The 72,089-nt window shown below is 40.9% G+C and overlaps 1 protein-coding gene across 1 annotated transcript; it reads right to left on the bottom strand.

The window, feature by feature from the left end:
- Positions 1 to 41,453: 41,453 nt before the first annotated feature.
- BDNF (brain derived neurotrophic factor) lies at positions 41,454 to 59,532 on the bottom strand. Its single transcript, XM_027072960.2, is given in 2 exon segments — positions 41,454 to 47,721; positions 59,186 to 59,532. Coding segments are annotated over 2 exon segments (990 nt in total). The 5' UTR covers positions 59,411 to 59,532; the 3' UTR covers positions 41,454 to 46,956.
- Positions 59,533 to 72,089: the final 12,557 nt, after the last annotated feature.

Here is a 72,089-nt window from a genome sequence, read left to right as displayed (position 1 = left end):
TTTGGGTTCACAGTATCTGAGAGGAGTGCAAATGTTACGCAGTGTTTACAATATACTGCAATGCCTCTTTGCATATGTTGTTTGGCCCTTTTGCAGGGCCCTTCATGAACTCTGCCCACTTACGTCTCCCACCTCTTCCTGTCCCACTCTGCCCCAGCTCACTCTGCTCCAGCCCTCCAGGCCTCTCTGTATTTTGGACAAACAAAACTCATCTGACCTCAGGATATTTGCTCTTACCATTACTTCTGTTTAGGATTCTTTGCATGGCTCGTTCCTTCCAGTAGGTCTCAGCCAAAATGCCACCTTATTAGAGAAGCATTTCCTTACTGTCCCTCCCAATGGCAGCTTTTCTCCATAGCACTCCCATTTTAATGCCTTCGTAGCACCTACCACAGTGCCTCAATGACTTTAACTTATGGAGATGACTGAGGAACAACAGGGAGAGGTCAACATTGAAAGAAGAATGTACTACTTTCATTTCCTGAGAGAAGGGGGCAGGTGGCACCACATAGGGCCAGAGGGGAAATCTCCAGTGTGGGTCAGGAGGCAGAAGCAGGAGAGAGGGGAGAGCTCTGGCCAGGGTCTTCATTGGGGTTTCTCTGGGAGACTCAAGGCAGGGCAGAGAAAACTGTTTAGGATTGGCCAGTTGGAATAGTTCCAGCGGGCTTTGGGCTATAGGGGTGGTCTCTATCTGGCCCTGGGTGACCAAGGAAATATGGACTTGGTGTGCGAGAATTAGATGAGGGGGTAGTTGGAGGGAAGACACTCAGGGTCCACTGGTTTGCACGGGAAAGGCATGCTCCAAGTTGAGCTCTCTGCCATCTCTAAGAATTGGTTAGCCCTGGGTAGGTAAGATCTCCCCTGCCAGCAAGATTTTTGACATGTGAGAACATTACATGATAAGGTACAAACTTCAAGATAAAATAAATAATTCATGGGGATATACAGCATGGTGGCTATAGTTAACAATACTGTATTGCATATTTGAAAGTTGCTAAGAGTGGAGCTTAAAAGTTCTCATCACAAGAAAAAAAATTTTGTAACTATATATGGTGACAGATGTTAACTAGATTTATTGTGGTGATTATTTCACCATATATAAAATATCAAATCATTACATTGTACACCTGAAACTAATACGGTAATGTACGTCAATTATACCTCAATAAAAATTAATCTAAGAAATGATAAGATACAGAAAATAAAAAACACTATTAATACACACTACCTGAAATGATCTCATTTATTTATGTATTTCTTTTGTCTACTCCAATAGAAGGTAAGTGTCATAAAGGGAGGGACCTTGTCCTTATTGTTCTTTACTATATCGCTAATACTTGGAATGAAGCCTGCCATATAATAGGTGTCCAATAAATATTTGTTGCCTAGATGAACACACATGAGCTCCTAGAGTTAGCAACTGTGTGGTCCTCATATTTGTATCTCCCTACCCCACTTCATCCCTGTACTTCACTCAGCACAGTGCAGAATACATAGCACCTGTTATAAATAAAAAGGGTGGTTAAATTAAATAAAACTGAGAATGGTAATATACCATTTTGATTTGTGTCGATTCAAGGAGTTTTGGCAGATGTATTTATTTGTTACAGATAAGGGGGGTGGAATGGACTTCCACTTAAGCTTTGGTGGGAGGAAAAAAGATAAAAAGATGAAACAGATTCAAGGCATATGCCCCTCTTAGTAAGGGACTGACAACAGCTTCTTCAAATATCAAAGACAACATATCACAGGTTATAATACCACCCCCTCATCTCATTCAAGGGGTATTTAAACTTTTAAAAATACAAATGTAATACACCAAGATGTACAAGGAATTTATGTCTGGACAGCAGGATTACTAGCATCTTTGGAGTTTTCTGCCTTTTCTGTATTTTCTCCAATGAGCACACATGACTTTTTCAATAAGAAACAAATCATTCACAAAGACATTAATATTTTGGTCACATTTTATTCTGGCTTCCATGCTAGAATATGCCAAAGGCTTAATGGAACTAACAAAGGAACCTAAAATCTGCAGTATATTTTTTTTCTAGATCCTTCTTTATTTATTTATGTCTCAGAATAAATATGAATTCCTAAATTATCCTTCATGAAATCTATTCAGAGTTTCTATTAACTCCAGCTAATGAGAGCACAGCACATTACCATGTCATGCAAGAACAGAAAATAGCCTGGTAAATTCTCCATGTCCCTCTACCGATGTCAGCCCTGCCAACGTTCCTTACTGACGTCCCTGAAACTGACATTACCCTTTCATTGATGTCACTGAATCAGGAAGCTGAAAAGCTGTTGCAAAGTGACTGTTTCTATTGCAAAGGTTTAAAACTTTAGAGATTGAAAGGTTAAAGTTAAAAATATGTATTTTAATTTGAACAACAGATGGCCTTGGAGTGACTACAAGGCTGAATTAACTCTCGAGGCTCTATGGCTGTTTGTGGAAGAGAAAAAAAAAAAAAAAGACAACCAAAACCCTTAAAAAGCCCACACTGGAACACACAGCTCAAGTGCTGGTGACATCAGCAGAATCTCTCTGTTGAATTAGAGTCCCGAATTTGGCTTCAGAGCCATCTGTTAGCTTCCAGATAGAATAATCTTCTATGAAATTATACTGCATAGTTTCACTAATGAACCTTTCCAGTGGTCAGAGCCTCAGCCTCAGAGTTGTCTCGCCTTCTGAAGCCACTGTGTCTCCCCAAGCCCCTGAAACACAGAGGGATCCTGCTTGCTGAAGTCCACTGTGGAACTGTCCTTTGGAAAGATGTTTCTTGTTCAAGATGGAGGTCTATGGAGCCAGACTTTGAGATGGGGACTTGCACAGAGAAGGTTTATTAGGTAGGAATAATGCTCTTTGAGGAAATGAGGAAGGTCATGTGGGGAAGAGGTGGGGAGCTGACCTATAAGAGGGTCCAAGTCAGGCCTCAGCCATCCTATTGGACATTTTGTAGTTGGGAAGTCCCATCAGACTTGTCCCAAATTGAGTCAAGAAAGCCAGTCATTGTGTCCGCACATCAGCTGTCACTGGACACAGGCTGCTCCCTGAGAGCAAGCATTCCCTTGGATGACATAGTTCCCTGTGGCTGAGACAATTTCCAGTGACAAGCTCAGTCCTCAATAGCTGAGGAATGAATGTGTCAACCCTGATAAGGGATTCTGAATGAAGCACTCCAGCCTCTACTCCACCCCCATCCACCCTGATCCTTTAGTGACTATGGCATCCACTTCCCTAGAACTCCTTGTGACTCAACTTCTGCTTCCTCAACTTTCTCAGCCTTGGCCCAACTTCTGTCCAGCACCATGGATCCTAGAGACAAACATCAGTTACTTGGAATACTTAGCACATTTTTTTGTTTTTTATTTTTGTTTTTGTTTTTGTTTAAGTAAGCTCTACCCCCAATGCGAGGCTTGAACTCATGACCCTGAGATCAAGCATGGCATGCTCTACTGACAGCCAGTCAGGTGCCCCAGTTACCTGGAATATTTAGATATTCATTCAATCAATTACATTTTTAGCACTACCAACCCCATGCTGAGGATATGTCCCCTCTTTCATAGAATTAAGGGAATAAGAAATGTTATAGGAGGAAGAAATGCCTTGTGTGGAGGCCTATAGGCAAGAAAGAGCATTGGTGAGTTCAGAACACTAGAAACAGGTCAAAGCACAGACAGAAAATGGTGGGAGAAAAGCAGAAGGAGATTGTGAAGGCTGCTGTTTCCCATTCTACAGAGTTTGGCATTTGTCTTGATATCATTGTATTACTCTTTCATTGCTTTGGCAAAACACTTTGGTGTCATCCTTGACTCATCTCTTTCACTCAGACCACACATCCAGTCTGTCATCAAACTCTGTCAGTTCCAAAATAAGACAATTTGTTTGTTTATTTTTCAAACCCTTTTCATCACTCCCATTGCCCCCACTCTGGTCCAAGCCTCATCATCTCTTGCCTGGCTTACTGAAATACCTTCCTAATTGGTCTCTGTGGTTTGGGCCCTGTCCCTCTTGCTAGTCCATTCTCAAGAAGCAGGCAGAGTAATCCTGCAAATGTGGCAATTCCAATGATCTAATGCAGAATGAAAACCAAATTCTTAATATGGCCTACAAGGCCCAATCTATCTGCACTATCTCCTCCCCCTCCCCCACGTTACCACTTTAAGCTGTCTCTCCCCTCTGCCCCAGTACCACTCTGACAGTGTCCCCCTTTCTCACTCTGCTCCCCTGGTCTTGCTGGTCTTCAACAAGACAGATATGCTCCCATTTGGGGACATTTCCTCTTCCTTCATCCTAAGGTGATGCTATCCAAACATCAACAGATCCAGCTCCTTCACTTCCTTTATGCCTTTACTCAAAAGTCACTCTCTAGTAAGGCTTGCCCTGGTCACCCTCTCTAAAGTTTTAGCCTTCAACCCCAAGATTTCCTGGTTTCTTTCCCAGTTTCATTTTTCTCCTCAGCACTCTCTACTACACTGTACTGTAGTGTAGTAGAGAGTGCTGAGGAGAAAACACACACAGACATACATACATACTTACTTGACCTATTCCTTGCCTGAGTCCCCACAAGAGTATGAGCTTTGTAAAAGCAAAATTTGTTGTGTATTTTGTTCACTATTGTAGTCTTAGCACCAAGACCAGTGTCTGGCAGCTGGTAGATGTCTCAATAATTATTGAATAAATGGATAGAGAGACTTTGGAAGGCTTTTCTGGATGATTGAGTTGTCAGATAACAGGTCTATTTTACCAGACAGTACATCTTTTTATTTTATAATTTGAGCATGGTTAGTGGATAGCTTTCTAAAACACTATTATCTGCACTTTTGAACAAACATAATTAGTTCTGTGTGCTAAAGTAGGGACGCTTAGAAGCTCTTGAGGTATTTGTCCCAGTGCTAAATAGCCTCTGTGTACGTATCTTGTATCTGTATTTTATAGTTTTCCTCCTGTTTCTTCACTTCCTAGGGGGCTTTCAGCTGTCAATGTGATTAAGACTTCTCCAACATTATCAAATGAGACAAGAGCCAAAGACATTGGCTCAGCATATTATAATAAGTGGAAAGTCAAAAGATACCCAGGTCAACTAAAAGGCAAAGAGGAATAGTAGTTACAAGATATAGATTTTAATACAGTCAATAATAAGCTGAGTGATATGGGGAAGGGAGGGAACTGATACTTAAGGAGCTGTTATTTTATCTCATTCACACAATAACTGATAATGTTTGTATCATTTCCATGTTACAGATAAGAGGAGCAGAATATGGGAAATTAATCTGTTCAAGATCAGATGGCTTGCCAATAATAGACCCAGGATTGATTCCAGGTCCCCTTATTCCAAATACTATGCTCTCTTTACCATATTGAGGTAAATCACTACTTATTTCTTCACAAGAGGCATCAAACCCATGAAATCAGAGTGACTATAATAAAAAAGAGTCTCATATGCTATGAGTTGATTGACTGCAAGAATGGTGGTTAAGAGAAGGAGTAAATGTCAAGCAGATTTAGATTAATTTCTGGGTCCAAGCTATTTAAACTTTCTGAGCCTCAGTTTCCTTATGCATAAGGTGGAAACAATAAAAATAATACCCGGATCAAAGGGCTGCTGTGAGCTCTTCTACAGTAATATATGTAAAGCACTTACTTTAGTACCTGGCATGTAATAAACACTAAAAATGATTGCATTCTTATCCTTAGTCTTAGTCTTAGTCTTATATTACCAAAGTAAGTGAGTCCTTCCCCTCAATCAGGCACCAGCCAGGGAGCTTTTGGGCTATTTGTACAGGTGACTTCAAAGACTTAAGGGTGGAGAATAGAACATAAGTCAGCTGTGCAGCAGTAGAGTTAACGGAATGGCAATGTCATCCTGGCATGGCTATAAACATGTACAGAATATCAACACATGGGTATCAGCTAGCCACGCTACCCAGCAGGGATGAAACCCTAGAGACCCCTGGCCTAGGCATCTCACTGCTCTTACCGGCAACTTCTCAGCCTGGGCTGCCATCAGTGTGGGTCTGAGCAGTCTCTCTTTTAGGCAGAACATTATGTGGATTGGATTACATGGCTGTAAACTGATCAGTGCATATTCATATGCTGTCAAGCATCCGAGTTCAAACAATTGGACTATTTTAATAAGATTAGCAACCTGTCCCCTTCATACAGTTTTTCTTTCTGCAGCATTCCATGCAGAATCCTTTGGACAGAAGTGTCTTAGAGAACTATTGGGATTTTAGGTTGCCCTGCATCTTCCTTCCTGGATCAGACACAGCTAAAAAAGACTTCCATGTCCATCCGTGAACCCAAAAGTGAACCTTTCCGTGAACCTTTCCGTGCCAGGAAAAGCCCAAAGTCAAGGGGGTGGTAATGTGGACAGCAAGTTCAATAGGATGAGTATATATTTTTGAATGATCAACCTCCCAATGGTTGTGCGTGCAACTCGCCCATGGTTTGCAAGCCAAGCTTCATCTCAAAGGCTAGAGTGTAGCAGATGGCCGTATGTCCGATAATGAAAGCAGAGTTTCCTGATAATATAATCGGTAAGGGATTGGTATAAAGCTTGTGGAATCACACAGATCTTCCTTTCAAATCCCACTTCCTTCACTTACTAATTTCAAGAACTTGATGAAATAATTTAACATGTCAAACCTTACTAGTTTCCTCCTCTTTAAAACGGAATCATAATACCTGCTTTGTGGCAAATGGACTTAGCCTATTGCTTATTCAGAAATATCAAATCCTCCAGGGATTATTATTGTTAGGCTCTTTTTGATACTGAATATGTAGCTTGTAATTGTTACATGGTAGGTAGATAGGGAGGTAGGTAGGTAGGTAAGTAGATGAGGGCTGTAGGTTTCCTCCTCCAAAATCTGTCAGGTGCTACTTTGCATGAAAGAAAGTGTCCGGCCAAATTCTTAGATTCTGCCACAGATAAGGAAGCATCAGTCATACAAACCGTTTTTGCAAATGTGACAAAATCTCAGCTCTCTGTGATTCTGTTTAGGTGACTATGACAATTTTTAAGGGTAGAATTCTGCTTAAATTTTTAGTAGGAGCCAGGTAACATCATCTTCTCTTTAGAACTCGAAACCTAGGGATCTTTTTTGAAGCAATTGGGCTATTGAGTGATTAGATTTTTACATTCTGTTTTAGCAATGGAGAGAGAGAGAGTACTACTAGCCAACCCAGCATCTGGAACTCTCTTCATTTCAACAACAAAAATAATTTCTAACATCCATTATACTAATTCTGATTAATAAAATTTGGGTGTTAACCAGAGATCATGATAGCTAAGAACTAAAGTAGTTCTGTAGTAACTGCCTCTGAAATGTGGGATTCTAATGGGGTCTTTCAAAGGCTAACTAGACATCCTCCGTGTGTTTTTCTGATAAGAGTCCTTTGAATATTAATTAATCTCCCTAAAGTGGTTTTAATTAGGGTAATTATCTAGGATAATTAACTACCCTAAGGTGTAGATTGAAACATACATACACATTACTATCTGTCCTGATATATTTCAAAGTTAAAGACTACACAGAACATCTCATAGAATTAAGTGATGCATATTAGGGACTTAGTGCCCACCACATGCTAAATGGTAGCTATTAATGCTATATAAATTTGTGTTTCTAATAATAACATTAATAGAGCTTGGGCTAATTAAGGCCTTCCATCTTGGTGGTTGGCTCAGAATGGTGGAACAAAGGCCAGTGGTAAGTGACAGCCTATCCTGAATTGTGGGGTGAATAATATGCTGTTGGTAGCCATCAGAAATATATTTCTTGGGGGGAGGTTATGCAAGGGATTGGAATTCTTGGGTGAACAAATAAGAGTAGGTGTAGAGAGCTTTAGATTTTAATGTTAATGTGACATTAATAGACAACACTAGACAGTAAACTCCACAAGGACAGGAAATTCTTTCATTTTTTTTCCCCCCGCTACATCTCAACACTCAATATACCAGTGCCTGGTATGTTATAGTTGCTCAATAGATAGTTGTTGAGTGAATGAATAAGTTAATTTTTAAAATCCAGTCTAGTTCTCTTGAGGATATTCAGGACTTGGGGCTGTGCTAAGCATAAAGTAGATGTTCAGTGAATGTTTACTAATTAAAATCAATGAATAAATGAATAAATAAGCAGTTGAATGAACACATGGAAGGATTCCCTAAAAAACACTGGAAAACTAGAACAGAACAAAACTTCATTGAAATCCAGATATGCTTTGGGGTGCCTGGGTGGCTCAGTCGGTTAAGTGTCCAATTCCTGATTTCGGCTCAGGTCATGATTTCACGGTTTCATGAGTTCAAGCCCTGCATCAAGCTCTGTGCTGACACTGCGGAGCCTGCTTGGGATTCTCTGTCTCCCTCTCTTTCTGCCCCTCCCCTGCTTGCACTGTCTCTCCCTCTCAAAATAAATAAACTTAAAAAAAAAAAGAAATCGAGATATGATCCACTTATAGCAACTCCAATGACAATATTTTAAATAAGGTGATAAGAATATAGTGGCATTATAACCAAATGAATGACCCTACCTGAAGAAGACAGGTGGATAGATCCATGTCGAAGAAAGGGCTCTTGTGCAGTTATTGGAAGTCTCCTTTCCAAGCTCATCATAATTTTTATTTAGGAGCTATCAGTTTCCTTTCTTTATGGTATTTTTTGACAAACTGTTCTTAATTTTAATGATCAAATGTATCAACATTTCCTTTCATGGTTTGCACATTTTATACCTTGTTTAAGAACTCATTCCTCATTTCAAGTTGAAAAATATATTCTATGTGTTTACTAAATGTTTTAAAATTTTGCCTTTCTCAAATGTCATCAATCCATCAGGAACTGATATTTTGTGTATGGTGTGAGGTAGGTGTACATTTTCATTAGTATTCTCCCAATAACTATTTAAACAAAATGTTATTAAGTAGTCCAATAACTACACTTTATCATTTTGAACTACATTTTTGACTAAAATTTGAGGAGGGGGGCTGTTCCACAAGTAATGTTAATTCATCTCTCCCAATAATATGAGTGGCAGCCTGTGGTTAGGAATTTGAGATAAGGTGTCCTTCCTTCCCCACACTCTCTCTTTCTCAACTCCATTTAGAGTCAAGTCTGAATAGGCGAACACTTTCTGCTTGTTGCAAGTTTATTCAACCTTTGAACGTGGGGTTCCCTCTTTAGAAGTTTTGCTTTACTTTCTCATTCTGCTTTGGCCACTTCCAACTTTGCATCTCATGTCTGGCCCAATAAAAACCAAGGCTTTGGGCTTCCAGAAATAAGCAATTTTTATATTAGATTATTTTGTTTTGCTGTTGATTCTGGCCTCAAGGATTTTGATATTTTCCTTTAACTTCCTGACAGCTTATCCATGCATTAAAATATATTTTAACAATTTAATTCAAACCTTTAGGTGTTCTGTAATGTGAAAAAGTCTCCAAGGACCAGTGTCTCATGTTGCTGAAATAGAAGTCTATGTTTTTTTGTGTTTAAATCTTTGATCCATGTGGAATTCATTTTTAAACATTAAAGAGTGTGGTAGGGATCCCACTTTATTTTTTCTAAAGTCATCCAGTTAATCCAATTATTTACTGAATAAGTCACAAGATGGCAGTTTTAGAATGCAAATACTCAACATGTCATAGGGAAAAGAACACTAATACAAATATGAATAAGACACAGCTCTGTCTTGGAATATCTGTCAGCCTAATGAAAGGTGACTCCTACTATTACCATTTGCCAATCTCCACTGGGTTAGATCAATTTCTTTGTATCACTATGGTCGTTTGTGCTAGAGATACTTCCAAGTCATTTTAGCTCAAAATATTTCCAGACATACATATACTGCTGAGAATATAGTGGCGGTTATATTAAATTTTTCATGTGCATTGTTGTATTACTATACCTAATAGATGAGTTACAGAAAAGTTGTATGAAATTTAAATCATACTGTGAATTTCTTTGGTAAGTTTTCTAACTTAAAAAAATAGGTGGGGAGCATCTGGGTAGCTCAGTCAGTTAAGCGTCCAACTCTTGATTTCCTCTCAGGTCATGATCTCACGGTTCATGAGTTCTGGCCCAGCACTGGGCTCCATTCTGGCAGTGTTGAGCCTGCTTGGGATGTTTTCTGTCTCCCTCTCCCCCCACCTCTCTGCCCCTCCTCTACTTGCACTCTCTCTCTCTCTCAAAATAAATAAATAAAATTAAAAAAATAAATTTCCTTGGTAAGTTTTTTATTTAAAGGGATTTTACTTTGAATAATTTTTGAAAATCATTCTGAAGAGTAAATAATGACTCTATAATTTTTCTATGATGCAAATAAGAGTATTCACTTACTAGGATTTCTAATGCAAGCTCTATTTGAATAATTCAGGTTCTTTTCTAAAAGAGGAAGGGAAATATAAGGAGCCTAGAATTTTAAAAGCAAATCACTGTTTATTTTTAAAAATGCAGTTGTTGGAATACAGACTTAAAGATATTTCTTAAGGATCATTTACATGAATTCGATTTGCTTGCTTCTACACGCGAGGCAACATTTTGGGTGATTTATTTTTTTCAAAAGCTAATTTTTAAGCTTCGTAGGGTGGGTGCCAAATGGTATTTTAAAGACACACATTTAAAAAAAGAAGAACGTGCAGTTTTGCCTGGAGTGCAGATGGAGCCTGTGTCAATTGAAGGCATTTTGCCTAAGGACACAGAGAAAAGCACTTTTTCATAAAGACCATAAACTCCACTCTTTTGTTTCTGTTTATCCTAATTTGTAGAGGCGGGGGGGGGGGGGGGGGGGGAGGAGTCAAATAAAAGGCTTAAGGGTTCAGTTGTTTCAAGAATCTCATTGCTCAAATTTTATAACGATTATGCTGCAAGCATTAGTTGACCTTCAAATTAGTAATGAGGGAACAGGATAATGTTTGGTTTCTCCTGTTATTTCTCCCATTGATTCATTGCTATCGTGTACAGACAGGGCCCAAGTTGTATTTCATATTTGAGTCTAATATATATTTTCTGTATCTCCTTACCTTGGCCCCTGCAGCACACAGTATATTAAAAATGATGGTAGTAACTCTCATTACCAAGTGTCACCCTCCGCAAGGCATTGTACTAAGGACTGTGGAGGCAGATTTCATTTAAAGTGCAAAACTGAAATGAGGAACCAGAGAGCGTTCGAGAGGTAAGAGGCAGAGGCAGGATCTGAGCACGCACTTTGGTGTTAAATCCTCTCTCTTTACCACCAGAGGATATGCTTTCTAAAAACATGTATGGGGAACTGCTAGTAAAAAGATGATGTAACTCATCATTTATTGACGTAGAAATGTGTCTCTTACATATCGGCGAGTGCAAAACTCGGGTTATAGTACAATGCATGAATAGGATCCCATTTTTATAAAAATAAATTTGTGTACGTTCATAAATGACTGGAAATGTTAATAGTGATTTTTTAATATTCTTAAAATTTTTGAATTTCATTTATTAGTCATGGTTCTTTATTGCAACCAACAATTCTGGGAAAAATAAGCAGAAGCACATGGCTATGAGCGGGATCTTTGGCTTTAATGCTATGTGCTACTGTATCACTTATAGATTATAATCTATCATTTTGATTATTAAGCCAATTGTCATCATACAGCTGAGATAAAATTAATCCTTCCTGGTGATAATTCTCATCCATTTTCAATTATTTATTTTTATTTTATTTTTTTATTTTTTTTTTAATTTTTTTTTAACATTTTATTTATTTTTGAGACAGGGAGAGACAGAGCATGAACAGGGGAGGATCAGAGAGAGGGAGACACAGAATCTGAAACAGGCTCCAGGCTCCGAGCTGTCAGCACAGAGCCCGGCGCGGGGCTCGAACCACGGACCGCAAGATCATGACCTGAGCCGAAGTCGGATGCTCAACCGACTGAGCCACCCAGGCGCCCCTATTTTTATTTTTTTTAGAGAGAGCGCATGAGCACCCTGTGGGGGAGGGGCAGAAGGAGGGAGTGACAGAGAATCTCAAGCAGGCTCCACACCCAGTCTGGAGCCCGATGCAGAGCTTGATCCCATGACCGTGAGATCATGACCTCAGCTGAAATCAGGAGTTGGACGCTTAACCGATGGAGCCAGGCAGGCACTCCATCAATTTTCTATTTTTGTAGAAATGAACTCATTTTTGTTCCCCTTATCATTCAGCCTTATTATGGTGGTGTCATGCTACAGAGTCCCAGCACAAACTGGCAAAGGGAATTTATTGGCTCCTGTAACTGGAGTGTAGAGGTTCTCAGTGTCATCAGGAATTGACCCACTTCTCTGTGATTCATTTGCCTCTGCTCTCCTGCCTGTGACAGGTTCATTCTCATCCTGGTTCCCTATCCTTCTATAAAAAGGCTGCAGCCATTCCAGGCTCCCCATCCTTTTCTTACTGTCTTCAGAAGGAGGAAGACCATCACCTCTGATAGCCGTTAGAGAACCATCAAGAAGCTTCTTTCCTAGAGAAGTCCCAGCAAATGTCTCCTTGTTTCTTATTGGCCCAAATAGGGTTACGTGTGTATTCTTGAGCCAGTTACTAAAACCAGGAGCTGGAGATTTCTTGAAGCTGAGGTGGTGGCAGTCTCCAAAGGAAAGTTTAGATGCTGTTGAACAGAAAAGAAGGAAATGGAGGCTGGAAAAGCCGCCAAGACCTAGTTCTCTCATTCTCATTGGCTTTCAGATTCTTCATAACCACATCCCCTCCCCTCCCCACTTCCCCAACACACACACACTCTTAGCTCTCCTTACGTCACTGCTGCAACGGATTTATTCCACTTACCAACTAAATAATTTTTCTCATTTAAGTTTTTATCCTCACGTCAAGACTCTAACATAATTTGCCTGTGGCCGCAACATCAAATTCAAGTTCTAATATCCATTTAAATTTTCCTCTCCCCAACCATTCACTACCACTTGCTAGATCATCCCAAATAAAGTTCTCGTTTTGCTCCTTCCCTAATGAAAATCTTCAATGGTTCTCTGCTACATAACAGATAAAATTCATTCACCTTATCCTGCCATTAAAAAATTTCAACAATCTGGCCTCATCTACAATTTAGCTTTTTCTCTTGCCCTTCTTCTTAATTATTCCCAGAAAACACTGGATTCTTTCTTACCTCCACAAATTTGAAAACACTGTTTATTTCCATCTATGAAAAGAAATCCTTCTTTTCATAGATCTGGGTAACTAAGTAACATCCCAAACTATGTGCTTCTGCATAATTATGCCTTTTACTCTGTATTAGTAACTATTCATTAAAATACAAACAATAACAGTATTTATATAAATGCATATTTCATTGATTAATTTATTATTCATCACGGTGTGTAAGGTCCCCCATGAGCAGGTGTCCACCTACCTCCCAGCCATGTTACACCCTCCTATTTCTTGCTTACTACACCCTGCCACACAGCAAATGCTCAATGCTGTATCTGGTTTTGGGGAGTCCATCCACATATTCGCCTCCCAAAACATTCCTTCCACACCGCTTGACCTTGATAAATCCTACTCATCCTTCAGGTGTCACCTTGAACATCATGTTTTTAGGAAAACCTTTTCTGACTCCCAAAAGTATATTTGGTCCTCCTGTTATGTGCTTTTACAGGAAGCTTTACAGATACTTATTTCAGTTATAATTAATTATTCATTTGGTTATCTCTTTAGAGCTATTTCTCCTAATATACTTAAGCACCTAAACAGTGACTGGTTCTAGTGGATGCTGCATTCGTTGCTGAATGAATCATGGTGGGTACTTTTCCCCCACAGTGATGCATGTTTTCACTAAACTTCATTCACTAACAGACATTACTTAATCTAACATTGGTTTCAACTTTGGATAGAGCAGTGCATCCAAATCATATCATTAGATTTAGAAGCCTTCAAGGAAAAATACATAATCTACCAATGTTAGAGCTCTGGAAGTAACTTTACTGTCAGCTCTTCCGGGGTCCCTTTCCTTGTCCTTGGTCATCTTACTAACAAGTGAGTCATTCTGTCATGTCACATATGAGAAGAAACTCTCATTTGCTACCGGTATCTTATTCCATGTCTTGCTCTCAAGGACAACACACAAGACAAAAGATTATAAGTATTACATAAACACATCTTCCTATGTCAGGGTTTTTCCAATCAGTGGTATATAGAGATACATACTGATAAAGATATAGGTATATAGATAAACTGGGCCATTCCCTAGTTTCAAATGAGATTTAACAAAATGCTATATTTTATCAAATATAAAAAAAAATCACTTAACCATTCCAGTAAACGCTAAAAATCTTCAATTTGGTCATTCTTTTTTAATATTTCAGGACCTATAGAGTCAAAATCTTATACTATTTCAACTGAGTCTACAGAGCTTTAGGATGAATTTTGGAGAAACTAATTTCAGGTGTTTTCTTATTAATCCCACGATATCCTTCTGTCAGGGCTACAGAGACAAATGCTGCTCTTCTAACTTGAAAAAAATGAGGAAATGGGAACCATATCAGTGCCTCCTCACTCACTTTGCAACGGTGGAAATGTTCTAAATCTTGGCTATTCGATATGGTCCCACCAGCCATGGGTGGCTACTGACTATTTGAAATGTAGCTAGTGCAACCAAGAAACTGAATTTATAATTTTAATTAATTTACATTTAAAATCGCTGCATGTGGCCAGCGGCTACTGTATTTCACAGCACAGATGTACTTTCTCAAAGTGATGGATGAGTGAAATTCTGGATTTGTAAGAGTCAAGAAGTGACTGTTAATTCTGGTCCTCTTTCCCTTTATTTCTCATTTAGGAGAGGGAACTATTCAAAAACAGAAACTTGTTTCTAATAGGATGCCCAAGCTACGCAGGACATTCCATACTATAAAAATTATGCATCACCTCATCTGAAACACTGAAAGACAGACTTCCACAAAAATAATTTGTTGAGCATGTTCAAACAGATACACTTAGGTTTTTTTTTTCTCTCTCTCTCATAAGGCTCAGATGGAAAAATGTTTAAAGGGTTCCGATTCATACCAATAATATGAGCACCTATCGTGGCTGAGTGTTTGTGCAAATATTGCACATCCACCCAACTCATCACCTGTTAAGTCACATCTTTGTTTAATTTTCAAGAATGAAATGATTCATAGTCATTTCATTCATGGGAATTGGTGCCAGTTCATTTCTGGGAGTTCAGTCGCCAGCTTCTGGAATTGAGAAACAAATATCTTATTATAACCAGGCTCTATGCAGAGCTTACTGTCTTGTTTCCCCCTTGGAAAAGTATCAGTAATTTCATATTTGGTATAATAAATCAGTTTCCGGAAAAATATTTGTTGACGTCATTTTTGCAATTCTCTGCAGATTTGATATGGAAAAAGTGTCTGGCCATGTTCAAAATGGGAGATTAGCACGGGCAGTGTCTTTCTGCCTGTTGCAGCCCCCATCCCCCTGCAGTCACAATTCAGGGGTGTTTTTACCCTACTACAGAAGAAATAACATCGTGAAAGACAGATTTGGAGGTACACTGGGAGGAGGAGCTGGAAACTGATCTTAAGGCATTGATTTAATCACATCCATGTAAAGGTGGAGGCTGCTGTTTGTGATTTCAGAGATGAGGTCAGAATCCCAGGCTGCATTCAAAGCTCTCTGTAATCAAGCAAGCTGGACTCACAAGGTGAACCGCACTGCAAAGGCCCACTTTTAAAATTTTATCTGTGTGAATTTTGATCAAAATTAACATCAAGGGCAGCCCTGAAGGCAAAGAGAAAAGGAGGATATTTCATTTAAAAAGCAACATGCAGCATTCTGGAAGAAAAGAGAGGTTGCTGGTTTGGAGCACATATTCCTATGACGTGTATTTAAGCATGTGCTTATTGAACACCTACTATCGGCAAGAAACTGGGCCCAGTGGTACAGGAGAATCCATTTTCAGCCTGATTGATTTTTTTAAGCCATATATATATTTTTTTAAGATTTTATTTTATTTTTTAATTTTATGTAATCTCTACACCCAATGTGGGGCTTGAACTCACAACCCTGAGATCAAGAGTCACATGCTCTACCGACTGAGACTGCCAGGCGCCCCTAAGCCATGTATTTTTTTTAATGAATTTTTATATCAAAAAATTTTAAACACACAAGAATTGAGAGACTAATACAATGATTCCCCATATATCAGTCGGCAAGCTTCAATAACTGGCAAACGTTTGCCATTCTTGCCTCATTTATCCTTTCCTATTGTAATTATTTTGCTAAATATTTTTAAGCAAATCCTAGATCTCATCATTTCCTAATTCACTTGTACACATCTCAAAAAAATTAGTGTTTTCTTCCATAATCTCAGTGCCATGATCACACCCAAGAAAATTAAGAATATTTGCTTGGTAACCACCAATAACCAGTCCACATTCAAACTGCCCCACTTTTCAAAAATGTCTTTATTTTTATTTTTGCTTATTTATTTTGAGAGAGAGAGAGGGAATCCTAAGTAGGTTCTGCACTGGCAGCAACAGGGCCTGTGAGATCATGAACTGAGCTGAAATCAAGAGTTGGATCCTTAATGAACTGAGCCACCAGGCATTTCTCAAAAATGTCTTTTTAAAATTGTTTTGCTCAAGGGATGCTTGGGTGGCTCAGTGGGTTGAGTGACTGACTTCAGCTCAGGTTATGATCTCATGATTCGTGAGTTCGAGCCCCACATCAGGCTCGCTGCTCTCAGCACAGAGCCCACTTCAGATCCTCTGTCCTCCTCTTTCTTTGCCCCTCCCCCATTTGCATGCACTGTCTCTCTCAAAAATAAATAAACACTAAAAAAAAGAAATGGTTTGATGGGGCACCTGGGTGGCTCAGTCGGTTAAACGTCCAACTTTGGCTCAGGTCATCATTTCACAGCTCGTGAGTTTGAGCCCTGCCTTGGGCTCTGTGCTGACAGCTCAGAGCCTGGAGCCTGTTTTGGATTCTGTGTGTCCCTCTGTCTCTGCTCCTCTCCCACTTGCGCTCTGTCTCTCTCTTTCAAAAATAAACAAACATAAAAATATTTTTAAAAATTGGTTTGCTAAAATAAGGAACTAAACAAGGCTTAAACATTAAATTAACTCAACCCAAACCAAGTTCTTCTATCATCTATCTATCTATCATTTATCATCATATTACACTTATACTATACTATACTATTCTATTCTATATATAATATACATGTTGAATAAATCAGGTCAACTGTCCTGCAGTCCCCACACTCTCAAATTTAAATTTTTTCTGTTTACTTCTTTATGGTATCATTCATCTTGATTCTTTATCCCTCTACTTTGAATAAACTGGAAGTTAGATCTAAAGAGCTAACTAGATTTACATTCAACTTTTTTTTTTGGCAAACATTACTTCATAGATGGTGCCATGTGTTATATATTCTATCACATCTGGAGGCATACAGTGGCGGTCATTTCATTCTCTAATCATCGTCTCTTTCTCAAAAAGTTAAGGGTGACCTTGGGTAAATCATTTAACCCTTCAGAGCCTCACTTTTCTTGTACAGATGATGGGGATAATCATAGTACATACTTCTAAAGTTTGTTGTAAGGATTAAATTATGTAATCTTTGCAAAAAATATAACATGGTGCCTGTTACATTGAAACACTTAGATGATAACTATTATTTTGAATAAGTATGTGAAGTGTTTATTTAGTACAGTACAATGGTCTAGGAGGTACTTAATAATGTTAGCTGGTTTTGTTGTCATCACAAATTATTTTGGCTGAACGGATTGGGGAGATTTCATTGAGTGGAAAGCATTTGAAGGATGAAATGAAAGGGGCATAGACACCAACACAGTGAGGCTCCAAGAAATCTAAGTTTCTTTTTAGGACTAAATTATAATATTCAAGATGGCAGGAATTTATTAATTCCTGTATGTATAGTATATAGCCCAGTGCATGGCCCTCAATAATGAGTGAGTTGAAGACCCTGCACAAAACTGGACTTCAGACTCTTATTCTGGTCCCTAATTGCATAATCCCTTACATCCACCCTTGTAATACCCATACAACAACAAAACATTCCCCCTCATTGCCAACTCTGGACATTTGTCCCTGCTACCCGCACTGTATAGATAGCGTGAGCCCTTCACTTTTACCAGTGTCAATTGGACCAGCCCTTCCTTGTCTATGTCATGCCAATCTCCCGGGGAGGAACTTTTTTGAGACTATCCCACTCTATATCATTCCTTTCCTTTTCTCGTGTCACTTACTGTTTGCCACACAACTTGGTGTTTATACTCTATAAATTTGTAGATTGCCTTAATTTTTAGTAATTCCTAATATTTCCATCTTATTTCCTACAACTAAATTGGGAACTCCTTGATGGCTGAGATGATGTTTTCTTCCTTCCCAACTTCTATTCTCTTCTCCAATACTCTTACTCAAACCAAACACTTGGCATAGGAGTAAAAACATGGTAGAACTTTGCATGAATACTGTCTACTAATTTAGCATCTCCTCATTATACTTTTTCAATGTGCTGTATTTGAAGCCCAGGTTATCATCATCAATACACTACCAGGATGTGCTCAAAAGCATCCTATGTCTACCTCCTCTACTATTTATCACACCACATAATAATGGTCTGGTGATGTGCTTGTGTCCCCAGCAGAGTGACACGGTGCCAGAAAGAGGGATTATGAAGCGTTACCTCTGTTGCCCCAGGAGTTAGCATAGAGCTTGGCACATAACACATGCTCTCAATCAACGATGAATTTAAGAAATAATGGGTCACCCAATTTGATGAATTCACTTTTGTCTAGAAAAGAATTTCAACTAATTTAGCCAACAAATTAAGGTGTTTGAACCAATTACATATGAAGGTCCAATCCTCATGAAAATATGAAACGTATTTTTAGGAAGCACATAGAATTAGACCTGAAATTGAAATGGGGAAAAAAAAAGTTAGAGAGAGACATTGACTGCTAATGGCTTTGTTGTTCTACTCAGGAACATTATAGAGCTTTCAAGGTTTTAAACCTAAAGAAAAACTCTAGCCGTAGAATTTCAGGCAGGGGAGAAAGCTATTTTGAACTGTGAGGCCTCTCGACACTGCTTAATTCACACTGAACTGATAGCTCTCTCTTCTCTTCTAGAAGCTCCAGTAATGCTCCTACTTCCCACCTAGCAACCAAAGTAAGGCAGATTTGAGTCATGGGAACTACAGAAGTATCCTCTCTGCTTATGTTGTAGATGTGTTTCTTCCACAATTGGAGGTGGAGCCGTCCAGGCTGAGGCTTGTCCAAGCTCCATGTACCACATACCTTCTTCTGAATCCTGAGCCCAGGTATAAACCAGACACCCCCACATTAACATTCAAGAGAAGAGTTGGCATTTCTATGTTTTAAATACTGACATCCTCTGGTTCAGTGGTCCAGCTAAAAGTAGGGAAAAGTTTGTTACCGAATTATCTTCTCCTTCAAGCCAAAAAAGATCTTTCCTTGCACTTTATTCCACCTGATCACTGCTTGGTTTGGAAAAAAAAAAAGTAACTATCTTCAAGAGCTGGGCAAATTGGCATGGCTAATTTAACATAATTTAGTTAAAAGCGAATTCTCCCCTGCTGTGAGTCACAGCTGATTTGTTTAGAGAATTATTACCACTCATTGTTCATCGAGTGTTATCTTTCTGAATTTCCATTGATGTAGCATGATATGTTCCTAAGAAAAATATTATGATTTTAATTGCATTTTGGCATCTTAAAAGACTATTTCACACTGCTTAACATCTGCAGTCAACAGATGTTTAAACACAACTCTCTCAATGACTAAAATTTGGCAAAATGTGTAATAGTTGGAACAGCTTAAAATTCGAAATATACTTCTAGGAACATAATACATGCAGATGAAGTACTACTTGTATGTGTTTTACATTAAATATTCAAATATAATATTACATGTACCATCTTTCTGGAATATGACAGGCTACAGGGAAAGAATAAGATATTCTGCTAGGAGACACTTCAATCTTACCACACCAGAGATAGTCTATAAATGGGGTTTGTGTATGGTCACTGTCAACTGCAGGGGGGACCCTTTTTGAAATGTCACTGTGAGTTGTGGTTAACTGGGGAGGGTAGCAGAAACATGTCTGTGAGGCAGAAAAGTTTGTCCGTCTGCCTCCCTTTTGGTATCCTTTTCTCTGACTCAGTTCCCAATAGCTTCCATAAAGATCGATTCTCAGGATTAACTCATAATTAATTGGTCAACCTTCAGTTAATTTTCAGGCAAAAATTCAGTCAGATCAGTGTGTGTGTGTGTGTGTGTGTGTGTGTGTTGGGAGGTGAGGTATGGGAAGGGAGAATGGCCCAATTAATGTTTGACCTACTGTTGACCTGTTCACCAACTGGACCTGTGAGCTCTCCATCATGGCTATTATGGCTTAAATAAATCCAAAGATAATTATGAATGTCATTTAAATCACAACTTTCAACTATCTACCCCCACTGACTGTTTATGACAGTTGTTAACTCTGGGCTTAGTGGAGAGTTGCTTCCTTTCTTCATGTTGGACTAAACTCCAATGGAAACCCCATTTCCACAGCAAGCATCCAAAAGTCTGCAGCAGAAAGAAGGAGAACTCACATTTTCTGTCCCCCAGTGATTAAGTTCACAGTCACAGGAAATGTATTTGAGATTCTGACATTCAGAATTAAGATTCTGAGATTCAGTATTTCTGACTCTGGTTACTATATGGAGCTTTCAATAGACACATCTCTGCCTGAACTCATGATGTCATTCTGTTCCATGCTCTCCAATAGCTTAAAATCCTACTGAGGAGATACAATTCAAACACATAAAATAATAGTTGAGGTATGGTAATAGTTAATTTTAGGTGTCAGTTTGGCTAGGCTTTGTGCCCTTGTTCAATCAAACACCAGTCTAGATTTTGCTGTGAAAGTATGTTTTTAGATGGGGGTTTTGGACTCACGACTGCAACATCAAGTCTTATATGAATTTTCAATGTGCAGACTTGCCCTACAATATACACATGCATATAAACTTATATATATATATATATATATATATATGTGTGTGTGTGTGTGTGTGTGTGTGTGTGTTTCTCTGGAAACCCTAACTGGAGAACCCTAATACAGGTATATATATGTAACATCTGGGTTCAAAAAAGGTGACCATTGCCAGGAGGAGGTAGAGTAAGCTTCATTGTGAGATAAACAGAATTAAGCTAGAAGAAGCGTGATGGAGGTGGTTCGTCATGACAGGCAACCAATTTGTATGAAGATCTGGAGATTGGACCTGTGCCCTTGCAGGGATCGGTGCAGAGTTCTGGCCTGATAGTCGGGAGGTTGTATATTGGAGAGCAGTGGGTCCTACAACTAGAGGGATTGATAGGACCCAAGGACTGATGTGCAGAAAAGAGCCTCTTCCTTTTTCTTCCATGCAGGGGGCTTAGATGGCATTACTGCGTTTTTCAATGGGGAGTTATCTTTTCTGTAGCACTCTGACAGCAGAGCCCACTACAGACTGTGTACAGCTGTCCCCAGCCATCATCCTCTCTCCTTCCTACTCACTTCAGAGTCATTTTCTCTTCTTAAGAGGGAAGCCCTCCAAAGAAATTTTAAAAGAATCTCATCCAGGAAACCTGGAGAATAAATGAGTTTGAAGGTAAGTTCATAATCTGACAAACATTTGGGGGAAAACTTGAGTCAGGAGATGGATGAAGAAGTGGTAGAATGAGGGCTCATTTCTGAGAAGATAGAGGAATTCAGAGTCAAGGAGAAGCAGAAATTCAGGACCCAGAAGAGTGTCACAGACCATTTCAGCAAGTGGATCTTTCAAGTGATGTCTAAATGAATAAATAGTACCCATGTCTTAGGACCAGAAATGATGATTAGGCAATTCACTCTAACTCTCTGGAGAGGTTGCCATCAGACTGAGAGGGTGTGGTGACCTAACAAACATTAGAAACAGAAAAATATTGGGGGTGGTGGGGCGGGAGGGCAAAAAAAGAAAATAAAAGCTTATCCATAAATCCTACCACTTGAAAATTACATGATATAAGAAGTGAAGTTCTGCCCTCTGACTCTCCATTCCCATTATGTGTAGTGAGCATGAACCTTACTTTACAAACTCAGATGTGCAAGAAATAGCACTTTATTTATTTTACATAAATTAAATCCAGTTCTGAGTTTACACTCTCTTCATCCTATCAGGTCATTAGAAATTCAATCTCAGCCATTATTGCCACCCTCAGGATTAGGTGAATGTCTCAGGGTTTTATGTATCATCAAGTCCTGGGGACTCTTCAGCCATTGGCTTTAGTCTATAGTTACTGCTGAGACATTCATGGTCTCAGACCACATGGTCTCTTCCAGGTCTGGCTCCTCTGCTGCCTCTTTTTAAGCCAGGAAAATCTTTGGTGAGACTTCAGAATTCCCAACTCCCTAAACCAGTTCATCTGAAGTCTTCCTCTTCCTGGGAGTACTCCAGGATCACAGACTTCTATGGTATTTCCATTTCAAAGACCTTCCCTTCTCTCTCCTTTTTCCTCCAAGATACCAAGTAGAGTCTTCTCAATGGGTTTAGGTTTTATAAAATTCCAGACCAGGATCAGAAGTGTTTTGCAGACAACTTTGGCTTCTGGCCCTGTGACAAAAATCTCCTTTGTGGCAAGAGGCCACAAAAAGCCCTGACCATCTGCTTACAGTGGAGGAGAGGAAGAAACACAGGGAGGATAAATGTAAGTTAATATTCTAAAAATTAAGCCACAGTCACACTGTTGCTACTTGGGGAATATCTTTTCAGAATTTTCTTTGCTTATAAAGCCAAATAACTATGTACATATAAGCTGTCTTTTTTTTTTTTTTAACCGAAGGAGGATTAGACTTTACGTATAAGTTGCAACTTACTTTTTTCACTTAGTATAGCATGAATATCTTTCCAGATTAACCTCATTGTATTTGATGACATTGGGTTTTGCTCCACTGATGGATACTCAAACCCTGCTGTTTGGTCATTACAAGCAATGCTGTATTATGCACACACACGCATGTTTTTGTTACTTTTTTAATCATTGCTTCCTAAAAGTGAATTGACTGGGTTGACCAGGTGATTAACGAATATTAAACACTCAGGTTTATTTATAAACTGCAGCATGGTTCTCTGCTTCTTGTGCTGTGGGCCCTGGCCAGCTCTGGTGAGTTGGTTTCCACAAGCTGGTTTCAAGAAAGGGACAGAAGAGCTATATTAAAACCACATTGAGGGTCAAGATGGAGAAGCCAAATCAGATGTCAGAACATGAGCAGATGTCAGGATGCCAGATGTCAGAAATACCATGGACAAATGGGAAAAGTTCAGGAACGAAGCAAGAAAGTGGGAGAAACCAGTGCAGAGGTGCAGACCCAGTTGGGAAGGCAACCTGTGTTGGATGACAGCTGGATAGTGTCTGAATGACCTTGCCTGGGACAGACACCCCAAAACCAAGATCCAGGGCAGAAGGCACAAGAGAGGGCTTGACCCCACATGTCAGATTGTGAAACTGTTTGGGGTGTTGGAGGAAAGCACTGGCAATGAACTAAGGGACTTCGGAGGGCTTAGTCAGGTGTTAAATGTTGCCTCATTCCATTTTGGTTCAAGAGAAAAAAATAACTGGGTAGAAAAATTTAGAATATTGACTTGCTAATGTTACTAAACCAGAAAAACAAGTTTGTAGGGAAGAAAAAAAAAAGCAAGCAACCCTGAATTGGAATCTTGGTCTTTGACTTATTAGCTGGAAGAATTTGGGCAAGCAGTTTGGACTAGTAACCTCTGTGCACTTGAAGTTCTCATCATGAAATTCAGATAATATCCATGGGCTATTGGGAGGAATCAGGGAGATACGGATAGTGATGACTTATTGAATACTTAATATGTACCAGGCCCAGTATCAGCAGCTTCCATATACTTTGCTTTATTTTCTAGTATAATCCTACAAGACAGCACATTATCATTCTTATAGCACAGGTGCAGACTGAGCTTCAGCACGGTTGAGTGCCTTGTGCACGTCCCATAGCTAGACAATACATAGAACCACAATGTATGGAATACAGTAGGTGTTTAGCCCATGTGAATTCTCTCCTTTCATTCTGCCTGCAGTGCTAGCCATAGATGATTTTTAAATTATCGGATCATTGAAGATAAAGCCCTTGGAAGTGTTCCCTCTGTGCTAGGATTTGTTTAACTATCATGTTCTTTGTGAATTTGATAGCTTCTTAATCCACCGAGGCCATGACCTTATTGTAATGTGTTGACTTCCTCTGACGCCAGTGTCTCTCGAGGGACCTCCATCTGCATTTGTTTGTGGCTGTCTCTCTCAGTGACATTTCCTCCTCTACCTGATTCCCCAGATGATTTGTTCCTCATTTGAGCTTGAGCAGCCTAAGAGATAATGTCAAAATCAATCAATCCCCCAACAAGCTTTGTAAATACATCCCTCAGCTTTGCATAGAGGAGGATCTCTAATGGCACGATTCTATTCTCTCAGGAGCAATGAGGCCACCCAGAAGAGAACCAGGACATTAGAACACTTCCTAGAATACAGAATCTCATCATATGGGGACTTCAGCCTCATAGCACCTGAGTCCAAATACAGGAAGATGGGAACTGAGAAAGTGTCATCCCCTAGGACTCCTGGGAGCTACAGGTGGGACATGGGAGCCCTTGATCCAAAGTGAATAACCAAGTGCTCTTACAGAGAGCCACTGGAAAAATCCCTGAGTCTTGTCTTCCCTTCTCCCTCAGTATGGCTTTCTGTTTGGGGGAAACCAAAGGTGCCTTGGGTGGTTTGAACTAGTTTCTGAGGAGAGATTAAGGCTGGTTACCTCTTTTCGCAAGGTGGGCCAGCAGTCATGGGCTGAGTGCAGCCTGTTGTGGATTTGCCCTATAATGGGTTTTAAAAAAAAAAAAAATTGAGGTGTGCCTGCATGGTTCAGTGGGTTAAGCATCTATTGATTTTGGTTCAGGTCATGATATCAGGGTTTGTGAGACTGAGCCCTCCATTGGGCTCTGCACTGACAGCTCGGAGCCTGCTTGGGATTCTCTCTCTCCCTCTTTCTCTGCCCCTCTCTGGCTCATACTCTCTCTCAAAATAAATAAATAAACTTAAGAAAATTGAGTTATTTGAGACATTTAAAATGAGACTACACATGAAACTCCACATTGCTGATTTCTCTTTCAAAATCATGTTTATGGGTGCCTGGGTGGCTCAGTTGGTCAAGCATCCAACTTCAGCTCAGGTCATGATCTCACAGTTCATGGGTTCTAGCCCTGTGTTGGGCTCTGTGCTGACAGCTCAGAGCCTGGAGCCTGCTTCAGATTCTGTGTCTCCCTCTTTATGCCCCTCCCCTAGTTATGCTCTGTCTCTCTCAAAAAATAAATAAACATTAAAAAAAGTTTTTTAAAAGTCATGTTTGATATTCTATGGCTGGTGTTTGCACACCAAGAGTAGCCTGGATCTAAAGAAGCCTCTTTGAATGAGGGAGGCCCTCTCCTATATGTCTTGGTCTCAAGGTAGCCCCACACTTGCCTAGGTTATGTGTCCGGTCCCCTGGGCATTACAGTTTTCAAAGAGGAAACGGGAAGGAAAACAACATTGGAATTAAAAGAGAGTGCTAATTTATAACAGGAAAAATGTTTTTTAAAAAACATTTTATAACTATCAGCTTTACATATTGTTATCTCGATTTTGCAGAAAGAAAAGCTGGAGACCAGAAAAGTGAATCAACATGCTCTATAGCACATGTTTGGTAAGTGGTAGAACCATAATTTGGGGCTCTCTAGGGCCAAGCTGCACGACCACAAAATCCCACTCTGCCTTTCCATCCCACCCGGAATCTGCTTTCCCCTTCTGATGTCCATGAATTCTCAAATCCCCAGGGCACCTAAGGATTAATATTGCCAGGCCCCCCTGAATTAATATTATATCAATGGCCATATGGGATATGAAGAAAAGCGGAGTCTCGCTTTTCTCCTACCCTAGCTGGCACCCTTTCTGCTCTCTGAATCCCTAATGGAAATGTATGTGGTGATTTTCAAATAGGAGAAGAGAACCTGCTTTGCAGATCACTGAAGTTACCATTTGCATTAAGGTTAAGAGGCTGAATGACTCTCAGTCCCGAAACTCAGCAGCCATCTGCACTTCACATCACTGGCCTGAATTTTCAGCCTCATTAAATTCCTTCAGGGCATCTGGTCCCCATCTTTGCAGTTGCCTGAACGCATATTTACGTCCCAGGAGTTATTGCCTTTTCTAACCTGGGCTTTACTGCTCCCGCTCCCCACCACCTTTAGTGGCTCTTGCAGTACTTCTGGTATTATTTTAAAAGACGTCCCTCTCTCAGTTATTTCTGAGAGCCTGCAGGGGCTGCGTGTGTACCAGACATCTGTCTTCTGAGTTTGCATGGCATCTGCCTTGTTCTGTCAAAGCTCCTGGTGAGCCACTTTTGCTGAACACTGTGGTCTCCCACCTTGACACCAAGGCCTCAAGGTCGTACAGGTTCCCTTGCAGAGGTGGGTAGAATAAATGCTTCTCTCTCATGTTTGCCATGGCTACTAAACTTCTGTTTTAGAGAGTCTTAGCTTGGTTGGTGTTTATCACAGCACTGCTCTGCCTCCATGCATACCCTTACTTTGCTTCATAGGGTCCAGGGGAGATGTTGCAGGGAATGGGCTGGGAGGCACAATACTGAGCTAGGATCTGCCCCTCTCCTTTGGTGACTAAGGCTTTATTGCTGCACCAAGACTGTCCAATGTCTTCTTCCTTTAGACTGAGTTTTCTGTGAAAACCTTGCCCACATTAGGCATGACTGGATCTCAGTGATGCATGTGACTCAGAGTCCAGTTCAGACTCTTGAAATCTTGGGTGTCAGTCTTTATATTATCTGGTGTTCTTAAAGCCTATATCACTTGAAATAGGCTTATTACACAGCCTCAATCCAGACACAGTCTGGCTTAAGTGTTCCTCTGGGTGCTTGGGTATGCAGCTTCAATGTCCTCTTTCCTAAAGAAGCAAGCCTCATGACTCCAAGGAGATTTGGGGGTTTGGACTCCTGCACGGTGTGGGCAGAGTAACAGAACCACAGAGCCACAGTGGCTGCTGCAATGTGGGACTCCTCAAGCAGCTTGAACAACAGGAGGATATGGAATTGGAACCGAAGGACAGGCACCTAGCTGGGTCTTAGGAATGACTGAGGTAGGAAGCTCTTTTTTATTACCGCCTTCTTCTGCAGACTGGCTTCATCCTGTCCCTCTCTGTTGGATGTTCGTCTTTGTCTCCTCAGTTCCTATGGCCACCCCATCGCTCTCAGGTTTCCATGCAATAGTTCCCAAAAAAATGCAATACTTATCATGCCTTCCCCAATCCCAGTATCAAATTTCCAGAGGGAGAACCTGATTGTTTTCATCTAGAGCAGTGTTGACCTCTGATCCAATCAGCTCTGCCCAATCCATCATGTCTGCATCTATGGATCAAAGGCAGTCCACAGAGGTCAATGTGAGCTGGGCAGCTATACTCATGTTCATTCTACTGGATTGTATTTTTTCCCCATCTTCTCACATCCATTTGTACCTTCCTGGGAAGGCATTGAGGAGGTGAGGGATGGTACTGAAGAGAAGCAGTGAGGTCTGCCAAATAATCTCCATAGCAAATAGTTGCTGAACATTTCCTAGGTGCCTAATACTGTATTGTGTGTGTCACAGGACTCATCTCACATAAGATTATATCAGTGGTTATTACTAACCTCATTTCACAGTGAGAACAGGTTTAGGGATCTGGGTGGCCCCAGATCTCTGTGGAGAGCAGAGCTCAAACCAAAACTCATGTTTCTAGTCATTATATTTAGAGTAAGGCACACCTGATTTCAAATCTTGAGGTTGCCACTAGCTATGTGATTCTGGACTCATCACTCTGAGTCTGACTCTCCTCATCTATAAATGGAGATAAACATACATTTCCAATTCAAAATGTTTAAGCTAGGCAACCAAAGAACATCTTTCTTCCAGGTACCTGGGCTTTTCTGCCTCATCCAAGCACATCTGTTCCCATTCTCCCTGACTGTAGCCAAAACCTCAGAGTTCTCCAGCCACCCTCTGATCTCCATGAGACCTCAGAGAAACAGTTTGAAAAGTGACAAGAAAGCAGGATTTGGAGTCAGAAGATTTGACTCGTGTCAGCATTATACAAATTTCTTGACCTATGGCAAGTCTTTTTGTAGTTCTGAATCACAGTTTCCCCATCTGTCAACTAAGAATAATAGAGTTCTGCAAAGACATGGATGTGGTGGTGGCAGCACGTGTGTCTGCCCCAAGGATTAAATTAAGAAATGCTCACGAAAGGTTCTGGAAACTCTGAGGCACCACGCCCTTGGAAAGGATTATAATTTTTAAGGCAGAAAAATTCTAGAATGACCTTCTGGCCTATTGCCTGGTTCCCAGGATGTTTTAGTCAAGCCATTCTTTGCACAAGACTTTCATACTCTTAATTTGTAGCTGTGTATATTTGCATGTCTTCCCTTTCGGGGGCACGAGCCTTGAGTCTAGGGTGTGTCGTCTAAGTTTCTTTACAGAACTTAGAAATGATGGATGCCTAATAAGTGTTAGATATACACATGGGATTCAGGCTTTCTACGCATCGGTCTTTCCTGTTTTTGTTGCAATGCTTTTCAATAGTTGAGCGACCTCTTAACAATGAGAGTGAAAGCCTTTGAAAATCTCAAAAAGCCCTGAGTAAATGCAAAGGTATTAAATTTACAGGAGCTGCTATTACTACTAACACTATGCAAATTTAAGAGTAGCGATGGAAATAACTCTTTAAGAAAGAAAATGCCTTTACTTCTGTTTTGGTTTTTGCATTTGGCAAGTATATCTTATATAGGTCAAATTTTTACATTTCTGTATCCTGGCTGCTTAAGGCACATATTGAGGTATCAGAAGAAGAAAGAAATGTATAACGACATGGAATCATGAAATGTTGGAGCTTAAAGATCACTATGCTTAGTGCTGTCACTCTATGGATGAGAAGACTACGTCTAGGAGACAGGAAATGACTTGCCTAAGGTCACACTGTGAAATAGTAATTCTTTTATGTCATTATTCTTCCTAAGAAACATTTTGATGTCTTCAGTATTATTGACACTTCCTTAGAAAGAGAACAATTTTTAAAATCAAGTCTTTCCTTCCAAAGGCCAGTGCCATATAGCCTAGGTCCCCTGATGGATATAGTAGAAATGAGGTGGTGGAAGGAAACCGGAAAAGAAGTATAAGCTCATCACACATGTGTCAGCTCACTACAGGTGCGTCATTCAAGTAGCTAATCCCGTAACAGCCAAGATGCATCTAACCAGGTGAATTTCTTCAAATTAAATATTGAGTCACTTCCTTCAACTAATTATTTCTTGAGCATCTACTCCATGCCAACAGTGTACTAGACTCTATAAAGAAATGAATTTTACTCATAAAAATAGGTAACATTTACAGAACAGAAGCAATTAAGTGCAGTGGCCAAGTGCATGGATCATGGAGCCAGACTATCTACCTACTGTAGGACTTTGAGCAAGATCCTTAGGTTCTTTGTGTAAAGTGGAGCTTTATGATAGTTGCTATAAGGTTCCTGAGTTTAATAAATATCAGGTGCTTACCACGTCTGGCATACAGTAAGTGCTATATTAAGTGTCATTTCACATATATTTTCTCACTGAGTGTCCCGGCAACCTTATGAAGTAGGTACCATCCACCTTTAATAGAGGAAGCAAACCGAAGCTGAGAGATCGAGTAACCCCTCCAAGGTCACCCAGAAACCAGTAGCAGAACGAGGACTCAAATCCAGGTCTAACAGCTGGACCTCATGCCCACTGTGCTGTGTGCTATCCTGAGAAGCAAAATCTTGCGCTCAAGAAAGTCATATTCTAGAAGCACTATTGCAGGGTTGAAGACACAATGTGCCACTAGGGAGGTAGAACCAAAGTGGGACAGAGATTGCTTCTAACCCAGGAAATAGGAGAAGCTTTGTGGAGAGGAAGTGGCGTTTGAGTCTTGAAGGATTTATTTATGCAGAGGCAGGGATGAGAAAGGAAAAGCAAAGGGTTGGGGTGGGAAGGGCAAGGTAGAAGGGAAACAGGCAGTGGGTGTTTCAGTAACAGTAGATCCCGGGGTGTGTGCAGGAGAGCAGAGAGGGATGAGGACTGAAACCCTCAGTGAAGACACATCACCAGGGACCTCAAGTATGAAGCTCCATAATGTGCATCTAAAGTTGAAGATCCCTAACATGGTTCTTAAAAAGACCAAATGGGAAAAGAATAAAATTCAAAAATAGAACCTACGCCTGTGTCAATTAGTAAGAATTGACAAAATATGGGCTTATGTATCTAATTAGTTCTTTTCTGAAAAAGTTACATTAGTTTACTGAAGTAAAAGGCTTTTTTTTTTAACCACAAAGGGAACTGATTTTGCAAACAACACGTTTGTTCATTTGAAGAGTTTTCTTTCTGAAATATGACATAATTTCCATATCTAAGTAAAACGCAAATATAGGTATTTCCCCCTGACTGAATACATCTAGACTTTAAATTTTATTTGTGATTTTTTTTTTTTTGCCTCCCTCCTTCTTCCCTCCTTCTCTCCCTTCCTTCCTTCTGCTTGCATTTCACCTTTGTTCATAATTTGGTTCCTGGACAACTGATGTCTTCTCCATCTTTATTTCAGATTTCTCCTTCATGTTATGGATGTTTTCCTATGTTCGAATATTATATTCACTGTAACATGAATTCTCAGTCACTAGGGCCCCAATGTTCCTAAAATGGCAGAGCCGAAAGGGATCATAGAGAGAATGTACTTGAACACCAGATTATAGCTAAGAAGAGTAGGGCCCACAGAGGGAGCACAACTTTCTCAAGAACATGGAGCCAGTTCAAGATGGAACTGTGTCCCATCCAGTAACTCATTTCAGTGCACTGTCTGAACACATATATAGGCAGGACTTGGGGGAAGAATGTTGTTTCTTAAGAGTGGTTCATAGAGTCACAACAGAGCTTTCATTGCTGCTTCAAGGCTTAGAATCCATGGAGCATTTAGAGCTGGAAGGAACCTTCAGATCATCAAATTCAGTGTCCTCCTTTTGTAGAATTCATGAGCAAGGCTGAAAGAAGTAAGGGGGACTTGCCCAGATCACAGAGCAGGAGGGGCAGAGCAAGGTCAGGGATTCCAGTCTGCTGACTCCCAGGCCCATGTTTTCTCTCTGTTCATGCTCATCCTTACTTTTCAAACTCTCCATTTCAAGAACCCATCTCTTTACAGTCACATACACTGAAAGGAATTCTTCACATGCCTGGAAGAGCTTCAAGTGGAATGTGTCCAAACCAGGAAGAAGCCATTCCTTGGTGTTTTCTCTGGTTGGTTCAGGTTGGCGAGTGGTGGGGATCGAGGTGTGGAAAGCTGGCCAATTCCTCATTAGCAAGTTCTTCATCCTTTTGTACCCAAAACGTATCACAGCTATTGATTTCTTGGTGAGACCAAAACCCCAAAGACTGAAAGTGGAATTGGGATCTAGCGGAGCAATTCCCAACCCAACCAAAACCAAGACTGACTGCACGTCCACATAGCACTTCTGTAGCCACCATGTCCCTCATACTCACAAAGTGAACGTGCGGCGAAGACTAGATGGCCAGACTGTGTTGTGGGTGTGGCATGTGCGTATGTGTCCATGCATGTGTGAAAGCACTGTGTAAACTATAAAACACATACAACAGGAAAACAACAAAGAGAAAGCCGTGACTCTCCCTCACATTATCCTATCCTCTGTTCTCTGTCATGCATCAGACCCAGAGAAGCATCTCCAGCAACCACTCCTAATTTTCAACCTTGCTGCCCAATAAAATCACCTGGGAGCTTTGAAAACAACATGGATGCCTGAACTCCAAAGATTCTAATTCACTTTCCTTGGGATGGTGCCTAGACATAATGATTTTTAATTTTTTTTAATGTTTATTTTTGAGACAGAGAGAGACAGAGCATGAATGGGGGAGGGTCAGAGAGAGGGAGACACAGAATCTGAAACAGGCTCCAGGCTCTGAGCTGTTAGCACAGAGCCTGACGCGGGGCTTGAACTCACGGACCGCAAGATCATGACCTGAGCCGAAGTCGGCCGCTTAACTGACTGAGCCACCCAGGTGCCCCTAAACATAATGATTTTTAAAAGAAACTCTCCAGGTGTCACATGTAACTAGGAGGAAGAGTCACTCAACTAGACTGTCCAGCAGCATTACCTGGTTGCTGAGTAGATTCCTTGTGTGTCTACATAGGGCTAAATTCACTTAAAATGCAGTGTTACACTGTGGCGTGCAATTTAATGGATACCTGTTGAGTACTTTCTGGGATGTGGTTAGACAGACTGCAGTGGGTGCACACATGAATGAAATATCCATGGCGCTAAAATTGCATTGGGAAAAACAAGGGGCTGAGTCACTTATAAAGTAACTACCACCTGGAGAGGGAGCAATTCCATTTTCCTTGGAAAATCCTGAAGACCTCATGGAATTGAATCTTAAAGATTCTATAAACAATTTTTATCTTCTTAGTAGACAATTCCTTTTTATGGCAGAGTATGTTTCATCGAAACGTTGCTTTCGTAAGTTCGCCACAGTGTGTGAAAGAGCCTTGGGCCACTGCTTGGGTTTGGAAAATGGAAGCTTCTCTGCATAATAAGGAGTGGGAGCAGAGTGGAATACTACATAGGAAAGAGGTCAAAAGAATGCTTGGTGACTTTTTGACCAAGAACAGAGGCTCATGAGGCCATTTTTTTTTTTAATGCTTATTTATTTATCTTTGAGAGGGAGACGTGGCAGAGAGAGGGAGAGAAAGAATCCCAAGCAAGCTCTGAACTGCCAGAACAGAGCTCGATGCAGAGCTCAAACTCACAAACTGTGAGATCATGACCTGAGCTGAAATCAAGAGTTGGACACTTAACCTACTCAGCCACCCAGGTGCCCTGAGGCCATTTTTTAATAAGAATATTTTTTAGACAAAATGTTAGGTATTATGGAATGTAAACCCCATCTTCCATGTTTACTAAGAAACAGTAAAATACACGTTGTTTACCAGTGAATTCTGTATGGAAAATACAAAGAAGCACCAAACCCCACTTTGAGATGGGCAGGATAAAACCAGAGGATACATATAAGATAACATCTTATGAGTGGTGTTGTCACATTTGTCAAATGAAATTATAAGATGCAGAGTTAAATTTGAATTGAAATAAACACAAATAACTTCTTTAATGCTTATTTATTTTTGAGAGAAAGAGAGACAGAGCATGAGTGGGGGAGGGGCAGAGAGAGAGGGAAAAACAGAAGCCAAAGCAGGCTTTAAGCTCTGAGCTGTCAGCACAGAGCCCGATGCAGGGTTCGAACCCATGAACTATGAGATCATGACCTGAGCCAAAGTCAACGCTTAACCCACTGAGTCACCTAGGCATCCCCACAAATAATTTTTTAATATAAGTATGTCCCATGTAGTATTTGGATATACTTATATTAAACAATTATTTATTATTTACCTGAAATTGAATTTCTTAAATTTTATTTATTTATTTTTGAGAGCAAGACAGACAGAGCGAGCAGGGGAGGGACAGAGAAAGAATCTCAGGCTCCGAGCTGTCAGCATGGACCCTGATGTGGGGCTTGAACTCACGAACCATGAGATCATGACCTGAGCCCAAATCAACAGTCAGACACTTAACCGACTGAGCCACCCAAGTGCCCCCTGAAATTGAAATTTAACTGGACATCCTGTATCTTATCTGGCAATCCTACAAGAGGCTACAGTCAGGTGGGGCTTCTACAATCAGAGAGGGAAACAGGAAAGGCACACAGGCACAGAGGAGCAAGAGTACAAGCTGTATTTGAGGAGGGGGGTGGGGTGGTGTGAGAGTGCAGTGTAGGGCGTGTTGGGGGTTGTCTGGACAGTGAAGTAGGAAGATAACCTAAAATCACATCCTAGAATGCCACAAAGGCCAGTCTGACTATCTCTGTCAGCAATGGAGAGAGCCCTTCAACATGTTAAAAGGAGGCAACTATGCTGCATCCTTTCATCCATGCATCCATCCACCATCCACATCAAGGTGTCTGTGTCAGCGTGGTACCCTGGAAAGCACGTGTCCTCCGAATGCGTGTTCTGGGCCTGCTCTGCACTCACTGAGTGATGTCTGGCACATCAGCTAGCCACTCTTGTCCTCAGTTCTTTGAGAGACGGGCATGATTAGGCCTCCAACCTACACTTCTCATCAGGAGTATCAAGATGAGAGACCATCGCAGAGCAGACAAGTCCACCTTGGATGCCTTTCGGGGACTTGTTTGCAGGTTCCAATACTGTGTGCACCAATTCATAGTCTTTTTACCCTAAAGCGTTCCTCTCAATCTATTTCATCCTTTTGCAAAAGCACCGGACATTATCCCCCTGTGTGTTCACCAGGGAGGAAGGACTGCACCCCTTCTCCTGCCAAGTCAGCAAACTTGTGTGTAGGTAGGTGTTGCTACTTGAAAAATGTGTTATGAAACATTTTCACATTCATTATTTCCGTTGAACTTTTAGGGGAGATCATTCTGCTATCACGCGAGGGTAGACTGGGGAAGGGGTAACAGACTGGAGATAGAGAGCCCACCAGAAGGTTGGTAGGAGAGTCCAGACGAATCTAATGAAGACCTGAACCGGAGTAGTGGCAAGGTGTGCTGAAAATGAAAGGACCAGATGAAAAGAAGTGACACAGAAATAAAAACAAAGGGACGTTGTGACACCCGCAATCTGGTCTCCTTGACACAACTTCCCTTTCCTGTAGGTACATGTCCCGGAAAAGGGTGAAACCTGATGCCCCCTGGCACTTTCAGATGACACCACCCCTAACTTTCCATTGGATAAAGGAATGCCCAAAATAGCCTCTGGTCCCACAGCCTTGCGATTACGGGGACTCAGATTCCTGTTCTGAAAAGATGAGGAAAAAGCCAGGCACTTGCCCACTCACCCTCTAACCAGCTGACCTGGGGCATTAGCACCCCAGTGTCTGCTGACGCAGAGCATTTGCCAATTTCGATTAGCCCCGTGGCCTGGCTAAGCCGGGCATGTCCTGCTTTGCTGCTAAAAGAAGCTTCCAGGAAGGGGCCATGAGACAGAGATGTTTTTCCCTACTAACCGTCAATCAAGACTGGCTGCCTGGCAGCTGGAGGTAGGGATAGGGGAGAGAGAAAAACTACTAGAAGGCGCGGAAGGCAAAGCCACATGTTAATCTAACGGTCACTTTGGGAAACAGAGAAACCGTTCCAAACAATCAACACGGACTACTTGTTTTTTTTCTCTTTGCTTGAACTTTATAAGGTTCTTTGGAGTCCAGCAGATCAAGCCACGTCTTAGTGAAACAATGTGTGGGAGCTTGTCGCTGGCTCCAAGCAGGCTACCGGGGGGTGGGTCAGGTGATGATCTGCCTGCCTTTTGGTCTATGGGGTCTGTCCTCCACACCACTGGGCCACTTGACCTTCCTCTGTGGGCTCAGCCCTCCTGCAGCCACTGGCACATCTCTTGTTTGGGCAGTAATTCTACCCTAGCTGGTCAACGGAACTACTAGAAAGCTTTAAGAAAAACATATGCCAGGGCCCCACTCCCAGAGATTCTGATTGAACTTATCTGGGGTGGGACCTGGGCATAGGTATTTTTAAAAAATTCCTTAAGTGATTCAAATGTATACAGATCAAGGTCTAGAACCACTGGTCTGGTGGATAAGATTGGGGGCCTTGGCATTTGCGAGGGTATTTTGTTAAGTGAAAGGAAGTCAGAGAAATATACTGTATGCTCTCACTTATATGTGGAATCTTAAAAAGCTGAACTCCTAGAACTAGAGATTAGAATGGGGGTTGTCAGGGGCTGGGGGGTGGGGGAAAGAAGAAATGCTGGTCAAAGAATATAAACTTCCAGGTCTAAGATGAGTAAGTTCTGGGCAATCTGATGCACAGCATGGCAACTGTAGGTAACAATACTGTATTGTTTACCTCAACTGTTGCTAAGAGGACAGATCTTTAATGTTCTTAGAAATGGTAATTATGAGAGATGATGCAGGTGTTGGCTAAGGCTATGGTGGTAATCATTTTGCAACATATATCAAATCAACACATTGTGCATCTTAAAGTAATACAATGTTATTGGTCAATTATATCTCAGTAAAGCTGGGAGCGAGGAGAAAAATGCCTGAAGATATAAGGTTATACTAGAATGCCAACAGATTGTGAATATAGAGGCAGCAGTAAATTTACTAAGATTTTTAGGTAGCATATGAATAATGAAAGAAAATAAAACAATTTTCTCATTTAAAAAAAATTGGGGGTGGGGCACCTGGGTGGCTCAGTCAGTTGAGCATCTGACTTCAGCGCAGCTCAAGTGAGTTCTAAGCCTCGCATCAGGCTCACTGCTCTCCGCGTAGAGCTGGCTTCGGATCCTCTGTCACCTTCTCTCTCTGCCCCTCCCTCGCTCACTCTCTCTCAAAAATGAATAAACATTAAAAAAAATACTTTTAAAAATTGGGAACCTTGGGATTATGTAGATGTGGCTTCCAAATCTGAATGTAACCTTTATTAACTGTGTGACCCTTGGGGCAAGTGATTTAGGCTTGTGTATTGTTAGTTTCCTTATCTGTTAAATCTCATCTCTCATGGTTGACACGTATTTTGGATAGCATGTGAAACATCTACCATGGCATCTTGTACAAAATACCTCAGAAATGTAACAGTATTGCCTATGGCCAAACTCTCTTCCTTGTGTTCACCACTTCCTACACTAATCACCCCTCACTGGGCTTCTCACATATGGATCATCCGTCTGCAGCCCATGGATATCACTCTCTACGCACTTGCCTATAGAACATTCTTTACCCTTTCGCACCCTAATTCTGCTCCAACTTGATGGGCATGTCCAGTCCTCAGCACTTTACTTTGTTGCCTGACCTATCCCACTACCTCTGAGATCTATTCTAGAGAAACTGGGAAACCAAGACAGCAAACCGAATTCATCTTTGGGGTCAGTTGCATTCAATTGGCAGTGACTACACAAAGCCCAATTTTAAGAAGGATTCTGAGGCTGAAACTCAGCTCAGCAAGGACTTAGTAGTCATGTCTGCCATACACAAAAGCTGTGAAGAGGCGGTGGCACATGCCCCCTGCATCCTGTTGTCCAAGACCTGTCGTCCAGACACAGCAGGGCCAAGGTCTCTGACCTTTTTTTCTCTTCCACCAATCTCAAACACAGAATAACTTTGTAAATTTTTGACCTGGGGAGGACTGGGCCTTCCTGAGTTTAGCAAGCGATTCCAGAACACGCTGTCTATCCAGTGCTGGCAACTCAGAGGAAGCCCTTCTGATCTGCCATGAGGGTGAGGGGGGTGACAGCTGTCCCTTTCCAGGTATTGGAAACAGCTGGCACAAAGCTCTAGAAACCCTGCCCTCAGATTGTTCAGCGCAGAGCAGTGTTGTGTCCGCTTTTGGAAGGGCCTCCATGCAACATGAGCCTGTGCATGTTAACCCTTAAAAGAGAAAGCCAGTGTTCTCTTGAAAGCTAAACACTGAAGATGCCATTAGTGTTCTTCCTTTCTGATGGAAGCCCGAATCTTCTTAGATACATAGGTACTTTCCATTTCTTTTGTTTCTGTTTCCCTCCCATGTTCTTTACACTCTTTCCACTTTGCAGCAGTTAGCAGAGTGGCTCCAGACCCGGACTGCATGGATTCCAGTCCCTGCTCTGCTACTCACTAGTACCGCGACCTTGGGCAACTCCGTTGACCCCTCTGTGCCTTCCTTTCCTCACCTCTAGTATGTGAGTGCTAACACTGCCACCTAGATCTGCAAGAGGTGCCTGGAACAGTGCTTGCATAGAGAGAGCACTAACCGTTAGCATTGTGTAATGGTCTGGGTAACACGAGGCTGAATGGTGAGATAGGATCCTCCTGACGTGCCATGGCTATTCTTAGAAATGTGGCTGGGGCTCCTTGTTTCTCTTTCCGACTATGTGAGTTCATCCACTTCTCCCTGGCTTCTGTCCTTTCCATTCAGCTGGAATGGACACTTAAGCTAATGGGCTTTATTTGGACTGGACAGTCTAGAAAAATGCCTTTTATTGTAGTATATCTCCTCCATTTGTGTATTGGCCACAGCTCAACGGCCAAGGAGTATTGTTAGTGGCTAACCAAGAGCTGCCTCTCTGAGTCTTCCAGAAAAGACAAAGTGCCCTGGATGCTTATGAAACACCGATGAAATGGGATCTCCTCTAAGAATCAGAGAATGTTAGAGAAGGATCTCTGATACCCATGCTAGGTGAGCCCAGTTCATCACCAGTCAATAGCATAAGAGCTTGTAAAAACATCTTGACACCTTCCCACAGGTCCGCCATTTTTCTCAGTGCTTTATGTGTATGCACTCATTTGATCGTCACAAAAATCCTCTGAGGTAGGTGGTAGAATTTTTACCTGTCGTTTAGAAGGAAATTGGGGTGAAGAGAAGTTAAGTAACTTGCCCACAGATACACAGCCTCTAGTAGCAAAGCTGGGATTCAGACCCCAACAGTCAGGCTCCAGAATCTATACTTTTAAGTCTCATACTATGCTCCAAGAGGTGAGACATTGGATTCCAGAAGAAACGACTCCTCGGGTCACTAGGAAGGGAGGATGGACATAAACTGGGAGCAGAAGTACATTGAACTAGAAAGAAAATAGGGGCTTCTCAGAGATTCAGGCCTAAAGGCCCCTGGGCCGGGAATAAGCCAAAGTTGGGAGGCTGGCATGAAGAATTCCAGACTCCGCTGTGCCAGTGAAGTTTGTCTTCTAGGCTCCACACAGAATGACCTTCCCTAAAGGTCATCTCTGAAGAAGTCTGCTGTTGGGTATTGTGTTGCCCTGGTTTATCGCGTGACACTCTTGTCTTCACCGCCATTGTCTCAAGAAAGAGGACACATCCAGAATGTTTGGGGCAGCAATGAGGCAAGCTGAGAGCAACATGTCGTTGGTGGCAGCAAAGGGACTGAGGTGCGAGCCCTGTTTGTTCAGAGTTCTGCGACAGTGATCTGCAGGACGAAGATGCTGTGGTTTGATCCAGGGTTTCCTGACTGTGCCTCCACAAAACACCCTGCGTCTCTCTTGGCCAGGTACCACTGAATACGGAGTGACATAAAATAGGCACATATCATTGTCTGGCTTCTGAAATTAAGTTTAGACGAAGTTCACCCCTTGAATAATATTTGGGCACCACCTCCAAGGCATTTTCTGCCTGATTGTCAAGCAGTTTGGTACCATTTTCATAGTCACATATGAAGTGAACACCTTCCCTGGGGCATGTCCCCTCTTCGACTTCTATGCAGGACCCAAGTGCCTCTGGATTTCAATTTTGTGGTACGTGCCAAGCAGTAAGGGCATCAATGATGGAGACAGGGGATGGACAGTGAATCCTCAGATTTGTTCCCCAGCCTTTAAGTGCTTCAGATACCTCTTTAATCTCTTTGTACCACAAGTGATTTAGTAGGAAGAACAGGATGACAGACTCTTGGAGCTGGAATTTGCCTCCAAGACGGTCCAGTTGAGTCACTTCCTGACAGATGAGGGCTTTAAAGTTCAGGACCCAGAAAAAGGCTTCACTTAGTTAACTGAGCTACGAGGACTCCTGGCTCCTAAGGCAGCCTTGCCAGAATTCAGGTCTCCACGTTGCCCAATAGATGGTTAACATATTTGGACACCTCCACCCCAGCCCACAAACAGAAGATCTTCAAACGCTGTTTGCGAAGTCTAACATGTGCAGAAATGTGCACACACACAGACATACACATACACACAGAGATGGGGTGGGGGAGGGAATAGATTACTCTCCAGTCCCCGTTTCCAGAAACAGTTCCAACAGTCAGGGAAAGGTTTGCCACAAACACTGGAGAAGCCCTTTGTGTTTACAATCTGGTCATTCTGGAGGGGTTGAACCTAGGACTTCTCAGCTGGATGTTAATAGCTGATTAATTCAGGAAGCTTATTTAATTTGTGACCAATATAGCTCTGTTTCACAGAGAGAGGGACGTGCTAGCAGGTGCAGAGCCCAGCTCCCCAGATGGAATAATCTTTTCCTTATTAATTTGCTGCATGTTGTTTCTCATTTCTCCCAGTCATTCCAAATGTGTTACAAACGACTACATGCTCTGGGTCCTGAATCCACGACTGCTGTAGTTTTGAAAGGAAAGAAAAGAATTGTTGACTATAAACTATGGTGAGCTTTCCCTGCACAAATGTACGTGCTCGCTTTTAAATCGTCAGTGCCTTCTTCCAATGCTGAGCAGTATTCTGTCTGGAACAGCCACTGCTCTTGTGGCTTTTAGGAAATGAAAAGCTAGATGGTTTGAATGAAGCTTTCAGGGCCCTGGAAAGAGGTAGCGGCATGGCTGGGATTCAAACTCACGATTCCAATTTCTTGGGCGGCTATCTTCCAGTGATCTAAAACATAGGGTGGGCCGGTTGTCTACTTCCCTTAGTCCAGTGATTCCCAAACTTGTGTGGGCATGAGAATCGCCCGGAGGACCTGTTAAAAACACAGATTTGCTGGCTCCACCCCCAGAGCTTTTGATTCAGCATGTCTAGGGTGGGGCCTGAGAATCTGCATTTCTAACAAGTTCCTGGAGAAGCTGCTGCGGATTGGAGAGCCCATCCAGAACCACTGTTAGTCCAATTACACGGGAGTATGGGGACCACTAACTCCAAGTAAGTGCTGTCTGGTACCTGTCAGAGGTCTCCTGTTTAGGGAGTTTCTGTTTTGTTTTGTCTTTTCCTCTTTCCCCACTTGATATGCACCAAGTTTCAGTCTAGAAATTTTTTTTTGTTTTAATGTTAGGGTTCAATGGAGAATGTAGCTCAACTAAATTAATTTGAATATGTACTGCAATACTTGATATGGATTTTTCCAAAATGTGAGCACTTAAGCTAGACAAAAATATTTCCCCTGGGTTCACAGTCATTCTGTGCAGACCAGCTCCTGGTTTCTAAGGAACCATTTGAACAGAATACAACCCTGAAGCGCCGTGCTGCTGAAGCATCCTTATGATGATTTCTAAATGTGGAACACACCCTTCAAGCCAGTCATCCAATCAACAATTCTTGGTCATTTACAGGCTTACGACAAGCCCTGTCATTAAACTGCAGTGTTTTGTGTGAGATATTTTAGGACAGAAGGAAAGGCCTATTTTTCCAAAGGAAAAATAATTTTGTTTCACCAGATATAAAAAATTAGTGGTTCCCACAAATATATGATGACTACAAAGGTCCTGTTTGGTGTGTGTGTGTGTGTGTGTGTGTGTGGTGAAAATTAATTGGAAGAACAGCACTTACAATTCCAGGATACTGAGAATATGCTATTGTTATTCAGACCAGCAAATGCTAGGTCAGGGAGCCCCTGATCTGGAGTTTTGTGCCTAGCAAATAATCAGAGGGGCTGAGGTAAGGGACTATGGAAATCCAACAGGCAGTGTACCACATAAAGAGCTCTTTCTTAATGAGGAATATAATGATGTGTAAGATCATAATATTTTTCTGTTAATATTTAAACATTCTTCAGGCAACTTACTGCATCTAATTACTTATCAAAAGAGGAGGAGGTGGTCTTTTTGCCTTTCTATAAAGAATTAAAAGGTGGCTAGCATTGGAGAGTGGATGAAGATACTCAAGTCTGGGGACAGAGGCGGTGGCGGCAGGCATTTATCAGCTGCACTATGCATAAACACTGGCTGGTTTGGAGTGGTAGCACCTACTTTAGTCACTCATGTTGGCTCTTGGGTGGGGATTCACAGAACCAACCCATCAGTTAGCTTAATGTAACCGACAAGAATCAGATTCCCAACCCTCCTTCCGCCCAAATCACCAACCACCTAACCTTTAAAACTACAGTTAAAACACCCCACAGCTAAAACCAAAACCAAACCAAAAACCAAAAATATTTTTTTTTAATTTTGTTAAATTACAAAGTGCCCCAAAGGGCCCAGATTCCATCACTAATTTCACTGTCCAACATTTTGAAGATGGATAAAATCCATGGATGAATTTCTCCAGGCTAAATACTTTATCTACCTACATTTACGAACATATATTATTTCTTGTGTTGTTAACATTCCTTAACAATAGCTTACCAAAATATGCAGCTGTCTTAACTTTAACTGACTTGTAGAACAGGCTTGATGTGCGAACGCAGACAAGATATGTATTTTTTGTATTAGGCTTAAGCCCTGATGCTGCCTCAGTGCTGGTTGAACTGAGGCCAGGCTGGAAGGCTTTGGTTGCAGTTCATAAGGTGTTTGACATTTTATCCAGAGTCCAGTAATCACTTAAATGAATAAGAGAAGATTTAGCATTGATCCGTTCTAATACTTAGCTCACAATATCACAACTGGGGTAGTATTCATGGAATTAGTACAGCTTCATAGACACTGCCAATAACCACAGAGGCCTCTCAATATGGTGGGAAAAAAAAAAAACCCAATAGATCAAAGAAAGCAATGATCTGGGCTATTTCTAGGCATCTCAGTGATGGAGCAGATTTAACTGCTTGTACCCAAAGAACAGAATACAAATTGACTACTACTCCTGTTTAAGTCCAAGTTGGTTAATTTAGTGGATGCCTTCATTTTTTGTGTCTCTGACCTCATCTTCGGATGAAAGCTCTCAGTCCTGTTAACCAGAATCCTTTAACTACAAGTAATTTGAATGCCACACTTAATTCTCCCTACTTTTTACATAATCCTTTCAAAAATGTCTTAGTCTTCTCTATGAAAATTGGTTAAATCTGACATTTACCAAAATTCTTATTCCAGGGCTGGGTTCATGCCTCGACTGGCAGTCAAGGGGTTCTCTTAGAGTTTAGAGTACTTTGCAAGCTCCCTGGACAGATTAGGATCGAGCAATTCATCTCATTTGATCTGTTCTTCCATATACACAAGACAAGTCAATGTTTGTTATGACTTTCTTGATCCTTATTTATAAGACAATACAAGAGGAAACCATGTGTGTATGTTTGAAATAGAAATGATACACTGCACAGATATAGTTCACCACGTTATGCGATGGGTTGTCAGTGTTCAAATGGGGAGTCTGAAGAGTAGGAACAGATGCTTTTTTTCCTTAATGGCACTTTCTCTAATTTAAAATCCTTCCATTTATTTCCCTAAGATTTAGTGATAACTTTAAACACTTTAACTAAATTACCCAGCGGCTTGGCAGCCATCACAGAGGCAAATCTTTTTAGAAATCCTAGCAATCTGTTAGATCATGGGTACTATGATATAAAATCTGCATGCTCCACATTCAAAAATTAAATCAGTGCAATGGATACAAATACATAATGCAAATGGCACCATTTCCAAACTGAGGGTACATGACCTGCCTCTAAATATTGATTTTCTATGTTTTCCTTCAGTCATTGACTTTCTAAATTTGGGCCAATTTATTCTCATTATTCCTAAGTAAACCTGCTTTTATTTTATTTTTTTTTTAACAGTTATTTTATAATCAAACAGAGCCAGCCAGCCCTGATTCGTGGATCCTGATGTTGCTAGGATACATGGCTTGGTACTTGATGAAAGTATATCACTTCAAAGGAGAAAACTTTAAAGTGTCCTAGAATATGACACTCCTGTCTTCCACTGTGGAAGACGGGCCCAATCCTAGAGCTTCTTGGAAGCTCACAGACTGCAGGATTGGCTTCCCATGCTTTGAAATAAGCATCCCCTCCAGGGAGGGGAGGGGGGACTGTGCAATTGCTAAAACTAGTCAGGTTGGTCTTAAAGCAAGGAACACACGTATTTATAATGAAACACGTTTTCATGTTTGTTTCACAGTGAAGAGAAAAAACCCAGAACCCCCAGATTTTATGTACTTTGAAAATATATTTAAAAACATTAAAAATTCTATATTTAAAACATATATTATATGTTAATTAGTACACTTAAATAGAACTTGTATTTACAATAGGCTTCTGATGCGGTTAAGTTTTAATGCCAATTTTTTTCAATAACATAATTATATAAATATACTAAAATACAATAAATATTTTTTTTGTTTTACATGGTGAATAATATCTTTACCATAGAGAAAAAACAAGGCCACAGACATTTACTTACATTTTCAATGGAAATCACCATAAAAAAGCAACAGGCCTGCCGGCATGCACCAAACACTTCCGCCACAAAGAGACCACAGCAAGACTTTAAAACAAAACAAAACAAAACAAAACAAAACTGAACAGAACAAAAATGAACAGCAACAGAGAAAGATTTTAACAAAATAAATCTTAGATCAACGTAAACCACCAAGCATGTGACCGTGATGTATCCTATTGGGTAAGAGAGAGCCAGTGACCACACAACTGACGAATGTCTCCTGTTCAACCACTTAATACATCTGGCCTTAGCAGAACTTTTGAGACTGTGATGGGCACTTCTTTGATAATTTCGTCCCTCAGAAGGAAGCTGCGAAAAGTTAATATACAGCAGATTTTCATTACATGTCAAAAATAATTACAAAGAGTATTTTCAAACAACACAAAACAAACCTAAAGTCTTCCCTCTTTGAAAGACAGGTGTTCGGATGGTATCGTAAAGGATAGGCTAGGCTCGTTCTAAGTGAAAGACTGAACAAATAGAAATTATTTGCTGATGGTATCTTCATTCCCTGGGTCATGGTGGACAACCTCTTTTGCTTAGCCCTCACTCTACTAAGATGCGGCAACTTCTCGAGGCTTTCTGATATTCAAGGACACTGGTCAAGGACATTTTCAGATTTGGATAACGGGCTGAATGGGTGAGTGGGTTTAGCACTAATTTTCCCTGGGATTCATTTTTCCCAGGACCACGCTATTCCAGGCTCCCACCTTTATTTCTCCAAACCCAAGATGGCAGAGGTGAGGCAGGGACCCTCTCCATGAACAGACAGGATGGGCAGGAGGTTGCTGAGGCCTTCACTGGGGAGCAAAACTTTATCAGCTCTGTCCTGGCCTCTTCCATTGAGCAAGGCACCTTCAAGCCTTTCGTGTCCTAGACATGCAGACACCTTCCTGAAGTCTTGTCTTGGGACAAGATTTTCTCTTGGTAGCCTTGGTCATCCAACCTGAGTTTTTGGGGCCTTTTCCTGTCCCTTCCCCCTTACCGAAAGTTCTCAGAAGACAAAACCCTGGTTTTCCTCAAGTCTAATTTCAAAGCAGAAAGTGTTCATGTCGCAAGCATTTTCCATCTCATTGTATCAGTTTCATGATGACAATGTCACATTTGGTTCTGAACCTGCCCCAGGCTAATCCAGCTGTAGGACAAATTACCCAGGGTGGAGAATGTAAGTCAGCTCAAGTGGGGTCCTCCAGCGAGAACCTCTTAGCACAGTTAGATAATGTAGGCACTTAAAGCGCGAGGTCCAAGCAACTTGACACAGTCATTCCAGAGCCACCTCTGAAAGGTCCTTCAAAGGTCTCCCTCTTGGAATGTCTCAAGTACCATTCCCCACCCCCACCTAGACATCAGGATGGCCACGCAGAAATTCCTCCTGCACCACCCGGAAATGACGTGTCAGCTCCACACAGCCTCCATATGGCTGGTTCAGTCTCACGTCACTGGCAGTGTGGACTCCTGCTCTGATCTAGGCATTTCTGGGTCCATACAGAACTCCACCTTTTGCTTGCAAGACGGTTTTAAGCCTTACCATGATTTTGTTAAGCCTTACAAATGATTTACCCAAGTGTTTACCCCTCATAAAAAAGAATCTTTGAGTTTTTTGTTGTTGTTCTTTTTCTCTTCTAAAAGAAAGAAAGAAAGAAAGAAAGAAAGAAAGAAAGAAAGAAAAAAGAAAAGAAAGAAACCACTGTTCTCCATGCTTATGAATGAGTGCCACAATATGACAAAATTTGTCCACTCGTTCACAGCAGTGGTAAATTATTTCAGAGCACCCAACTGATTTTTCTTCCTTTAAGAGAAAACAAAATAAAGAGGGGACCAAAGGGGGAGGGAGGGAAAGAATGTGCTCTAAGAAAATGTAGATCTTTCCAGCAAAAGAAGCTTCTGCTGACCAAGGCCCAAAGGGTGAGTGGGAGCCCAGAAGGTGCATCATGGGAAGTGGAGTAAGCACTTCATTCAGTTGCCTTTTTATTCAGTTTCCAATCATCTGATTGATATTGCCAACATCTTTACAACATACAAATAAATCTTTTATCAACCAGAATATTTACTGAAGGAATTCTTTCCCCATCCCTACTCCCTGTGGGAACTTGAAAGAAAGAAAGAAAGAAAGAAAGAAAGAAAGAAAGAAAGAAAGAAAGAAAGAAAGAAAACAAAACAACAAAACAAACAAAAAAAAACACAAAACAAACAAAAATATACCCCTCCCATCCACCCATTCCCTAAGCCAGTAAAGCAATGACAACAGCACCTTGACATTGTTTTAATTCCAACGCTATCAGAAGTTAAAAGCAGTAAAACAGATAATAGTACTAACAAGAACGAAGATACTTACTGTCTAAAATGTAAACGGAATGTTTTGGTTCAAATTTTTGTTGGTTTTTTTTTTTTTGTCTGTTTTCTGAAAGAGGACAGTTTATTATCAATTCACAATTAAAGCAGCATGCAATTTATTATTATTTTTTTTTAAACTTTTTACGTTTTCAATTCTTGGCAACGGCAACAAACCACAACATTATCGAGGAATGAAATGCAGACTTTTTAAAGTTGTGCGCAAAATGACTGTTTCCCTTCTGGTCATGGATATGTCCAATAAATAGATTGTAGAACCACTGTACTGTATAAACTTCATTTATACATGCAGTTCATAAAATTATTTTTTCTTAACTGAATAATTTACCCTGTTATGTATATATACAAATAGATAATTTTTGTCTCAATATAATCTATACAACATCAATCCACTATCTTCCCCTTTTAATGGTCAATGTACATACACAGGAAGTGTCTATCCTTATGAATCGCCAGCCAATTCTCTTTTTGCTATCCATGGTGAGGGCCCGCACGTACGACTGGGTAGTTCGGCACTGGGAGTTCCAATGCCTTTTGTCTATGCCCCTGCAGCCCTCCTTTGTGTAACCCATGGGATTGCACTTGGTCTCGTAGAAGTACTGCTTCAGTTGGCCTTTCGATACAGGGACTTTTTCAAGGACGGTGACCGTCCCGCCCGACATGTCCACTGCAGTCTTTTTATCTGCTGCTGTCACCCACTCGCTAATGCTGTCGCACACGCTCAGCTCCCCGCGGCGGGCAGGGTCAGAGTGGCGCCGGACCCTCATAGACATGTTTGCAGCATCCAGGTAATTTTTGTATTCCTCAAGCAGAAAGAGGAGAGGAGGCTCCAAAGGCACTTGACTACTGAGCATCACCCTGGAAGTGTATAAGTCCGCGTCCTTACTGTTTTCTTCATTGGGTCGACCTTTCTGGTCCTCGTCCAACAGCTCTTCTATCACGTGTTCAAAAGTGTCAGCCAAGGATGTCAGGCCTCTCGACCCTGCCTTGGGCCCGTTCACGCTCTCCAGAGTCCCATGGGTCCGCACACCTGGGTAGGCCAAGCTGCCTTGTCCTCGGCCGTTGGCTTCTTTCATGGGGGCAGCCTTCATGCAACCGAAGTATGAAATAACCATAGTAAGGAAAAGGATGGTCATCACTCTTCTCACCTGGTGGAGCTGCAGGGAAAAAACAGAAACAGGACACAGAGCCGGTTAGCACTTTCTTTCGCAGGGATGTGCTGCGGCCATTGGACTGTGATTCCAGGCCATTCTGCGGGGGCAAGGATTTTATGCACTGGTGATGAACTCTAGTTGCATCAGACACACGTTAGCGTCAGTCGTGTGCTCTGTGTGGCGTTTACACCCAAGGTTAGATGGCTTCTACATAAGTGAAAAAAACTGTGGCTGCAAGTTCTCCCTTACCAGCTTTGTAAGTTTAATTTTTAATGATCTCTGCTCAGGCTGTCACAAGAAACACAAAATCAGAAATGTTACTAGGCAACAACTCCAAGTGTAATAGTAATTTTTTTTTTCAAGTTAGCAACATGGTCCTATTGCAGGAGCTGTGTGACAGGAACAGCAGTGGCCTGAGGGGTCTGTGGGGGCCTTTCCGGCTGTGTGATATCTAGGTATGAAGAGCACCGTAAAACAGAAGTTGGGGAGCTGTAAGGAGACTTTTACATGGACTTTTTTTTCCCCTCCCGTAATCTATTAGGACAAAGCATAAAAAGATAATCTCATCAAGCCATCCCGCTTTACAGATAAGGAACCAAAGGCCACCGAGGACTTGCTTCCCGTCCTGAAGAAAGTTTATGTCCTGAAGAAAGTTTACATTAGAACTCGGGGCTCCCAACTTTAGCTTCAATGTTTTCCTAGTACACCTGGGTGGTCACTACTGAAAATGTTCTGCTTATTTCCAAACACAAATCATTTTCTACACGTTGATTTTAATGGTGTGTCTATACCTGGGGCTGATGTCATGAAAACAATGTGTCTGCTTAAAAGAGCACTGAAAAAGTCAGCATTAAAAAGGCAATGAAGTCAATGTCAAATGCCTCCCATATGCGGATCCACGTTTATCTCCACTAACTCTGAGCCCCTCACCCCTTTGACTTTTCTGGCTCATGTACAGAGCCATCCAAGCAAGCTCAGCTTCTCCTTTTATTAGAAATGTGGTCCTGTGAGTATGTGTATGTGAGAGAGCTCAGAGTTTATCATAACTTTAAAAGGCTGAGTGGCATTTTGCACATTGTGGAATAGGCAGCGAGCACTTCTTTCTGTGCTTTTGAAGTTTTCTGGGAAGTCCCTTAACAGCACACCACAAAATTAATCTTTTCCTGTTTGCCAGAGGGTTGCTATACTCTAAATCTGGCTCTACATCTATAAGCAGGCTCTGGGAAGCCAATTAGAATGGAAGAACAAACAAAATGAAAACATACCTATAGACTGACCCAAGGTTACCGTCAGATGGTGAAGGACTTCAGAATCACTTACCTGAAGCACTGGGTCTCTTAGCAAGAAAGAGAAGCATCCCTGGGCTCCGACACTCTAACTATTCCTACTTCTCAGTCCTGGAGCAAGGACTTACAAAAAGACACACATGTGTCTAACCAGTAGGGAAAAGGACTGTTTTTCTGTCCATATGAAGTGTCACTGAACAGGAAGACAACCTACCTCCAGTTAATAGGTCATACTTCAGAAATGGCTAAAAATTCTGGCATTGAAAAGCAAATGTTTCTCTTCTCCACTTTCATAAGAGATCACATTTTCTACCACTAAGGGGCTATTACCATCCCCAAACACTCACAAATTTCTTTGTGGATTCACTCTCACTATTTACAAATAGCAAGCACGCTCAGAGCCGTTTGGAGCACACAATGGCCAGAGTCAGAAGCACACACTGGTTTGAATAAACCACAGATATCTATTCTGCTAACACCTGAACTTTTTGTGAATGTTCTGGATTCTGCACCATCAAAGAAATGTATCCTCCAAGGAGGTTTCTATTCCTGGCAGGCAGTATTTACACCATTGAATGAAAACCTTTTCTCCTGATGTTCCCAGTCCAAGTTAAAACAACCCAAGGGGCACCTCAAATGTAGGTCGATGAAAGAATGCAAATATAGAATATTTTACTCCAGTCATCCATATCACTCTGGTAGAGATTTGCTGTGATCAGCAATCTTTTAATGCCATATTTCATCAAGTCTAAGATACCAGCATTATAAAACACATCATTTTACGTACCACTAAGAAATAAAAAATGCAGCCAATTAAACCATTGCTTTCTTTATCACTTGGAAATATTATTGTACACTTACTGAAGAGTTCTTTTAGACTTATTCAGACACATTTTATCATATACAATTTTTCTGCATATGTAACAAAAGTAAGCAAACTAAATTGGTTAAGGCGATGACAACTATACGATGACTCCTACATGGCAACAATAACAATACAAGAACATCAGCTATAAGACACAACTTCAGAGATATTACAAATATGAATGACAAACTGTGATTCTAGAATTAATGAAATGGAGTAAATTTCACAAATATTTACTAAATGCCCACATGAACCGCTTAAAATGGCCCAAGGTACTGAGGCATCTTCAACTACAGAGTTGGGAAATTGTTTTATTATCACTACCACAGATAAGAGGCTTTTAATGATATACCTTTTTCTATACTTGGCTTAGAGAAGTTTACCCTGCCTTTCACTGGTCTCCTCTTTATATGTTAGTAACTTTTTGGTTCCAAAAGTGGTACTTTATGTATCATTTTATTAGCAGTTCCATAAACAAATATTTCAGAGGACGAAATGGTATCTGAGTAAATATAACTTGGCTTTCATCCTGAAGCCCAAACAGTGGCATCCCTCAAAGCGGAACATCTGCACAGATTCAGTTAAATTAAGTATCTGGTGCTAAAGCCCAGCCCCCTTTGCCAGCCCTGACCCCAGTGACACTTCTAGGATGCTCACTGCCTACTCCCAACGCCTTGTAAGTGCATCCAGCACCAAACTCAATACCTTTTGTGGAAACAATATTACTTCCTAACTTGTCTGTTTCTGACAGTGATTTCTTAATACTTTGGACCACCCAGGGTGGAGGCTAGGAATCTTGGAATCAAGTTTGACCATACATTTTGGGTATGGTCTTCAAATCCAATCAGTGAAGAAGTCCTGCTCATTCTTCCTTTACAACATTTCTCCTGTCCATCCCTTTTCCTCCGTCCCGCTGCCGCCATCTTGGTTCAGCTCTCACCATCTCAATGTCCCCCTGATGCACTTTACGTCCTTTCTGCTCCATTCAACTATGATGATCACTGCCTGACCAACCACTCACCTTATCTTTCTCTCTCAAAAACTTGCAATAGCATTTTCATTCCATTAGATACCATCTAACAACTTCTTTTACCTGGTATCACACCCTTCAAAATCTGGCCTCACCGTTACTCACCTCTACTCTGATCAGGCCAGAATCCTTGGAGCTGTATATACATTATTGCCTGGAAGTGACCTGTTCCATTCTTCTGGCAAACTTTTTTCTGTCTGATTAAATCTCACTTATCATCCTTCATAGCACAGTTCAAGCATCAGATCATACATGCCACCTTCTCTAATGTCCTCCTTCTCTTCTAAAATTTGCATCTTATAGCTCATTGAGTATTCTCATATCCCTACTTGCTTGTTAACTAACAGTGTTTGCTAACCATGGTCAGCCTTCAGTTAGATGATAGGCTCTCTGAGGGAATGAATCATGTCTGACTACCTCACCCCTGCAATTAATGGTCAACATAGAATAATATAATAGTTCTCAGTAAAAACTTACTGATGGGCTTACTAAACCATTAGAAAAGGCAGTATTAACCTTTCATGGGAAGGCTTTCCATTTGGAAAGCACAAGTGAACTCATTGGAATTATTTGGTCAAGTGCAGGCCATGCTAAACCCAAATTAAAAGCTCGAAGGGATCTGATAAATGGCAATTATCAGTCATGAAGAATCTCTTTAGCTTCTCTAACAGGGTAAAGCCTTACTTGACTAATTTCTAAAAAGAAAATAACACTATATCATACAAATTCCTCCTGTCACTTGTGTAGCCCTGTTCCTAACAGAAGACTTAGAAAAGTAGCCAGTGATAATAATAATCACAGTGAAACTTGGATTTTTAGTATTTCAACTGCCTTTTTGGCTGTTAACCTCTTCAATGAGTAATTTTATATACTATATTAGGAAATCGTAACAATAAGTAAGAGCTTCCATGACAATTCCTAACATTTTAGCCCTTCGGATGTGTCTTTATTACACAAAAGATAAAGAGGCTGTGTAATACTCCTAAGTAGATTGTTAGTCTATATATCTGTTTCTACATAATAAATTCACTGGTGCTGTCTAATTCTGCTCCAAGGCTCACAACAATCAGCCCAATCACATCTATAAAATGCTAGGAAGGATTGTTTGTAGCCCCATTCTCAAAAAATTAAATATAGTACACAGGGCTAAAAAGAACATTGACAAAATAGAAGTAAAGTTTAGTTTTAAGTATGACTCATGAGTCTTAAACATTCAACTAGATGAATATCCATGACAGCATGCTGTAGTAATAACTTAACATTTGTCTAAAAGACGATAGAGCATTCACAAGCATGATCTAATTTGATTGTTACAAGGAGATAAGACAGGTATTATTATCCACATTTCACAGATGAGACCACTACGGTTCAGAGAGGTTAACAGGTTACCTCTTCACCCAAGTTTTTACTATCAGGACGTGCTGCCAGTTTTAGGATATTTAACTGCAGGGAGAAGACAGGCTATGCTACAAAGGGTGGTCAAAGAAGGAGCTTATACAACACAGCCATAATTTTCTGTAGCTGTGTGTATCCTGGAGCCCAGCTTTCTAAAGGCAGCACCAGTGAGATACTACTTTGCAGTTCTGGACTAATCATGACCTAAAAGTCCCTTCAACTTTAAGGCCTGATTATTTCAGTAGATGAAATATCAGACAACATGGTCTTCCTCTAAAGGAAAGCTATGCAAAAATATAGGCATGATAGAATGATGTTTCTATGGCCAAAGTTAAGAAGGAAAACCAAACAGTAATATGGGTAATTCAGGCAAAGAGGAGAAAAAAATGCAAAGTGTTCCCTATTCCCCAGTCCCTTAGGGTTATGTCTATGACATGTAATCAAAGAAAATAGTTTAAAGATATGGTTGCTCATCTTAGTCGTAGAAGCAACAAGGATGATGGTAATGTTGAAGAAATTATCAATTAATATTTAATTCCTAACATATATGATGCAAACCTATTAAGAGACCACCTTAATGCAATCTTTCAAATCAATATAAATAATCTTCAATTTGTATCCAGTTTCACTACATGCATTTATTAGCCTTTGTTCATTCATCACACATGGAATCTACTTTCAAATCTTATAGTCTAGGAGAAAAGTAGGATATGTATGTAAGTAACTAAAACAGAAAAGTAGAAACAACCCAGGAAAAGAAAAAATTCTATAAAGAGAAAGAGGTTACTTCCAGTTAGAGAAGGAAGTATGCTTTGTGAAGAGGAAGGCAAAGGATAGGGAAGATTTAGACGTGTTCAGAAAAGACACCAATGGATGGATGGAGTCTTGGTTAAAGGCACAGAGTACATTTCTGGAGAGAAGAGCCCTGGAAAGGAATAGTGAGAAAGAAGAGTGAGTGACTCTCAGATTCCAGAAAGCTCTGAGGGTGATGCTAGAGAGTTCAGACCCTGCCTTATAGGCATGAAAGAGCCAGTGAGAGTTTCTGAGCAGGGAAATGCTTCCAGAAGCCCCGTTTATCACCAGATACAGGAGGGCCTAAAAGAACGATAGACTGGAAGAGACAATTCATTGATTTTCTTAGTGGCCATTGAGCTTTAAAAATAAATACTGAGTAGTTACTTAAGTGTGAGATTGGGGTTAAGGGCTTGGGTATATCTTTTAACTTAATTCATTTATTTCTATTTTCTATTTATTTATTTTTAGGCTGAAGGGAGTTACAAAAGAAGGGGTTAGAGAGAAGTGTGCAGAAATGAGTGCTAACCATGGGGTCATGTCTGGTTTGGCTGAAAGAACACCATGGAAGAAGGTAGAGAGAAGGCGGGAATCGAAACTCATTCCAATTATAATTACACTGAACTTGGATTCCACTGCTCAGCACTTTTAATTCAAAGATCTCCAAACACTTTGCAAATGTTAACTAATTAAGACTCATAGGACCCTAGAGGTACAGGTAACTATAATTATCCACCTTTCGTACAGGAGGAAAGAGGACCAGAGTTTTTAATCAACTCATCCACTCACTGTGATTCCCCTGATAGAACAAGGTTAGAACCTCAGATTCCAAAGGAAAACTAGGCCTTCAACTACAGAGACTAGTTTCTTTCATCCCTCTGCATTATTTTCCCATTAGGTATACACTGCTTAGAAGAATTAAAAACAAATAAACAAACAAACAACAACAATAAAACTTCACATTCCTCAAGGAAAATAATTGGCAGTTGGAATCCATAAATAAAATAAGGATGGGGGCTGGGGCTAATGATCATGACAGATGCTCACCTACTTGCCTGAAAGACCAATCAACTGAAACTAACAAATATTTTAGTAAATGAAATCTGATAATGCAGATTTTCCTAAGCTTTGAAGGAACTGCCTTAGGTCTTGGGTGGGGGGAGCTCAGTCAGTTAAGCATCCAACTTTGGCTCAGGTCATGATCTTGTGGTTTGTGGGTTCAAGCCCCGCGTCAGGCTCTGTGCTGACAGCTCAGAGTCTGGAGCCTGCTTCGGATTCTGGTTCTCTTTCTCTCTCTCTGCCCCTCCCCGCTCACACTCTACTCTCTATATCAAAAAATAAACATTAAAAATTTTTTTATTAAAAAAATGTAGGTTTTGGGGCTCCTGGGTGGCTCAGCTGGTTAAATGCCAGACTCTGATCTTGGTTCAGGTCATGGTCTCATGGTTCATGGGATTGAACCTGGTGTTAGGCACCAGAGAAATTGCTGGTTCTTAGAGACCCAGAAAAATACAATACATGTAATTATCATGACAAAAAGTATATTCCTCCGAATTATTAACTTGATAGATAAATTTATATACATCTTTGATACAAAACAAAATATCTCTGGTCCTCTATTAACCTCCTCTATTCCATACCCTATCCTTGAAAAAGCAAACACACTTCTACTGGTCAGAGATCTCCTTCACCCAGGAGTAAAACTAGACCATATTCTCCATTAGGAAGGATAGGGATGGGTATTCTCCTCCGAATTACCACAATTTGTACAAGACCTTGTACCAACTAGGTTCCCACACATGCTGAATGACTCTATTCCCTTTGTGCTGGTAATATTTGCATAGTATTTAGGGAGGTGAAATTAAAGTAAGAACAGTAAGTCTTAAAATGAGCTGGAATGAATTTTGGAATAAGGGATAGAACAAGGACCAGGTCTGGGCAGAAAACACCCCACTTGCCGTTCCAGTACCAGGCACAGCTGCCACCACGATCCAAAGGTTTTTGTTTTTTTGTTTTGTTTTGTTTTTTTAACATTTATTCATCTTTGAGAGAGAGAGAGAGAGAGAGAGAGAGAGAGAGAGGAGCAGAGAGAGAGGGAGACACAGAATCCGAAGCAGGCTCCAGGCTCTGAGCTGTCAGCACAGAGCCTGATGCGGGACCCAAACTCACTGGCTGCGAGATCATGACCTGAGCCAAAGCCGGATGCTTAACCGACTGAGCCACCCAGGCGCCCACGATCCAAAGGTTTTTAAGTGCCTCCAACACTGCTGCCCCAAGAAACCTACTGTTCGACTGTAACCAAGGAAGACTCCCTGAAAGCCAGAGCCACCCACAGCTGGCAGTCCTATCCATGCCTGCCCTCTTCCTTCACCGCCACAGAGTAATATCGCCCACACAGTGTACATCTCTATAATAAAGTCTCAAACATACACAAGCCACTTGCCTATCAAATGAATAGATGGCCAAAAATTTTGCTTTTTAAAATATGTTTTCAAACTGTTTTTTAAATTATAAGAACAAAATGGCAGGCAACATTCAATTAAAAAGCCTAACCTCTTTAATCCTTCTCCCCTCCCTCCTTTCCCCACTTCCTTCCTTCCCTCCCTCCTTCCTTCCTTCCTTCCTCCCTTCCTCCCTTCCTTCCTTCCTTCAAATGTTCATTGGGGTGCCTGGGTGGCTCAGTTGGTTGAGCACTGGACTCTTGATTTGGCTCAGGTCATGATCTCATGGTTTGTGGGATCGAGCCCTGCGTGGGGCTTCACACTGAGCATGCAGCCTGCTTGGGATTCTGTCTCCCTCTGCCTCCTCCCCTACTCACACTCTCACTCTCTCTAAAAAAGAAATTAAGAAAAAAAAAATATGTATCTTTGGGGGAGGGGCAGAAGAGAGTGAGACAAGAGAATCTGAATAGGCCCCACCGCTGTCAGTGAAAGCCTGAGGCAGGGCTTGAACTCACAAACCCTGAGATCATGACCTGAGCTGAGGTCGGACACTCAACTGACTGAGCCACCCAAGCGCCCCAGGATTGTTTTCTTTAGATTTTCAGGTGAGATTTGTTTATAATAAACTGAAGTTCAGGTTTAACAATATTCTACCTATTATTTTTTGCTTTTTAAATTTTTTATTTTAATGCCAGTTAGTTAACATACAGTGTTGTATTAGTTTCAAGTGTACAACATAGTAGTTCAACAATTCCATACCTCACCCAGTGCTCACCACGACAAGTGCACTCCTTAATCCCCATCACTTATTTAACCCATCCCCCTACCTCTCTCCCCTCTGGTGACTGTCAGTTTGTTTTCTGTAATTAAGAGTCTGTTCCTTGATTTGTCTCTCTCTCCCTTTTTTTTCCCTTTATTTGTTCTGTTTCTTAAATTCCACATGAGTGAAATCATATGCTTTTGTCTTTCTCTGAATAATATTCTTCTATTAAATTGCGAAAAATAACACATTATCAAATTCCCATACATGGTAGACAGTAATGTTCATTATGATATTATCTAACAGGTTCTGCTAAGTTTCAGTGACCCACTTTGCAAGGAAGGACATGAAAAAATTAAACGAAACCTTGCTTCTCAAAGTGAGATGGATGGGCCAGTAGCATTAGCATCACCAAGGCACTTCAAAGAAATGAAGAATCTCAGCTTCCCTTCCTCCATCCCTTCCACCCTGTTGACTAAAACAGAATATGCACATTGACAAGATTCATATACTTCAAGGCGGTTCATTAAAGTTGAGAAACACTGGACTCTGATAAAGAGAGAGGAAGCTACTTATGATAAGGAAATGAAAGGGTTAAAGTCAACTTAAGTATTGTGGTCCATTCTGAGCATGCCATGGGCTTACTCACCATCTCTCCTCCTTGGCTCAACTTGTTTTATTGGAACATTTATTATGTAGGAAAATATTTTTGCTTTTGTAATGGTATTAAATAAATCTGGGTTCCCTTCATGTCAACTTGCTTTTCCACTATTGTGTTTGTACAATAAAGCACAGGATACCTATAAACATGATTGACTGAATGAGAATTTATATTGTACTACCGATCTAAATCTGAACTCCCACTCAATCACTAATTTTTATCTCAATGCTACAAAGCAAGTATAAGCATAATTGGCCTCCCTAATCACTTACAAAGGCTAACATCACTCAATCAGAATCAAACTGGAAATGATACAAACAGCACTAGCAGGTGATAGATTTCAACACACATTAATATTCCTTTCATCCAGGTTTCTGATGGTGAAACAGAGACAGAGGCAGGGAAAACTGATTCACTCACTCAATGAAGATTTATTTCTAGGCCTGTCCTAAAGCTAACAGATCTAGCTAACTCCTACCACCTAACTCCTAAATAAATCTCCCCACACACACAAAAAAACACAGCAGCAGTGGCAGCAACAACAAAACCTTAAAACATATGATTGTATCAAGCATCCAAACCCCTGTTCAACCCTGATCCATCTCTACCTCAGTAAGGTACCCAGCAGGCAACTCAATTTCTCAGTTGGGTTCCAACAATTGGGATCATTTGCCTCAAGACTAAAGGAGCCAAAATGACCAAAAAGAAAAGAAAAGAAAACAAAACAAAAAGTTAGCTTTCTAAAGAAAAGTATAAACATTTTTTTGAGTTACAAGGACATTATCATCAGGGAGTTGATAGGGTGGTTTCATAAATAGAACTGGAGACAGCTTCACTGTTTAGGTTTTTTACAAAGGATTGCAAAGACAGCTAGTTCCCAAACACCAAGTCACCAAGTCACCAGTATGGACACACATGACTCATACTGGGAATGCTGATAGTGTTGCTGTTAAATCATCTGATGCTGAGTGGGGCTGAGATGTCACAGAACCCTCTTTTCCCAGGCAGAATCCTAAGTATTATTGGGTTCCATCTTGAGCCCCACACAGTACAGATGTGAACACAGCTGAGGGACAGCCTCCTCCAAATTACAAATATGGTGCACCTGCTAACAGGGGATGTTGTGAAAGCACAGCAGAGCACTGTCTTCTAAGTTCCTGGACCCAGGAATAAACATGCCCTGGGCTTAAAGAAAGTGCAAGGGTGATGTAATGGTAGTCTTTGTCCCTAAGGGGAGAGCATGCAGTGGTAATACTCTCAAGCCAGAGGATAAAAGGAATCCCCTTTTAAGAAAGAAGTGTGCCAGGGACGCCTGGGTGGCCCAGTCAGTTAAGCATCCGACTTCGGCTCAGGTCATGATCTCATGGTTCGTGGGTTGGAGCCCTGCATCGGGCTATGTGCTGACAGCTCAGAGCCTGGAGCCTGCTTCAGATTCTGTGTCTCCCTCTCTCTCTTCCCCTCCCCAACTCTCGCTCTGTCTCCCTCTGTCTCAAAAATAAATAAACATTAAAAAAAACATTTTTTTTTAAAGAAAGAAATGTGCCATAATGTGGAAATTGAGCACAAGCCAGAACAATTACAATTAAAAAAAAAAAGAAAGAGAGAGAGAGAGAGAAAGAAAGTTAAGACCAGTCTGTTCTATTTCAGTCTCTTTCCCCAGAATTGGAAACTTCAAATCAACAGGTTGCTTGTAAGGTGCTGCTGGACACTTTGTGGAGTTCCTACAATGAGACATTATGGCGATTTTGACAGCTGTGAGCCAACGCCCACTAGACACACACACACTCGTAATGGACCCCAGAGCTGTGGTAAAGGCATGCCCTTCTCAGTTTTTCCACAGATGGTGCTCCTGAAATTTTCCACAGCCAATGTATTCCTGTGGTTAATTAGTTATCTGAGTGAATTCCATCACAGAATATCTGTTCATAATTAGAGCCATCTTAGGTCCAAACTAGAAGCCTTCAATGTCATTACTTCAGAAGGGGTAAAATGGGAACAGGACAGATGAGTCTCACCTGATGAAGAGCCTCTCACTCTAGATTAGATCCTATCCTCTGAGCTACGACAGAGAACATTAATTTTTAAAAAGCAAGGGTGAAAAATAGGTGGAGGAAGAAACTGGACAGATAAGGTGCCCCTAGAACAAAAGGATAGCATTCCCTTTAAAACCACTATCAGGAGATCCTAGGGGAAAGATGAAATTAGCAAGAGAATGCCATTAGCTCTCTGTTGCTCACCTTTATGAGACCATTTTCAGGAATCAGTTTGTTATATTCCACTGAAGCGCAAATGTACACACCGCAGCCCTTCTTCTAGGTTGCTGAGTCATACCATACAGAAGTGTGTGGGCAGATGCCAAAACATGTGTGGACACGCAGCCCTTTCTGTAGAAACTCAACGTTCCAAGCATTAACAAGGATTAAACTTTTGCACACGAGGAGAAAACTGGTGGGTCCACACATTCAGCTGTCCTTCAGGTTATTTTTGCATCTAACTCTACAATTTCTTTTAATTACTTATTGTAAAGCACAAGAAAGTGCTCATTATTTGTAGGTTAATGCAGGAGCAAAAATTATTGTGTACGTTCCCCTGCCCACTGCCCTACCCCAACCCCCAACTCTTCTAAGTGTCCCTGTTCATTTGAATTGCACAAGCAAGCCAGTTTCTGGGTCCTGCGCATAATGAGCCATGTGGACCCTATTCAAGAAACTGGCCATGTTCCAGAGCTACTATAAAATACAAGGAAAATATTAACATCTCAGATGACAAAAGATCCATATGGCTGGTCAGAAAATACCCACATTGCTTAAGCCAATAGAGTGTACCTATATGGAAACATTCAATTCTGTTCCATGAGCATCAGGACTGTGAGAACATCTGTTTGTCTCCATTCCTTTTCACTAAACATTGATTCCAACAGAATACATGCAAACTCAGACACCAATATATTTAATCTAAGCAAGAGGACGAGGGATGTGTTTTTACATCGTATCTATAAGTAAACACTGGAGCGCCTGGGTGGCTCAGTCGGTTAAGCATCCTACTTTGGCTCAGGTCATGATCTCGAGGTTCATGAGTTCAAGCCCTGCGTCAGGCTCTGTGCTGAAGGCTCAGAGCCTGGATCCTGCTTCAGATTCCGTGTCTCCCTCTCTCTCTGCCCCTGCCCTGCTCACACTCTGTCTCTCCCTCTCTCAAATAAATAAATAAATAAAATCATATATATTATATATATATAAATTATATATATTATATATATTTATAATATGTATTATATACATACATATAATATATATGTGTACTATATGTATGTAAACACAGTATTGTATATTATATGTATGTATCATATACATACATACATATATATATAATATATATATGTACTATATATATATATGTAAACACAGTATTGGTGGTAGTGGTGCGTATGGAGAGAGGGAGGGGATTTTGGAAGAAGCTGTGGGCAGATGAATAAGTAATATCAATCTTCTCTTTGTATAAAAATGATTAAAAATAATAGCTAACATTTACGAGCTGCAAGGTAGATAACTGAGTTATCCATAGCTTACAGCTAAGAAAACGGAGTCTCAGAGAAGTTCAATAAATTGCCTAAAGCCACATGCCCAGCATGTGGTAGAAATGGCATGTGAACCAGAACTGGCTTGCATGCTTCTTTCCATATGGGGTTAGATGTGGATGTGGTGTCTTATATTTTGAGGGAGGTCTATTTGGCAGAGTTGGCCTGCAGACCTGAAGCATCAATTTCTCATTTATTTAAGCAAAGCCCTCTATGATCATTCCTGATAAGCAGTTTATTCACACACTGATTCCACAAACGTTGACTATAACTGTAATGTTTCTTCTTTCCTATCTCTTTCCCATATTGAATAATTTCCTCAGGTGTCAACCATACATGCATCATTTACAGGGCACAGGGTCAATACTATGCACAGAGGTAATTTGTTTGAAATGTCAGAACATTTCCCCCTGAGAAGATCTCACTGGGCCTGGAACAGAACCACACGCTTTGCAGATCAGTAACTGCCACTGCCAAACACTCCTGGGTCAACTTCATTGAGTAAAAATGATTTCAATCAAGACTTAAGTGCCAATGTGTCTTAAAACAAAAAACAGGGGCACCTGGTGGCTCAGTTGGTTACGTGTCTGACTCTTGATTTTGGCTCAGGTCGTGATCTCAAAGTTGTGGGATCTGGCCCCGCATTGGGTTCCATGCTGAGCACGGAGCCAGCTTAGGATTCTCTGTCTCTGTCTCTCTCTCCCTCTCTCTCTCTCTGCCCTTTTTCCCCTCTCATGCTCTCTTGCTTTCTCTAACATAAAAACAAAAAAAACCCCTTGTGACATAAAATCTTTCTTTTTAGTACCCCAACCTAATCCCCTCAAAGTCTAGAAGCCTCATTCCTTAGGCCACCCTACTTGTGACTCATGCCCTGGTCCTCAAGACCATGATACTCAAGAACAGAGCTGAGGGTCTGAGATGGGAGTGAAAAAAAGGTATGGCAGGACAATCTAAAATTTATTGTCAAGTAGTTCATACGAGTTATGGCCAAAAAGACAACAGAACAGATGGTCCAACATGGACAGAGAAGCAGCCTCTGAGAGTGTACCCACAAGAGCAATCAAGTCAAAACGGCCAAAGGAACGAAGGTCATGGGGTGGAGAACCCGCACAAGTTCCTTGCCTCCAAATAGTGCCCAGGGGCCCTTGGCATCGACAACAATGGCAAAGTGGACCCAAGAAGCACACTGAGTTGACAGAAAACATACGCCTAAGATGACATCCCGAGTGTGTGTGGCAGGGTGGATGATGATGGCACAATAACAGAAGATGCTTCTGACCGTAGTCAGCCCCTGGATGAGAACAGGCTTCTAGAGAAGCAGCTGCAAGGAGCCTGAGAACAAAACTGGAAATGCCTCTTGTGGAAGCTTTTGGGTATTAACAACAGAAAACGTGTATTTGTCAGTGGTGTGTCAGCTAGCTTCTGGCACGCCCCCCTTGTGCCCAGAAAAGGTTTCTTGGGTAGGCCAGATAGAGTCATCCCTGCAACTCTCCAAGTGCAACTAGGCCAGAGAGAGGAAGAGGAGTGGCTTTCCCTTTGAAAGTATCCCCCAAAAAATTCTATGAAAAAGCAGAATACCTGTTTGAATGGACTAACCATTCTGCCAGGCTCCTTTCACCACACATTTTTGTGCAGTGGAACTAACGGGAATTTTCTTTTTCTAAATATAGCACACTGTCCACCGAGAAAAAGAAGACTAAGAATCAGTGTTTCCAACGAGAATGGTAGAGTCATGTGAACATGACCTGGAATGTGGAGATGTTATCTAAGCTATAAAGCCTGTGTTTTCCCATGATGCCCTATTTGTATGATGCAGGAAACTGCCTGGAAACTTCACTTTACATAAGTCTAGCAATGCTGCGTCATAGTTCGACGTGTACATTGTACTCCACCAGTTTTAATTTCTCTTATAGAGTACTAATTACTCAATTATTAATCTTCAGGAAAGTGCAAAATCATTACTCAAAAGTGCATCCCCTTGGGTGTGAAAGTTCCAGGTTCAGCAAGACTGTGATTTGGGATGTATCTCTGGAACTCCGTACCTTGAGATAAGGCTAACAGCTGCAAAATGAGCATGGAAAGCCTGGTGCACAGTGTGTTGTGTTGGAACAATCTCCTTTTCTGTTCCAGTAAACACTGTTGTGGTCTTTAGATCTACCATTGCCAGTTAGGTGAATAATGACCACGTGCTCAAAATTCCATTGCAAGAATTTCTGCTGGTGGTAATGTGGGTCAGTTCTGTGTGTGTGTGCCACCAGAGCTGGAATAAGCCCATGGCCATGGTGAAGTGTTATTTCCACTGTCTGCACCACATCTTGGAACTGTGCAATACTCCCGCCACAAACCAGGGGCAAGATCAGAGGCAGAGACCTCACTCAGAAGTTCACATTCCATTTTGCATCTTTCAGATTGACACTCTGCCGGTGAGGCTATAAAGAAACAGCCATTCTCATACATTGATGGTGGGAATAGAAAAAGTTCAAGCCCTTTGCAGGGCACTTAGGCGTTATCTATCAAAATTATAAATGGATTTTCCTGCTGATCCAGCAATTTCATTTCTGAGAATAAACGTACATATACAGGTAGGTGCACATGTACAAAATGAATAGCCAAGGTTGGTAACTGCAAAAAGGCATATAATAGCAAAAATACGAGAGGTTGAGAAATTTCCAGTTACAGTAAAACAGATAAACTATACTGGATACTTACAAGAGAATCCACACAACTGTAAAGAACAAGTTAGCTGCCTACATACTGAAATATAAAGCTCTGTGAAATATATTGATAAGTGATAAAAGCAAGGTGCAGAACAGTGTACATATGGCATACTACTTTTTGTTCAAAAAATGAGGGAAAATAGGGGCACCTGGCTGGCTCAGTCAGAAGAGCATGTGACTCTCGACCTTGGGGTCATGAGTTTGAGTCCCCCAAATAGGATGTAGAAATTACTTAAATACTTTAAAAAAATGGGGGGAAGTAACAATACATTCATATTTACTTATATTTCCATAAAACATACTATGAAGAATTCACCTGAGACCAGTACAAATGCTGATCTATAGATGGTATGTGTTGGATGAGGAGCCTGAGGTGAACAAGACACTTCAATGTAGACTTATTTAATATTAGTTTGATTTTGAATCATGTAAGTAAATTAACTATCAAAAAATTAAATTTGGGGCACCTGGGCATTTTGGTCAGTTGGACCAACTCCTGATTTCAGCTCTGGTCATGATTTCACAGTTTCTGGGATGTTGGATTCGGTGCAGGTGGCATGGAGTCTACCTGGTATTTTCTCCCTCTCTTTCTCTCTCTGCCCTTCTCCCGCATGCTTTCTCTCTCTCTCAAAATACATAGACAAATATTTTTTTAAAATAAAATTAAAACTAACCAAATTTTTAAAAAAGTTTAACCTAGTCTTCACGTTTGACACAAATGACTCTCCTACACTGCCTGGGTGCAACAGACACTCAAGAAATTTACACAAGTTCCTTTGCTATGTCCCAGTAGTGACTAAAATCAAGAAGTCCGTTAAATGCCATCTCAATTTCTGGGACATTTCCTGGAAGAAACCAGTACAAGATGGGACAGTTAGTTATAGAGGATAGTCTCTAGGGCTAAGGAATGAAGACCTGAGTTCTGGGCCTGCCTTCCCACCTGTTATTAAGTTGACCCCATGAAATGGCTGATAATTGGCCGCTCTTTAACCAACAAATTGGGCTAATTCATGGGGAAATCTTCATGGACCTTGAAGGTCCCTGAATTCCCATGAACCTTGAAGGACCCTGTTGCCTCAGCTCTGTGGTAACGAGGAGGATAAGGAATCTCACCCTGCCTGACTCACAGCGTCATGCCAAGGATCATCAACACAAGGAAAAGAGTTTTATAAACCGTAAAGAGCAATTGTACAAAGAAATGTTGTTAAACACACCACCAGCCGGAGGGGTGACCATAGACAAACATAGGAGGGGAACAAGACCCATTGCCAAGAGTCTCTGAGACACTGAGATGGTGGAGGGAAGAGGAAATCTCCAAAAAAAAGTCAAGATGTAAACAGAAAACAAGAGCAGGCTGACAAAGACAGACTTGAAGAGGAAGGCATGTAGTTAAATGACTCCATATGTGGTCATCTGCAAATACATATACTGCAAATTCCATAAACCTAACAGGGAAATTAGGGAGACATGACATATCTGAGGGCAAACTTTAAGGATACAGTCTTGAATATATGAATGACAGATCAATGTTGAATGAATGATCCAAAAGGATGGCCCTTATCCATAGTGATCAGTATAGTTGTTGGGAGACAGGTGCCTGTCACCACAGGTGAAATTAGGCCTCCAACTTTCTTCCAAAATCAGATGCAAACTTCAAACACTTCTGAAAATACTCCCTAAGAGACCTTTTACCCCAAATTTAGAAACTGAATGAAAAACCATGCTTTATAAAGGCAAAAAAAAAAAAAAAAAAAGGACAAAAAAAAAAGCTTCTCATCTCCATATGTGCAGTCATCTGGAAAGCAGATCTCCCATTAAACGGATGGTCAAAGCTGCATCACAATGCTAAACTAATCAGGAAAATCCAAGGGTGGCTTTCCACACCCTCGTGAAGTGCAACATTCCTAGAGGCAGGAAATAACCACAGGAAGTTCACTGGAGGTGCTGTACTTGGTACAGCTACCTAGAGACATGGTGAAACACCAGAAGGCTATATGGAACTCAGAAAGAAGAAAGTAAAGAATTCTTTTCTATTTTTGGTTAAGGCAGACCCTGTGCAGGATGCCTGGCTCCAGCTGGGTCTCAGTAGTTTAAATGGTGCAATGCATTCTGGGACCACCTCGTAATGAAATGGATCTCAACTTTAGGCCATTCTGAGGAGTTGCAATGCCTCTTTGAGTCGAATACAATGTCCTTCCACCTCCAGCTTCGTTTCACAGCAGTCCATGATTCTTTAGAGAAATTTCTCTAGTAGGCTTACTAACCTATATTATTTCAAGTCAGAGTCTCTTCTTGCATAAGAACCTTAAACTATCTCTGAGTAAGAATACATTATATACATTTTAATGATTCATTTATTTATTCGGCAAAGGTTATTAAAAACTCACTGACTTTAGACATATTTTGCTTAAGGAAAATAATTTTCAAGGCTGCTTCATGTAAAGTGGAAATGATCAACTTAGCAACTCTTACTTTTTGTAAGTAAGCTCTACGCCCAATGTAGGGCTTGAACTCATGACCTCAAGATCAAGAGTCAAATGCTCTACTCACTGAGCCAGCCAGGAGCCCCGCAACTTGGTAACTCTTAATGGAGTCTTCAAGTGACTGAATGCTAACTTTAAACTCACTGACTTTTATGTAAAACAAGAAAATCAGAGATCTATGGACCAGAGGTGGGTGCACTCTCAGTGGTCAGTAGCTTTCAAGGAAGTGTTTCAGTGTTACCTCAACGGTCAATTTCACACTCTAATCACTTAGAGGTTCACAAGATCAAAAACAGTTCTTAAAAAATGTTAATGAGCTGACACCTCCAAGGTATACATTCAGGGTCAGGGATTCAAGCTCACGTTTCATCCGCCGAGCTCTGGTCATATCATTGAAGTGAAAGGTCATAACCAGCTGCGTTTCTGTCATCCCTCACGTGAAGAAAACTCAGTGGTAGACCATGATTATTCCATGAGGAAAAAAACCCACAAATATTTTTAAAGCTCCATGTCTGCCTTTTCTCCCTTCAGAGCCACCAGGTCATCCTCCCTTCTGTGGTTGGGTTATCCTTGAAAGCCTTTCATGGGGTCAACATGTCAAACTCACAGCTTAGGAGAACTGTGACTTAGCCTTCTCCTAAAATTTACTTTTTAACCTTTTGTTACCTAACAGTCTCTGAGCACAGACACCAGGGACACCAAGATGAATGAGATAGAATCCTTGCCTTTGGGGACTTCACTGCTAGAGAGGGAATGGGGAATAGACTAGACCCATATTAAATCAACAACTATAGTTCAATGTAGAATATGCTGTCATTGACATAAGCCCAAGGGCAGTCCCGAAAGAGGGAATGAACAGGGGAGGGGGGAGGGGGACAGAGAAGAGGAGGCTATTGGCCCAGGTTTTTGTTCATTATAGACCATATCGTGTAGAACAAAAAGATTACGTTATCTGATATGCTTAACTTCTTATTACCTACAAGCCACAAAGCAAGAAAAGTACCCAAGAAGAGTTCAATGGTGGTGAGCCTTTGGAGCATGTAAGCTGGAAGTCAAGACTCATTTATGGCTACTTACCTAGAAATGATTTCCCATTCCCAGTGCTTGCCTAGCTGAACATGACAGTGGCGAAGCCTTTATCTTTTCCATGTGGGAAAGAAATGTTGACTTATTTAGTAAGTGCCTCTGGCACCACCTACAATGTTTATGCCCATCAATCAGCCATGTGCTGTGGGAACTAAGACAATGTAGGACACACAGTTTTTGCTTTCAAAGCGTTTACAATTTTAACTGTAGAATTAACTAACCAGAATTAAAATAAAAATTTTTAAAGACTAAAATACATGAGGGAAAAAAATCTAACTTATAAGACAGCTGTTTTGGGAAAAGGACCCTATCTCATTCAACTCTGAAAAACATTACCATTTATCCAACTTATTACTTATCAGTTCATATTCGGGGTAATCATACGTCCTCCCTTTGGGATTCTGAATTGAAAACAGAATAGAAACACGCTGCCAAGTGGGAATCAAAATACAGAGTCAGGTTAACAAAGCCGGGTTAGAAAACATGGTGGGGTCTATTTCCTATTATCTCAAATAAAGGCAGGAAAATGAGAACCGAGAGGGCAGAGGTTTGGGCAGAGCCTGCAAGAAGCTAGCCTTCCAAATATTGCTTACTGCATGATGGCTAGAACCCCAAGAACCTACAAATTCGGATTTGGTGGTCCCACAGAGGAGCAGGAGGTCCCACAAGGGAGCAGTGGGCTCAATTTCACTGCAGCAGTCCATTGCTTTGATTTATACACTGGAGACACTCCAGTAGAGAACAGATTCAGTAAGGTCCCATCAATCAGATTAATTGCTTCTCACAGAAAGGAGCAAGTAAGGGGACAAGAGTAGGACCCAGAATGATCCTCCGATCTGAACCCTTCTCTTGTGCATTTTAGAAAGCAGACACGCTTGTGGAATCACAGAGTGAGGCAAAATATCTCCCTCAATATTACTCAAGGCATGAAGAATTTAAGCCACTTGTCCACGATCATAGCTCTAGTCAGTGGTGGACCTGGAATCCAACTCCATCTCTCAAGCTATGTCTTGAAGAATGAGTAAGATTTAGATGGAAGAGAGTCATGAATAAACAAATTAGACTCCAAAGATTACAGCAAAACAGTCTTGGTCTCATCAAGTTTGGTACAAAGTGAAGCAAATTTAGGCAGGAAGCGTGTTAACAAGGTTTTAAATAAGTCATCAACGGTGCTATTTAGGGTTGGAAAGTGCCAACAGTAACACAGTGACTGAAATTCATTAAGCACTTACTATACCAAACACTGTTCTAAGCACTTTACAAGTGTTAACACATTTAATCCCTACCACTACCCTGTTAAGAGGCTGAGGCACAGGCATCTGAAATAATGCATACAAGGTCACACTTCTAGTAAGTGGAATCCAACTTGATCATTGAGCTGGGGAATACTGTTCCAGGTCTTCTGCTCTCATATGGACGTTTCTGAGAAAATATCTTTCAAGTCAGAAAATATCTTCAACAGGCCTCCCATCTCAAAGCCTCTGAACTTCTGATTATTTACAAGTCCTCAAATCCCTTCTAACCATGGACTAATCCACGTATTTGGACAACGAAGTAAATGATAAGTCTCTCTAAATCACAGGATATTCAATTTATTTGCCTTTTAGTTCAGCAATTCTTAAACTTTCCTGCACACAGGAACCACCTGTGGGAGTTTCTAAACATAATATATGTCTGGGTTCTGTTCCAAACCTACAAATCTCAGGGACTAGCACCTGATATCTGTTTTTTGTTGTTGTTGTTGTTGTTGTTTGCTTTTTTCCAGTTTCAAAGGTAATTTTGATGATCACCATGTTTGGGAAGCTGGCTGTACATTATGTTCTCCAATGGTTCACTTACCAGGAACCTCAGCTTTAAGTAAAATTTTAACGAACAAGCTCAAAGAACAAGACATCAAAAATCATATATTCCGTTTCTCTCTTTTTAAGAGTTTTTTTTTCTTTAAAAAGAAGGCAACTGAATTTAAAAACTCTTTAAAATAAACATTTTTTTAATCTTCCCATCACCATTTTCCTCCTTGGCACACAGAGGGTCACCAATCTCTGCTCTGTAGAGAGTGGACACCAGGCCAGGGTGACAATATTGGCCTACACCTGTGCCAGACATTCATATTAATATGTCAAGGGTGAAATATGGCTTCTTACCTGAATACTGTAGGTTATGGTTGTGAACAGCCAGTGATAGTAAGAGGGCTAGGTTAGGAGAAGTCACAGAGCTGTAATCCATGCTCTGGTTCTATAGCTGTGCATCTTGGATCAAAGTTATTTAGCTACTCTGAGCTTCAGTTTCCTCATCTGTTATATGGGAATAATATCTGCTCAATCTTTTTCAAAGGGTTATTTGTAGGATCAAATGGAATGAGATATGTGAGCTCATTTTTAAAGCATGAAACAAGATTTTGGACCAGATTATCAGTGAAGTGCGCAGCCTTGTCTACCTATGACTTTAGCCAAGAAAATCATGTAGGAACGTTAGTGATGACAAACCAACAGAATTTTGGTTCTAGTACCAGTGCTTACAGCTCTAGGGCAAGTTTTCATAGCCTCTGATACTACTTGGAATAGTGATGGTGAGGGTTCCCCTAGATTTTTACATGAGACTGACTCTGAAGAAACGATCAGAGGCTCTGGAATAAGAGAGCCTTCCAAGTTTTAAGAAAGTCATCGTCAGGAATGTGAAAATCAGCAAAAATTACATTGGAATTTTATAGGAAAAGCAGTTTAAAATAAATTTTGTTAATAACGATAAATTCTAGGGTCACTTGGGTGGCTCAGTTGGTTAAGCATCTGACTTCAGCCTAGGTCATGATCTCATGGTTCATGGGTTTGAGCCCCACGTCAGGCTCTGTGCTGACAGCTCAGAGCCTGGTGGTGCCTGCTTCAGATTCTGTGCCTCCCTCTCTCTCTGCCCCTCCCCTGCTTACACCCTGCCTCTCTCTCTCTCAAAAATAAACATAAAAATTTTTTTTAATTATAAAATGATAAATTCTAATGACTACTAAAATGTTTAAGTTAAGGTCATCCCTCATTGCTTCTCACCTGTTATACACCTATGATTATTTCTAAAAATTATGCAATGGGAAAAATCTCATGTAGAAGTATCTCCTTTACCAAATTTCATTTGTGAATACTCAGAACCAGCAGGTGAATATAACTGGCAACGCAAAAGAATGGCTGAGGGATGAGAAAGAGGGCAGTCATTTTCATGAAGAAGGAAGGTTTAGGACTTTGGCATTTCTACTTGTTGACTTTTATTGAGAAAAAAAGCCCATAATTTTCTAACTGGGCTTTGCAGAGCAGAGTGTCAAGGGACCTCTTGCAAGGGACAAAACTGAGGTCAAAGGGACAGGACACTGATGCTCCTACAGGATGTTCAACTAGAACAGCCCTACTGGTTTTTGTTTTATATGTTTGGGTTCTGTATATGATTTTGTTAGGGGGGAAAACCAGTCCTACAATTTACTTATTTATGTTTATACCACAAATTTTGAGGTTAGTGGCATGTGCCTATCTCTCTGAGTTTGTCTCAAAACACAAAGAATGGAGTGTGCTCTGGCAATATTTGTTCACTGCTTATTCTCCCTGCCCTCCTCAGGAGTGAAAAAGAAGGCTGGGGACGTGGCTATACCTTTGATACTCCAAGCAAATGAGACCTACTACCACTTTTTGATCCATTTCCTAATTTTAATGAGAGTCACAGAAGAACTATGTGAAAATTTGCCTCCCTGTTATCTATCAAGAGGTTAAAAACATTTCTTTCTGAGTTGATGACACCACACTGCTCTTAGTTATATTGGCATATTTCCATGATCCACGAACACCACATATTTGAGCAAAAACACTTGTAACTCCACCAGGAAAGGAGATCCAATGGATTAAAAAGTGGTTTTTAGTAAACTCTAAAGAGAGACATTACTAAATTTGTTACTGACTAACGTTTAAAGGCAAGATCGTGTTCACTAAACTCATTTTTCTGTCTTTTCCTTGCTCAGCATAATCATGAAACCAGCTTCTAGTAAATGGAAGCATTCTCAAAAACTGAAGTTTCTTCAGGGGGAAAACACACAGCATTTATAAACACTGTCAAATGAAAGACATTCCTGAATACGAAGAGGCCCAAACATGTCCTCATATGTAAGGGGAAAAAAATCCGTCATAAAGTCAGTGGAAATGAACCCACATCTTCGGTTCAGAAGTTCTTCCACTGTGGCTTCTACTAGCATCAAGCACAAAGAGCTCCTCGTGAAATACCCTCAAACAGCAAAATGTTTCAGACAATATGTACAAACATTTTTATATTTGGATACAAAACGACACCTAAAAAAAATCCAGTAATAAAAAAGACCAATTATTAAAAAAAATTTTTTTAAGTGTATATATTTACTGATAGCGAGCGAGCACACTAGTGGGGTAGGGGCAGGGAGAGAGGGAGAGAGAATTCCAAGCACTCTCCTCCCTGCCAGGGCAGAGCCCAACCTGATGCAGGGCTCGAACTCACGACCCATGAGATCATGACCTGAGCCAAGATCAAGAGTGAGATGCTTAACCGATTGAGCCACCCAGGCGCCCCCAAAATGATCAACTCTTAAAAGAGAAATAAGTCCGTGCAACATGTTACAGCCATGGCTGAAAATACAGTATAGACAGAAAATCAGAGAAGTTGCCCAACAAATTTTTTCTTTCTAAAGGCCAGGCCTCTTTGGAAGCAAGTATATGAAGAGGTGATGGAAGGCTCACATGGGAAAATCAATGGAGTTCCCTCTCAGGTAGTACCTAAAGATAGATGGATCCATACAGGGAAAAGAAACCCTATCTAGCCCAGTGCCTCGCACCCACCAGGCACTCAATAATGCTTGGTGAATTAATGAGGAAAATAATCATTCCCTGTATATAACACATTTTTCTTCTTTCAAAGAAGAGCTTTGAAACAGAAGACATACATGCAGCAACATAAACCATAAAATACGTGATATCCTAAAGGGGATGTAAATAGTAAACTGTCTGATACACTGACTGACAATATGAATACTTGAAAGCAGTCTGAGAGCTCAGTCATAAAAATAAATATTCACAGGGCACCTGGGTGGCTCAGTTGGTTAAGCGTCTGACTTCTACTCAGCTCATGATCTCATGGTTTGTGGGTTCAAGCCCCACATTGGGCTCTGTGCTGACAGCTCGGAGCCTGGAGGCTGCTTCAGATTCTGTGTCTCCCTCTCTCTCTGCCCCTCCCCCACTTGTGCTCTGTCTCTCTCTCTCTCTCTCAAAAATAAGCATTAAAAATT

This window comes from Acinonyx jubatus, chromosome D1 (assembly GCF_027475565.1).
Source record: "Acinonyx jubatus isolate Ajub_Pintada_27869175 chromosome D1, VMU_Ajub_asm_v1.0, whole genome shotgun sequence".
Lineage (NCBI taxonomy): Eukaryota > Metazoa > Chordata > Mammalia > Carnivora > Felidae > Acinonyx > Acinonyx jubatus.
The sequence above is the reverse complement of the archived record's forward strand: the minus strand, read 5'-3'. Positions and strand labels throughout refer to the sequence as shown.